The sequence below is a fragment of the Cibotium barometz genome, chromosome 65 (genome assembly GCF_041138505.1).
Source record: "Cibotium barometz isolate CiBa-2024 chromosome 65, ASM4113850v1, whole genome shotgun sequence".
Taxonomy (NCBI): Eukaryota; Viridiplantae; Streptophyta; class Polypodiopsida; order Cyatheales; family Cibotiaceae; genus Cibotium; species Cibotium barometz.
The window spans coordinates 6,939,097-7,011,185 of NC_141110.1; the positions used below are offsets into that span (position 1 = coordinate 6,939,097).

Genomic DNA, 72,089 nt, shown 5'->3' on the forward strand with positions numbered 1-72,089 from the left:
TGAAGGGAGATGCAAGAGCATGGTCGAGAGCTTATGAGGAGTCATTAAAGGATGCTGAGCCACACATTCCAATGACTGAGGATGGATTGAAGTCTGCTCTTTTGAACAGGTTCAAGAAGGTTGAGGATCCAGATAGAGTTTGGCATGAAGTGCAGGGGTTGACGCAGGGCGAATTGGAGCCAATTGATGATTATGTGAAGAAATTCTCTTTGCTGTGGGAGACCTTGTGCAGGGCTTTGGGAGATGATCAGGTACCTCCAAACATGATGAAGAAGGATCGTTTTATTGCAGGATTGAAGGGAGGCATTCGCTGGAAGGTGGAATTGAAGAAGCCCAGGTCTTATCGGAGGATGCGATGGAGATTGCCAAATCAAAGGATTGGAAATTGCAACGGATGACCCAGCTGGGGATGGTTCCAGTGGCAGTAAGGCCTAAAATGAGAAGGGTGGAAGCGGTACTGATGAGAACCGTGCTGGGAAAGAGTGCAATCGACAGAAGCTCAGGTGAATAATGCCATACCACAGGGGACAAAGGTGGTACCTATAGCTGTTACAGCTTCTGATGAAAGGCTTCAACAGGACATGAGGCAAATGGTGGATTGTATGAAGAATCTGAGTTTGAAGATGATGGAAAACACAGGTGGTGGACGTGGCCGAGGTAGAGGATATAAACAGGAAGGAGTTGAAGGTCAGACAGGCTATGGAAGTGGCCGTGGTTTTGGCAGGGGTCGACAGTTTATTCCTACATGTTGGAATTGTGGTGAACTTGGACATCTAAGTACAGACTCTGATAAGCCTCAGCGAATGGGGGGTGATATGTATCCCTTACCCTCTCAGATTCCCAACAGGGGCAAATGATTATGGAATTGAAATTAAAGGTGAAGCAGGGACCAATGGATTGACAAATGAAGAGAAAGGTAAAACTAAGGTGATAGATGTGGTCACCCTTGAGAAGACGAAGGAGACAGAAGCTGATGTAATGCCTCTGGGGAAACAGATGCCACAGGAAAGGGAAAGCAGGGATACTGCAGGGCCCAGCAAGAAGAAAGGTAAAGTGAAGGAAGGAGAGGATGTAAAGGTCAAGCAGAAGCGGAAGTCTTGTAGGAAGTTTCAGGTAACTGATTTTCCACTAGGGGTTGGGCAGGATAGCTACAGTTTGCAGGAGGACATGGCTGGAAGGAAAGCTAATATTACTTTTGGGCAATTGATAGAGTTAGCTCCCAACTTGAAGCGTCAGTGGAAAAGACTTGTGAATCCAAGAGAGAAGGAGCCTGCCAAAGGGATAGTGACTGTTTTATCTGTTCAGGAGTTGCCTGATATATGTCCTGTGGTGAATGTATGGTACAAGGGGAAGAATCTGGGAGAAGCATACATAGATGGTGGTGCACAAATTTGTGTAATCACACTAGCAGCTGTGGAGAGGCTTGGTCTTAATTTTACTGAAGCGTCTGGTTTTCGTATTCGGCTGGCCAATCACCAGAAGGTCAAATGTTTAGGTATGATCAAAGAGTTAGAACTGCAGGCTTTTGATGTAAAGGTGCTTGTGGACTGTCATGTTATGCCTGTAGGAATGGGTGCGTTCCCCATCATTTTGGGAAGACCATGGCTGAGAGCGGTGAAGGCTGTTCAAGATTGGAGGAAAGGAGTCATTACTCTGTATGACAGGAGAGGGGATAAAAAGCAGTTTAATATGGATAATCAGAAGCCTGTTCGTGATGAAGAGGAAAGTGAAGCTGATTCGAGTGTTGATGATACGACCAGTAGCACCACTACTAGTGAGGGAACAGAAGACACTTCATCCACCAGTGAGGAGGATGTAGAGATGGATGCCCTGGTTATTGATGAGAAAGTTCTTGGTGATGAGGTTGCTCAACAAGAAGAGGACATACATGAAGAATGCAAGGAGGTACAAGTGAATCATGAGCAAAGGTATGCATGTGATGTGAAAGAGTCTGTTTTAAAGTCTTTGGATGATGAACCTCTGTGGGATGAGTGGGATATAGAAAGTCTACAGGATGATGAACCTGAGTTGGAATTGGATGATCAGATGTGCATTAATGTTAAGAAAGCCATGACTAGAATTGAGGCTATGAAGGAGGAGCAACGCCAGAAGTCTATGATTGATGTTGATGCTATGGATGAGACTATGGATGCTGTAATAGATGAATTTCTTACTGGCCTGGATAAAGATGAGGATACAGGGATTGAAGTGGATGCCTTGGCAATGGTGCCTTTTGAAGGGAGGTTTGTTTTGCCTGTAGTGGTTGGCTTTGATGATGATCCTTCTTATGTTGATGGACAAGGAAATGCTATGGCACAGTAGGTTTTTTTTTATGAAGCTTTCATCAGCTATTACCCTCAGCAGGAATTGCTTCACTGGTTCTCCAATATTAGTGTTGATCTTATCAGGGATTTTGGAATTGAGATGAGGTAGGATGGTGTGTATGTGAGAAGCTTTGTTTCCAGAAGTTCTGATGTACCGTGGTGGGAAGTGGGATTGCAAATTAAGTCTGGGGAAGATGACAGAGTTTCTTTGATCACATGGAATAGAGATGTGTTGGTTACCTTGTATGATGCTCAAAGGATTGACGGAGGGAAACGTGGTCATGTGCTTTCTGCTGATCATAAATGATTCAGCAAGCTAGGGGTTGGGCAAAGTATGTCAGGCAAAAATCTGAAAGCTGTTTCTGGTCTGTGTACATATGGGATGCGTGGTGTGTGAATAAATTTTGCCCTGAATGCCCTGGCAAATGTACAGGCTGAGTGGTTTTGCAGTGAGCCAGTATATGCGTGTTGTTTTTTTTCGCAGCAAATGCTGGAGATCTGGAAGTTTTATAGCAGCAGTATGGTGTGCGGGTGGTTGCCAAATGCATGGCACCGACTGTGATGGTCATGTTTGGTAAGTTGATGCTGCTGATAACAAGGCTGTGGGTGCCGCCGAGTAGAAGAGGAGAGACGCTGTGTGGAACCGTGGGGCTTTCGGGCGTGTGCAGCTACAAGCAGGAGAGAGCTGCAAGGTTTTGTGTGGTTAAGCGCAGCCGGGAGCGCCCTGGTCATTCTGCAGGGAAGAGGGTCGCCTGCAGTTGTTGACGCAAGCAAAGAGGGAGCGGCCTCTGTGAGTGGCTATGGTGGTGGCGCCAACTGCAATGGGAAGACAGTGAGCTGGCGGAACGTTGGCAGTGAAGTCGTGAGGGACAGCAAGCCGGGAATACAAGGGAAGCACAGGTGGTGGCGACTGAGTGTGCCGGCTTATAGAAAGGGGAGCCCTCTGAAGTGAGCGCAGCTGACTAGCGCTGGAAGGTGTCAGATACCAGAGTGCAGAGAGCAGCTAACGGGTGGCTCTCGAGGTGATGGTTGTCTGCAAGTGTGGAAGCAAGACAAGGGCTAGCGTGGACTAGGTAGAGAGCAGGTGTGAGCTGAAGGAGTGAAGCGTGGGCTGGTGTGGGCCGCGTAGGTGAAGCTGGAAGTGGAAGCACAGGTAGGTGCTGGAGACAGGGCTGTGCAATGTAAATATGTTCGTTTGAGACATCGCTATACACTCAAGCTTGTATCAGCCAAGATGGTAGATGTAGTATGAAACCAATGCAATCGACCGGGTCAAGTGGATAAATACAATGTAATGTCACATGCACTCTATGCAATAAAACGCAGCATCTATAGCATTCAGCCTTCAGTCCCCTTTGTGTTTTCAACATTCATATCTTCATCGTTTTGCTACAGCCACTTGGTGAAGGTAAAACTCAGCATTCATATTCATTTACAGCATTCATACAAAGCCTAGAACAGTCCCAAACAGCCCCTACCTCAGCCACAGATTTGCAACCTTCCTACATCCATTGGGAAGAGTTCATAGGCTCGAGATTGGTCATCATTGGTGCTTCTACAGCCATGTACAGTTCAGCCCGACTCTTGGTCTTCCGAGATCTTGCGTTTGGCTTACCATCAGTCCACCATCAATCTCTTCAAAGATAATAAAGAAAATACAATTCCGATAACGGGATAGGGGGCCCTTCAGTGGGTAATTCGGGACCCCATACGGTGTATAGTTTCCATCTCTCTCTCTCTCAATCTCTTTAAGTTTGAAGTCTTAAAGTGGATTGCTAAACTCGCGAAACTCAAGATACAGAAGACGGTGTGAGCATTTGTGTGACAGGATCCTCAATTACGAATACTTTCACTAGATGTTACATTAGTATCAGATTCAGCTTGTCCACACACCTATGATAGAGAGTACCACACAAAGAATAACAGCATACTAGGTGCAATCTCCCCCCCCCTGTGACGTGTGTGGCTTCACTCCCACATGCGGTTTAATCATATTCATAAATAACCTATGATAGAGAGTACCACACAAAGAAGAACAGCAGACTGGGTGTAATCTCCACCCTGATGTGTGTGGCTCCACTCCCACACACGGTATTTTAATCATATTCATAAATTTAGCCCTTGGAGCCATTAATAGCATAGCTTTTCCAAAATAGGACTATTTTACAAATTTGAACCTTTGTCCAATGCTTTTAAAGCATTTCATCAAAAATAAATAAACCTTGCCCAACTAAAATTGCTAGTGGGTCTTTTTACATATAATGATTATGTGCACAATTACATCTATACATTAATCTCGTGCCCATTTGCATATTCCACTAAATTGAATCTTGCATAAATTAAATTAAACATGAGATCCAAGGGGTGAAGAAAGAAGAAAAATGGAAGCCCGTCCATCCTCGTGCATTTTCCCCTAGGGAGAGCCGTCAATGGCTCTGCCAGCTCCTGTGCTATAAAAGGAGTCAGGAATAAGAAGGTCCCGAGAAGGGGGGGAACCACTTCTCTCTTGTGCTGCCTGAACCTCTCTCGCGTGTCCACCACTATGGGGATAATGGGGCACCCGTGAGAAGGGATCTGAAAAAATTACCGGCAATGGCTCTCATATGGGGGGGTCTAACCAATAGATCCATCCTGATCATGTAACCTACGAATACCATCTCTTTGGCTATGGGGGCCTGTAATCTCAATGAAGTCCCCCAGACTCTATCTCTTGTGTGGGCCCAAAAGGAAGTTCTAGCCTCCTCTCCTTGATGGATCTGAGCTCTATATGGGCGGTAGCGAGCTGATTTTCAATCCACGAGCTATTCTGGGAGCTCTTAGAAAGACATAGGAGAGAAGAAAGGCCTATACAAATCCTCCTCTCCTAGTCGCGAAATCCCTCCAATCTTTTCTATGGTGCCTCTAGCAAAAAGTTGTTGATCTCGGTAAGACCCACATCAAAGGTGCACATGGTACAACCTCAAATAAAATCTATTCCCACCCATATTTGCTCTATCCTATTTGCAGATCTTAGGGTCTCGTATGAGGCTATCCGGAATCCTAGTGCTCACATGCCTATCCTACCTCCAGGGGTTCTTTAAGGACAAAATAACTAGAGCATGATGAGACAAAGTGGTTCCCGCCAAGATGCCAATCACGCAACCGCAAAGCCCACTCATCAACATAGAATCTATCAAGTTGAGAGAGATTGGGGCTGATGCTCTTCTTATCAAACCCTGTACATGGAAGGTCTAACAACAATATTTGGGGCATAAACACTAAGGAAGCCCAACTCCATCCAAAATAGGAGCTATAGATGGGTGAGCACGTTGAAGATGCACGGATCATAAAAATGGTATGAGAGCCCTACTACCTGCCCCCCCTGGAAGGTGGCACCCACACTGACTTCAAACCCCACTCCGTCCTTGGGGTTTCACTCAAGGGAAATGAGAAGATCATCGCAAAACTCTTTGGCATGGATGGACTAGAATGATGAAACACCACACAGATCCGAACAAGAGACACTGTCTCATCAAAAATATCATTTTCTTCAATCGGAATACATCAAAAGAAACTGTAATCCACTCGCAATCCTGGGGGGCCCACGTGGAGACTCTAGCAGGAGAGCCCTCACTAGGGAAGCAACGATGGTCATCTGTACTACCGGCTTTGAGAATCGATGAATCAAATGGTGAATGGAGCCCTCCAGCTACCTCCTCTCTGGTTCGGGTGCTACCAGAGGGTAGTGGGAGTACGTAGGGGAGATGGAGGGAGGGGGGAGTGTAGAATCAGAACAAAAGGATGGGGTAGGGGGGCTACTACGAGAAGAGTAGGAAACGAGGATGGAAGATGAGGAGGGGGAGACGAGGAGGTGAAGAGGGGTGGGGTTGGGGACACAGGGAAGAGGGAAGAGGGAAGAGGGAGATGAGGGCTCAGTGGGGCCATCCGACCTCATTTGAATTTGAGAACGTGCAAAGGAGTCACGAGGTAATGGGGCCGCTAGATCGAAGCTGCCACAAGTGGGACCCTCATAGTGACTCATGAGCCAATTGGCGATGGGTGGGTGCTGCAATAAATACTCAAAACAATTCTTTCATAGAATGAATCCTCATGTACTCTGCCAGCGTGGTGCACGTGGCAACAACGTTGAGCTTTCAAAGTTAAATGGAGGCCTTATAAAACGGGCCAACGATCTGCTAGTCTCCAAGTCTTGGTGCTCACATTCTTGAGTGCCTCCCTCTCTCCCTACCCCCTGATGAAGGTCTAAGCTAGGACCGGAGGGAGGGAAGCATTGGAGGAGGTCTCTTGGCAAGGGCAAGCTTTGGTGTGGTGTCCCATCTACCTATAAATGAATCATTAGCCAGGGAGGCCTGAGTACTCCATTCTGTGTGGGATGGGGTCTCCCTGAAGGCAAGGAAGGGATATGACATGAGGCACTACATTTGGGATGGGGTCTCCCTAAAGGCAAGGAAGGGATATGACATGAGGCACTACCTTTGGGACAAATGCGCCTGGATGGAATCTTAGCTGCCCATGCAAGGCGTTGTGAGGTGAAAAAAAGAAAAAAGAACCTGCCTCTATAGCCCTTCACCTCCCAAACTTGGAAAATAACAACACAACGGAGGCACCACCAGCCATTGGCTGGAACACTTTCCATAATTCACCACCCACCCATGCCAGACAGACAGCCCAAAACAGGGGCACCATAGACAAAGCAAACACCCAGCAATATATTCCCAGAAAACACTTCATACAAGCTTCTCTCGACACAGAAGCCTTACTCACACAACTTACAAACACTCAGGCCTGTCACTGCCGAGGATACACCACATCCCCAATCACCGTGAACCTCTCGCCTGCATGCTATGCCAACCACACTAGAAAGAACCCGGCCACTTCTCTCTTCAGAGGGCGTGCCACCAGCTAACCCTCAACTCTCTGCAGCCCATCACTTCTGTGTGTGTCGCCAGCAGCAGCTACCCAAACACCTCTCTCTCACTCTCTGTGCTGATCCTACGAGTAGATAGGCTGTAATTTATGAATGTTTTTTTTAAGACCTTGACTCTATTTTTTTGTAACAAAACAATGTAAATCATGCTTCCAGCAATATATATATAATCATATTGTGTGTAGAAGCATGTCTTGGTTTTGAACACCTTTCTTTAATCTCTCTCAAATATGAGTACCAATTCGGGGCTGACAGTCCCAGTCTATCCTATTTTACCAATATTTTTTTTAAAATAGAGTTTGTATGCTCATCAAAATAATCATTGATCTTGATGAGAGTCAATAATAGTGTTGTTATAATCCTCGGTATGTTTATATTTCAACACCTATACCGATGTTTATATTGACAAATATACCGACCTAATTTCTGATGCTTTTATCGATGTCCTCTTTCGTGGCGCTTATATTGATGGTCCTATAGTCCACGCTTTACCAATGATTGGGGGAAGGATAAGGTAAAACAATTCGAAGTCTAAAACATCGATGTGGGTGTCAATATGCAGTCAATCCCTTGTAGTGTCAGTTATCAACAGGTATACCATCTTCTTCCAATCTCCATATATAATCTAACCTCCCATATATACCATCTTCTTTAAATATCCAATCATCCATCTACATTCCCATCTACCTAGCTAGGCCACCCCTTTTCACTCGGCACCTCCATCCATGCCCCCTTTGATGTCTCCATCCATGGCCCCCTCAAGCGTACCATCTCCCCAAAGTCATGTGGGGTGCGATGTGATACTCTATCATGCACTCACCATAGTTCTCAACACTCGGGAGAATCTAGGGCTTCTCAAGAATGAAAAAGCTCTCAAAGCCATTGTTCTTAAGGATGCTTCAGTGCATGCCCTGGTGGTAGAGAAGCTAGCTAACCACCCATGGAGGATGAAAGTGATGATGTACATGTGATAGAGAGATCATAATACATGGTGTGGATGTTGATGGGAGTGTCCTCATCGATGCCCAAGGAAATCATTTAAAAAAACTATCTACAAAATTTAGTTAAGCAAACTTTTAAGAACTCATTTATCAAGTAGCCCAAGTAAAAGGTTAGGGACAAGCAAGTACATAATGGATGCTTGAATACAGAGTTTCCATATCCAATGAGTTAGCATTTTGATGAAAATTGGGCCCAAGTAAAAGGTTAGGGACAAGCAAGTACATAATGGATGCTTGAATACAGAGTTTCCATATCCAATGAGTTAGCATTTTGATGAAAATTGGGCCAAAGAGCAAAAGAAACTACATCTCTCGAATACCATATGCCGACGACGACAGGTAAAGCATGGTGGCTCCTATCCTAGCCATTGCTCAAATAAAGAGTGCAGAATTGTAAAGAGGTAGTTGAGAGAGAATCCACAATTCCATGCACATCAAAGGGCGCTACTAATTGGTTACAATGGGCCCCTCACACTATGGTTCAAGTGGTGGGAAAGCCACCTTTCGTGCAACAATTATAAGCATTATCACATTTTTTAAATTAAGCTTCTCATCTTATGTATATAATTTCTTAAGATGGATTTTTTTTCTAAAAAGCACAAGCTTATAACGCTCGCAAACAAGTTAAGAATATGATTATCATCCAAGACATAATGAGAAAGAAACATGGTAATGCCTTCTTGAAAAGGGAAAAATAGTTAAAACTCTTATTGAGGTGAATTTAATATTCTTTTATATTCTCTTTTATCTTTTCTAATAAAATTGTAGTTCTCAATTTTTTCTCTATTTGTATAGGATGATGATGATGAGAACGAGGGCGGAGGAGGTGATGATGATGATGATGATAATGATGAAGATGAGCTTGAAAATGAAGACTAATAGTGCAATGCAGGATAGTTTTCTTTTGTTTAGAACACATGATTGAGGATATGGTTCTTTTTTTCACATATATCATAAATGTTCTTTTGGTATTTGGGATATTTAATGTAATGTTTTTCTATCTTCTTAAATGGCATGAGATCTTTATCTTCTGAATGTGTTCTTGCTCTTAATGATGTGTACTTAAATTTAATTAAAACAATTAGGGTAGAATGGGCGAGATTAACTCTCACATTGAACCCTAATTTTTTATGATTTGTTTTCTTTTACGGTTGTAATATCTGAATGTCTTTTTAACCGGTAGGATTTTCGGTTAAGATTAGGTTTTTGCACTTGTTCGGAAAAATGTTTTTCGCTAGCAGTGCAACCCTCCTTGGGAATTAACTACAAAAGTCTGGGCATAATATAACGGTATGGCGCCCCCATGTGCTTGTTCTCAACATCACCTAGGAAGAGAAAGGTAGTTAACCAACGGAAGGGGAAGGGATAGGCAGGGGACTCTGAGAGAGGCGTTAGAGCTTCGGCAAAAAGAGAAAGCTGTGGTGGCCGGCGATTCTCTCTCGTTCTCCTCTCTCTCACTCACTCACTCTCTCTCTCTCTCTCTCTCTCTCTCTCACACACACACACGCGCGCGCGCGCGCGCGCGAAAGGCTGGAAAAATGGCGAATTTGTTATCTATCCTTGCAGTTATCATGATAAGTGGACCGTCTATACTGGGTTTAGAACCCAATACCGATCATCATAATATTGCTCAACCGCCCGTCCTCTACTCTTTCCCGTCTGACAGTTCGCAATACAAACGACAGTCTTTCTCCTCTGCATTTGCCAACCTCTGGTCTTCCGACCATCAAACCATCTCCGACGACGACCTTCGCGTTAATCTTACTCTCGATCAACGCTCAGGCGAGTAATAATATATTACGAATTACTATAACCCATTGATCTACAATTAGCTCTTGATTACTGCTGCAATCTTGTCTTGCAATAATAATAATGCCGATGATTGATTCCTCAGCTTGCCTACCTGCATGCAGGCAGTGGATTCAAATCAAACTCCCCTTACCTCTTTGGACTGTTTAGTGCCGCCATCAAACTCCCTGCTAACAATTCGGCGGGCCTGGCGGTTACGTTCTATGTGAGTAGCTGAGACAGCCCTTAATCTCCCCTCATTTAGTGCTACTAATGATGTTAGTATAATCACATGATTAGTTCGTTAATTATCGAGAAATAATTAGAACATGCAGCCACGTTTTTTCTGCAAACTTGACCTAATTCTAATTCTACCTTTTTTTAAAGACTTCGAACAACGGCGTCTATCAGGACAACCATGATGAGATAGACTTTGAGTTCTTGGGAGTGCTGCCTGGGGAGCCATACGTTGTGCAGACCAATGTGTATGGGAATGGGAGCACAAGCGTAGGAAGAGAACAACGGTTCCATCTCTGGTTTAATCCAACCACGGAATTCCATCATTACACCATTTTGTGGACTCCAAACCACACAGTGTACTAAATCCCATGAGCACTTTGAACTTTGTGATATTTGTTTTTGAAACTCCCTACATAGGAAGTGTGCATGATCCAATCAATTTTCATAAATAGCATGCTTTGGTTTCCCTTCCTTGATAATCAATCAAATCCCCTAAAATAGCACAACTGATTAAGTGCAAGCATATCCATGCATTGATTTGCTATTGAGCAAATGCTTCATTTGTAATTCACATGCTGATTTGTGTATGTGATAATGAAATCAATCCCTTTAAATCTTTGGTGTACTTGTTTATTGATAATTGGATTGCTTCTTATTTGTTAACAGATTTTCAATAGATGGGATACCTGTTAGAGAATTCAAGAACTCAAGCGAGTTGGGTCTACAATATCCATCTAAGCCCATGTCTGTGTATGGGACCATATGGGATGCATCGTCATGGGCAACGGATGGTGGAAAATACAAGATAAACTACACATTTGCACCCTTCACGGCCACATACACGGACTTTGTGCTACATGGATGCCAACAAGCTGTTGCCACCTCGGCGAATATAGGAGCTGGCCAACTTCAACAACCCAACTGCAACTTAAATGATAGCGACACTAGCCCTTTCTTCAACCCCTTCCTAACCTCCGATCAAGAGATGGGCTTACAATGGGTTAGGCAAAATTACATGGTGTATGACTATTGCGCGGATTCTCACCGATACCCTCTGCAACTCCCCGAGTGCAAACAAATGATTATAAATTGAGCATTCTAGGGCAATGCATTTTGTTTTTCCCTCTGCAACTCCCCGACTGCAAACTAGTGAAGGGCCAATGCATCTAGTCTTTCAAACATTCTACTACTACACCCATGTTATGAAACAAAAACCTCCCTGGCCTCAATGCCCCCTCCCCCCCCCCCTCTCTCTCTCTTCAAACTGTGTTGTGCAAGGTCGGGTCCAACCATAAAAGAAGCGCTACGTATTGTTGAGTTTCGGTTTTCTTATAAGTTGTTGAACGATTTATGTTTTTTAACCCACTCCTAACCTTAGAATGAGATTCTATTCCTTATTTTCGATATTTTCTTTCTTAGTTATTTGAATGCATTTTATTCTTTCATCTACTTCTTATTTCAAAGCTATGGATGGAAAAAAGCCACCAAAAAAAATTATATAAATGTAGAGGTATGAATTTTATGGACAATCGAAGAGGCAATGGGTGTGATCAATGATGGGGCTAATTTAGCTTAGACATATGTTTCCCATATAGCAACAACCTCATGGATGGAGAATGGGATCATAAACAACTACCTACCATCCACCAAGAATGAATTAGAATCGTTGTGAGTAGTAGATTGCCTAGACATGGATGCTTGGACATGGATTGTATAGAAACCAAGTGGAGTGGATGATGCTAGAGTGCACAATGAACTGTAGCTCAGGCACACAAAATATAAGATAAGACAAGATCAAGGCCCACTACAATATCTAGAACATTGCCATAGTGGCAATTTACACACAAAATATAATGAACCAACATGAACTAGATCAAACTAGATAAAATTATATCAAGTTCCACTACCATCGAGTCACTTTTATAATATTATGTTTGAGAGAAGTATTAGCCACTCTGGTTAAACATGGCCTCACCTTATCCTAGTTTGGTAAGGTGATGCACCATACTTTCATAACCGAGCTTACTTTTGTAAACAAGGCACAGGAACATATAAAGGGCATTTACATAATCTTAATGATAAATTGGGAAAGTCTAAGAAGTCCAATATGTATATACTAAGCTTGTTGGAAGCCACGGATAATTTTTAAGTCTTGGTAGAGAAAACGTGAAAGCTACCTTCATGTATACAAACAATTCAACATTAAGAACAAGTCTTTCTCCAATCAATATAATTTGTGTGAGTTGTCTTCTCCTTCTCTCCTACTCTCTTGCATGCTTGCTACTCGAGAGATGTATTTTTAGGAAGAGCTACATACAATGTGTCTTCAAAGGATATTAAAAAAAACTCTTTTCGATGAATTTTGACTTATAAAATGACCCCTTTATTTTATATACTCATCTTTTCTTTTTCAAAATGACATTTGCACCCCTATGTAAGTAGATTTCTGTAAATTTTTCTTTAAATCTTCGTTTAAAAAACCCCTTCTAACGATCGCCAGGGTAAATTTTAGCCCAAAGGCGAATTTAAAGTGATTTAAAAATGGTTTGGGCTATTTTTTATATGAAAGAATTTTAAAAATTAGCCCAAAAAACTTATATTCTTTTTGGGTCTTAATACATATCGTATCGCCCCCCTTTCTTAAGGTTTTTCCTTTTCACGATGAGGTTCGCCCGATTGTATTATCAGGCTTGGATATACGTATGATCTATTCTCCGATGCCAGGAAAGCCTTATTGCTGATCCCGATTCCCTTATTAGTGAGCCACACCATGGAGAAAGGCCAGAGAGAAAGAAGTAGGTCAGCTCGGACTGTCGCATGGGCTTCAATGCTTCTCTAAGCAAGGCAACAAGCACATCTTCTTAGCCATCGGGCAGGTACTCACTCTCTCTCTCTCTCTCTCTCTCTCTCTCTCTCTCTCTCTCTCTCATGCACAGCTAGAATCTACATTTAAAGCGAAAAGCAATGCAGGTGATAAGTGCTAACTAAGGAGCGATGGTAATGGGGGGCTTTTGACTTTTGAGAGGGCTATTGTAAGAGTAGCTCATGATGAGTAAGGCAAGGTGAGGCACCACAGAGTTCCTTGTCCTAAAGTTTCATTCCCGATCAGTGCCATGCCACCTTCACTTTTTTATGGAACATCTTATGGGGCCATGCTAATATTTCCATTTAAATCATTACCCTTTTAATAAGAGGGAATTCTAATGCCTCTATACACACGTACTTTATGCTATTTTTTAACACACATCTTGCAAGTGCCTAGGATTATCTGCATTAATAAGGCCATTATTCACACCCTTGACTTCATACTGTTTTAACATATTGTGCCTAGCAAGGGTTTTTTCCCCTGCCGGTCATACTCTAATGAAGAGTTCATATGTATGCCACATTCCAATGCCATGACAAGTCAATCCAATGTTGCATTCATGACTAGGCGCTTATCAACAAAGTCCATCCACATTAGATCGATCTAAGCAACTTATGGATATATATGTGATGATGCTATGCTAGAGGCAGCATGTAGTGTGGTATGGTAGGCGAAGGTGCAAAGTGTCATGTGCATCATAGATGCCATGGACATTCTCAGGGCTAGATCCAGAAAAGGCAACCAGATAAAGAGTATGAACCCAGTAGAAGAACCAGGATGATGGAGCACAGAGCACAGAGCACTGATGGCAGTGTAAACTGGAGCAGGACTTGGAGCAAGGATTTGAGAAGGACCAAAAGGATGATCACAGAAGCAGGCGGCTGAAACGCATCATAAGATGGTAAAAGCATCAGTCGGCTGCAGGCGCTAGAGTGTGTGGACTAGAGTCCAGTCGGGCAGCAGCATGCGCATCATGAGCCAGGAGTAGATCTGGTCGGATTTGCTAAAAAGTGCATTAAAGGAAATTCTGAACTAGCCGACCAGCAGTCGGCCAGCTCCTACATTGTCCAAGACCCATATAAAAGGGCTCAAGTGCTCATCATTTATCTCATTCAATCCCACTAGGGGTTTGGATCCTTAGAGGTCCCATAGGGGACAGATTTTAGGGTTAACCACCTTTTTATGAAGGCAGCCCATGGCTGCAGATATGTACCTTTTTGTACCATAGTATATACTGAAATTCCAGCACTTCTCACTCTCTCTCTCTACTATCTCTCTACCTGCGTTTTTGCATCAGATGGTGCGTTTTTGCATCAAAAGGTTTCCAAGAGTGTTTAGGGCTGAAAGAAGACTACCCAGAGCTTCCGCGTGTTACATTGGTATCAGAGCATCAGGCTCAGCCAGGCTAAATGCTGATTCAGTCCCATATGATGGTGTACAAGTCCAAGGTACAGGAAAGTACACGGATTCGAAGCCCTAGGCGGGAACACAGATCGGGAAGAACTCCCAGGAGGTTTGTTGGTGGTGTTCCACAGTGCCAGATGGGGATAGCGGTTCCGTGAGCCAGCTAGGTTCTTAGGTAACGGTCCAAGGGAGGTTGATCCTCCAAGGGTGATGTGAGAGTGCCAGACTCAGTTCCAGGAAAGAAGACCAAGACGGTGTTCAGAGTCAGGGCAGGAATGGATGGTGGACTAGAGGAACCGGATGCATAGATCTTCATCAGAGACAGAGTGGTTTGGAGAACAGACCGGATTTTCAGAGAAAAAGGTCTTGCCAGGGATGGATGATGACAAAGGGACTTCGGAACAGGATTGGGATGATGACAGTCATCCAAGAGCAGGTTGGATTCCCGTCATCAAGTTTAGCAGAGGGGGATGTCATGTGCATCATAGATGCCATGGACATTCTCAGGGCTAGATCCAGAAAAGGCAACCAAATAAAGAGTATGAACCCAGTAGAAGAACCAGGATGATGGAGCACAGAGCACAGAGCACTGATGGCAGTGTAAACTGGAGCAGGACTTGGAGCAAGGATTTGAGAAGGACCAAAAGGATGCTCACAGAAGCAGGCGGCTGAAACGCATCATAAGATGGTAAAAGCATCAGTCGGCTGCATGCGCTAGAGTGTGTGGACTAGAGTCCAGTCGGGCAGCACCATGCGCATCATGAGCCAGGAGTAGATCTGGTCGGATTTGCTAAAAAGAGCATTAAAGGAAATTCTGAACTGGCCGACCAGCAGTCGGCCAGCTCCTACATTGTCCAAGACCCATATAAAAGGGCTCAAGTGCTCATCATTTATCTCATTCAATCCCACTAGGGGTTTGGATCCTTAGAGGTCCCATAGGGGACAGATTTTAGGGTTAACCACCTTTTTATGAAGGCAACCCATGGCTGCAGATATGTACCTTTTTGTACCATAGTATATACTGAAATTCCAACACTTCTCACTCTCTCTCTCTCTACTCTCTCTCTACCTGCGTTTTTGCATCAGATAGTGCGTTTTTGCATCAGAAGGTTTCCAAGAGTGTTTAGGGCTGAAAGAAGACTACCCAGAGCTTCCGCGTGTTACACAAAGAGGGATGAATAGGTTGGTGGTTTTTCGACCATAGAGGGGGAATGCTGCAATGCTGCTGATGATGAACTCCTATACCTGGAAAGTGCCAAGGGTCGATGGCACTGTAGAGAGGTCTGAAACTGGCACAACTATGATGCTGTTTGACCCTCGCTTGCCTTTGTTGTTGTTGCCTCCTCTGATTCCCTAGTCATGCTTCATGCTGAAGCACTAAGGCTTTGAACTTGAGAGGGGCGACGTGATCTTGCAATGACTTTCATGAAGGTTGTTGTAAACACAACCTCTTCTTCTTCCTTGAACCTCTTCAGTCATGCTTCATGATGAAGCACTAAGGGTGAAAGTTCCTCAAACTTGAAAGGTGTAGCCCCATCTTGCATGAAGATTGCTAAAGTGAAACTCTCATAACTCCTGGGGGAGAATATGTAGGAGTCTTAGCACCATAGACTTTGAGTTCATGGTGGTGGGAAGATTTGTGAGGAGACTGAAGCTTAGATAGAGGAATTAGAGAATTTCTTTGAGATGAGAGAATGAAGTTTGGAGGCGATAAAAATCACACCCAAATTTCTAAACCAAATGGAGGAATAACAAGACATGATAAAGAAACGTATTGCCTAGAATGAGAAACTTATTGCTAGTCAAAGGTTACTTAAAGGACTACTTTTAGAACAATTGTTAATCTCGAGGTAGACATAAACAAAGAAGCAGGTGCCTGCATGGAAACGCCTAAGAGAATGTCATAATGCAAAGGAAGAAGATTAGTGCATATAGGGACTAAGCCAGAGTTACCTAATTTGACTCTTAGAAGAAGGAGATTCCAAGAGAGAGAAGACCCATCACGCAAACAAGTTTTAAAGAAATTCTAGGCTATTAGAATTATTTCATGGTGGTGGGAGGATTGGTGAGGAGACATAAGCTTAGATAGAGGAATTAGAGGATATAGCCTAGAATTTCTTTAAAACTTGTTTGCATGATGGTTCTTCTCTCTCTTGGAATCTCCTTCTTCTAAGAGTTGAGCAAATGGCACTCCAAGTTTAAGATTCTGGGACAAAGTCTTGGTCTCATAGAGACCCTTGAGAATCCCCCATGCCTCACTTGCAGCTTTATGATGATGAGTGCAAGTACAAAGTTGTTATTCATCTCCCATTTGCTGATGTCATTTGAATCAATGTCAGACTTTGTCTTGTCTGCCTTCTCTTTACCATTGACCACTTCTAGGAGGTTGTGGGCAATCAGCAGACTCCTTGCTTCTACCTTTCAGGTAGGATAGTTGGTGCAATCCAACTTGTGTTTTCCACAAACATGGGCAACACTAATGAAAAAATATTCTCGACGATCCCAAAAGGTAAGAGAAGATAAAATGCACATAGGGAAAGACACCCACCTGCCACACACAAGGCTAGCTACAGGTGTAACACAACCACATCAGCACCTTTCACTCTTTCACAGTGGCTGCAATCAAACTGTGTTCACTGGTTGGGCCTTAATACCATGTGAGAATACTGACATCTAAAGTTTGAAGCTGCCCTCAATCTCAATTTGAGGGAGATTTGATTTATGGTTAAGGAAGATAGAAGATCTCCATGATGATGAATGGAGAGAGGGTATTGTTGGTTCCAAATATATTTTTGAATATGTTTGGGCTGCATAGTAGAGGAGTACTTGGATTTTGAAGAAGGTGCTATGAGCTTCAACCAAGCCTACATGTAAGCCAAGGACCGCAAGCAAGCATGCTCACAAAACTATGTGTGAATGAGTGTTGTTGCTACCTGTCTAGCACCATCTGAGAAGACATGAGAGTAAACCATGTCACCAATTGACAAATGTCTACCACAAGAAGTAATGAATTGCGTCATGTCATCAGATTCAATGGTGATGGGTCTAGGATTGAGTTAGGGCAGCTTTTTAGAATGGCAGTCTGATAACACCATATATAGGGTTATAAGACATGGGATTAGAGTTTACAACACCTTGTTGTTTATGTATACACCAACTGTGATATGCAGTGGAAGTCTTTGTATTGGAAGATCCTGTCACACAAATGCTCACACCGTCTTCTCTATCTTGAGTTTCGTGAGTTTAGCAATCCATTTCAATACTTCAAACTTTAAAGAGATGAGAGAGAGAGATGAGAACTGTACACCAGATTGGGTCCGGAATTACCCACTGAAGGGCCCCCTATCCCGATAACGAGATAGTATTTGCTTTATTTCTTTAGAGAGAATGACTGTGGACTGTAGATAAGCCAAACACAAGATCTCGGAGGATCGGAGAGTGGCTGATCTGTACACTGCTGTAGAAACACCTCGATGACCTGATCTCGAGCCTATGCACTCTTCCCAAGGGCATGAGGAAGGGCTGCACACTTGGAGGCTGAGAGAAGAAGAAGGTGGACTGTTCTACACTATGTTAGAATGCTGAAAACACTTATGAATGCTGTGTTACCTTCACCAGATGACTGCTGCATGCATGGATGATGCACAGAAGGCTGGATACTGATGCAAACTGCAGATTCAGGGCTGAAAACTGCTGTAGACTGCTGATTCAGGGCTGGAAACTGCTGTGGACAGAAACGCAGGTCTGTGGAGAAGCTGTTGGCCTGAAACGCAGAGGTTTTGGGGCTGCTGGACAGAAACTGCAGGGTACTGATGCTGCTGGACAGAAACGCAGAGGTATTCTGCTGCTGGACAGAAAACGCAGGCTGGCTGCAGGCTGAATGCTGGCGTTGAACTGAGGCTTGACAGTATGCTGAATTAGAGACTGTAGAGGACTGAATCAGGGCTGCTTTGATGCTGAAAACAGGCTGATTGGAGGCTGATAGCAGGCGCCTAGGGCTGACTGAAGCAAGGGTTCTCAAGGCTGGAGAAGCAAGCTTATGAGCTCCAAGGGCTGGATTAGTCTAGGGCTGAAGGCAAGGATACTCCTAGGGCTGAGGAGAAGAGCTCCTAGCACAATGAAGACTGAATGAGAAAACAAGCTCTATGCAAGCCTATTTATACTAACTGGAGGTTGGTCATTTAATAAAGTTTATATTTATAAATGCCCAATAATGCAAATAATGCTAAATAAATACTAATAAATATGGAAAAAATACCAGATAAATCCCAGTAAATTCCCTAAGGCTTTGGGGATGTTCTAAATGATGCACAGGCATATGAATGCATATTATGTAGGATGCAGAGTGCTTTTTGATGCAAACCCTAAGGCTTCTACTGACTCTACATACATGAATGATTCTCTCCAAGTGGGTTAAGGGACTTAACTGACTGACTGACCCACTAAGGCTGAGGAATGACCTATGTAGCTCGTGCCTGACTTATCCTGGACTGAGGATGTACAATGGGGTCATGGCGTACGACAATTATCATCCTATTGGGTTCTAAAACTGTACAACTATTGCACTTTTGATGATGAGCCATCTTGTCACCATGCACTGAGTGTAGAGTGCATGTGACATTCCCTCCTGATTAGCTTGGCGGCAGGTTCATGGCTTCCAAGTAGTCCGCCAATAACTGGGGGTACTCCTGGAAGAACTCCTGGTCGAGCCATACGGCTTCGTGGGTGCCTCGATCTCAGAATTTTGTATAGAACTGACGAATCCGTTGACCGAAACCATGCTTCCATCGATGAAGAAGGATCTGCTCAGGCTCAATCACTTCTGCCTCGTCTACCACGTCTGGCTGCTATTCATTTGAAACATCAAACACTTCTGGACCAATATATGGTTTTAGCCAAGAAACATGGAAAACATCATGCATTGTCCAACTGGCAGGCAACTCTAACTTCATGGAGACATCACTTAACTTTTTGACTATTGGAAAAGGGCCAAAACTACGGAATGAAAGCTTGGGACAATGTTTGCCCACTTGTTTCAATCTTTGTTTCATGATGCACTGAGAGACCCAGTCCCCTTCCTTGAAGTGGATATCTCGTCTAAACTTACATGCCTGTCTGTGAATTGAATGATGGCCAGGCTCAAAATTGAGGGCCAACCTGGGTTGAGTACCAAACTCTACGGAATCGACATACTGATCTTCTAAGTCTTTTCTAGAGATGTTGAGAATGGTAGACTCCTGACTGGTCGGGATGCTGGTCTTTCTACTAAGAACATCTGCTACTGGGTTATGTTGACCAGGGATGTACTTGATCATTCCTCCAACCTGGTGGAAGAGCTGACCCTGTCTAGTGTGCTGAGCACTCCACTGGGCATTTGTCATCGTCGGGAGCCACTTAAGTGCTTGGTGGTCTGTGGTGACTGTGAAAATGTGTCCATAAGGAACATGTTTCAAATGTTTGAGAACTGACTGCTGTTCTAGCTTGCCCTTGAAAGTCCTGGAAAGACAAGAGGGAAACTTGCTAGGAGGTTCTGCTAACTATGGGATACTGGGTAGGAGATCATCCTTAAAAATGTCTGAATGAGAAAGGAGATCTGCTAACTGAGGGACTGAAGATGATGAGACAGCGGTTATTGATGAGATAGAAGCTGTCTGAGCATAAATTAATGCTCCTTCTGCTCCCTTGCATATAGCTCATCGGGCCTAGAGATGAGAAATCATAGGAACGCCAAGAATGCTCCTATCCCCCCGAATCATGACAGGCTCTGGAAAACCTTTAGAGATAATAAAGGTGTCCTGTCCCCAATTGGGAATAGGTTCATACTGACGAAACCACTGGTTTCCTAAGATCATGTCACATCCCAAAAGAGGGGAGAGAATGAAATCTTGCTGGAATGAGGCCTTTTGAACTTGAAAGAAAACTGTTGTGCCTTCTGAGAGATGTGGGTGCGGAGACTAGGTGTAAGCCCGTCTACCTCCAAATGATAGGGCACTAAGGTACAGCTCATGTCGGTAGCCAACTGGGGAGAGATGGCGTCCTCAGAACTGCCCATGTCAAAAAGGATTATGAACTGTCGGCCCTTGGTAGAGCCATAAGCTCGGATCAGGCTTTTCTGTGTGGTTGTTGCCTCACCCTCCTGCTTAGCATCAAGTACCACGGATGGCACGGAATGCATAGAAGGTAAGATCTGAACCGCATTGGTGGTAGCAGGCAGGTCTGGAGGAGCGGGGATACTGCGGCAACTGTGGCAGAAGGCTCTTTGGAGGCTTGCTCCGCTTGTCTTTCTGGACAATCCTTCTTACCATGCCCAATGGTATGACAGAAAAAACATCTGTTTTTTGATTGATACTGTCTTTGCTCCTCTGGAGGAAGATAGCCTCCAGTGATGCGTGCTTGAGCCTTTTCCTCAGGGGTCTTCTTAGGCTTGGATTCCTTACCTCCTGAACTAGAGCTAGGACTGTTGTCTGTCTTAGTGTCTTTAGAAGACGAATTACCCTTCCCTTGTTGGGGTTTGGTACTGGACTGAGATGCCTACTTGGGCTTGCCTCCGTTCATCTTCATTTCTTCATTTTGAGCGAGAGTCAGAGCCCGGTCATATGTACTTGGTTCAAAGTTACGAACTGTGAACCGAATGTTGGAGTCCAATCCACGAATGAATTGCTCCATCTTGGCCTGCTCAGATAGCCCTAACTGCTGTGCTAAAGTAATAACCTTACCGGAAAACTGAAGCACTGGAAAATGGGATCTGTTCTGTCTGAGTCCATAGAACTCGTCTTTCAGACCGGTCATGTACTGGGGCGGGAGAAATCTGGTCTTCAGGTCATGGACAAAGATGTCCCATCAAAGGAGGCTGTGACACCTGAGGCCTGGTCTGTATGAATACTAGACCAATGCTGCCACCAAGTGACTGCCTCACCGGTGAGATGGGGAGCCGCTAAGTGGACTTTGTCTTGTGGGTCTGTGATCCTAGCTAATGGAAAATGAGCATTAAACTGATAAACAAATGGATTAACTGATGAATGATCACACTTACCATCATACTTACTGAAGTTTGGTTGACTGCGAATGATGGTGGTTGATGCTGCTGCTGCAGGCTGCTGGCTAGTGACACCTATGACTGGGGAGACTGAGGAGAGTTGTTGATACCTCAAGTGTATGGCCTCCTTTTCCCGTTGGTGTTCGAGTAACATATGTTCTCGATCAAGCTCACGTTGGTGTTCCCGAGCGGCGAGGTTAGCCTGACGCCGGTCTTCGTCGATCCTGCGTTGGGCTTCCTCATAGTCCCGTCTTTCTTCTTTTTCTCTTCTCCTTCGGGCCTCATCCTCTCTCCTTTGTTGTTCCATCTGAAAGAAGAGGGAGATGTAGTCGGGTGCTGCTGGAGGTGTAGAAGGACGTGCTGCTACTACCTCCAAGAGTTGGAGACGCTCCATGAGTAGCTGGTTCTGAGCTCTAAGAAGAGCTATGGTGTCTGCTGTAGGCGGAAGAACGAGGTCTCCTTCGGGGGAGACGTCTTCCGGCTGATGAGTACTCTCTCCTGTAGACATGATACTGAAGTCGGTGGTCGTGCCGGAACGCAATCTAACCATCCAAGGATGCCCCCACGCTAGGATACGGTGTGTGTGGACAATCTGAATCTGATACCAATGTGATATGCAGCGAAAGTCTTTGTATTGGAAGATCTTGTCACACAAATGCTCACACCGTCTTCTGTATCCTGATTTTCGTGAGTTTAGCAATCCATTTCAATACTTCAAACTTTAAAGAGATGAGAGAGAGAGATGAGAACTGTACACCAGATTGGGTCCCGAATTACCCACTGAAGGGTCCCCTATCCCGATAACGAGACAGTATTTGCTTTATTTTTTTAGAGAGAATGACTGTGGACTGTAGATAAGCCAAACGCAAGATCTCGGGAGGATCGGAGAGTGGCTGATCCGTACACTGCTGTAGAAACACCTCGATGACCTGATCTCGAGCCTATGCACTCTTCCCAAGGGCATGAGGAAGGGCTGCACACCTGAGGCTGAGAGAAGAAGAAGGTGGACTGTTCTACACTATGTTAGAATGCTGAAAACACTTATGAATGCTGTGTTACCTTCACCAGATGACTGCTGCATGCATGGATGATGCACAGAAGGCTGGATACTGATGCAAACTACAGATTCAAGGCTGAAAACTGCTGTAGATTGCTGATTCAGGGCTGGAAACTGCTGTGGACAGAAACGCAGGTCTGTGGAGAAGCTGCTGGCCTGAAACGTAGAGGTTTTGAGGCTGCTGGATAGAAACTGCAGGGTATTGATGCTGCTGGACAGAAACGCAGAGGTATTCTGCTGCTGGACATAAAACGCAGGGTGGCTGCAGGCTGAATGCTGGCGTTGAACTGAGGCCTGACAGTATGCTGAATTAGAGACTGTAGAGGACTGAATCAGGGCTGCTTTGATGCTGAAAACAGGCTGATTGGAGGCGCAGGCGCCTAGGGCTAACTGAAGCAAGGGTTCTCAAGGCTGGAGAAGCAAGCTTATGAGCTCCAAGGGCTGGATTAGTCTAGGGCTGAAGGCAAGGATACCCCTAGGGTTGAGGAGAAGAGCTCTTAGCACAATGAAGACTGAATGAGAAAACAAGCTCTATGCAAGCCTATTTATACTAACTGGAGGTTGGTCATTTAATAAAGTTTATATTTATAAATGCCCAATAATGCAAATAATGCTAAATAAATACTAATAAATATGGAAAAAATACCAGATAAATCCCAATAAATTTCCTAAGGCTTCGGGGATGTTCTAAATGATGCACAGGCATATGAATGCATATTATGCAGGATGCAGAGTTCTTTCTGATGCAAACCCTAAGGCTTCTACTGACTCTACATGCATGAATGATTCTCTCCAAGTGGGTTAAGGGACTTAACTGACTGACTGACCCACTAAGGCTGAGGAATGACCTACGTAGCTCGTGCCTGACTTATCCTGGACTAAGGATGTACAATGGGGTCACGGTGTACGACAATTATCATCCTATTGGGTTCTAAAACTGTACAACTGTTGCACTTTTGATGATGAGCCATCTTGTCACCATGCATTGAGTGCAGAGTGCACGTGACACCAACATGGGAACCATGCTATATCATGTGGGTAGTGATGGGGTTTATCCAGTTGACATGAGTTTGCATGAGAGCCATGGAGGTAGGGTAGCTGAGAATCTACTGTGGTTGCAACTAACTATTGAGTAACGACTATGGATCCCAATCATTCATAGAAGTAAGATGAGAGAGGCAAGACATGAGCAACATCCATATCATTGTGGCCAAAGCATCTGATCTACCTGTCATGTGCATCCCGCACTTGGATGCCACGTAGACATTTCTGTACAGAAGGTGCAGGACTTGGGATGGTGAACTGGTCCCATGTGAGCCCAGTTCGGGACGAGTCAGCCAGGGATCCATCTCAGTCGTCCGAGGTCAGGTGTGCATTGTCTTGCACATGAGTCCAAGGTCAGGTGTGCACTGTCCTGCACATGAAATAGTGCCAGTCCGCGTTGTGAATCTCACAGCCCATAGGACTACCCCGGATCTTAGTGTGGGCATGGGAATGGTGTGGAACCACCCCCATGAGGGCCAGGAAGGCCCAGGCTGAACCCACTAGCCATGGAGGGGCTGTAGGACAGCCCTAGGGCAAGAATAAGGCAGATTCCAGGAGTTGACAGCCTTTACATGGCTGTAGGGTAAGTATGGGGCAGCCCATACAGGCTGCCCCAGCCCTTGGAATGTGGACAAAGGCTGTGCCAAGCACTCTGGAAGCAGGCGCTTCACCTCCCAGCCAGTTAGGAATAATGCGCAGCATTTTATGGATTTAATTCAGCATTTATTGCTCTATTTTCAGCAGTTGTGGGACATTTAAGGCTGGCCGCTTCGGTTTATGCTGGCCGACTGCTCATGAGTAGTATAAATAGCCTAGCCCACAATCCCATTCAATCATCTCATTATTCACCAAGAGCTCAAGCAAATCAAGGGCTAGACAAGCCAAGGGAGTTGCTAAGCAAAGGGGTGGAGTAATGAAGGTCAAGGGCAGGGATTTCCCAGCCAAGAAAGGTCAAGAATTCTGAGTATTGAAGTTACCGATTCTTCTCCGAAGCTTCCGCATGTTACAGTGGTATTAGAGCCTACTTCAAGTACAAAGATTCAGCAAAGAAACTAGAATTTTTTCTCGCTCGTGTGGTTGGTTTTTAGATGCCGGTGGACTACCCCTTTCAGAGTGACTCCTGTCCCTCGAAGGATGGTTGGTTTTTAGCCTCTGGAAGCTTCCGGACGTCTCCCACACAGATAGGAGATGGGTAGATTGTGTTCCGAAAAGGAAGTGCATTTTCCTGCTATGGCGAGCTTCGACGAGGAGAGAGACCAAGAACCATGGGACCAGAGTGCACCAGGCAGGTGCATTTTCCTGCTATGGCGAGCTTCGACGACGAGAGAGACCCAGAACCATGGGACCAGAGTGCACCAGGCAGCCCAGCTAGGGCACCAGGCTTGAGTGTCACAGACATGTTCCAGCAGATGATGCGAGCAATCGCAGAATAGACAGCCAAGTTGGATGAGTAGAAGGCGCAGATCTTGGCTCTGGAGGAGCATACCCGCTCTCCGGCATCGCGTTTTCCATCTCCTCCTCCCTCTCCTTCCGTATCCTAGATACTAGATCCTCGACTCAGGAACCCTCTCACAGGGTCACAGCCGCAGCCAAGCTCTTTGCTTGAGTTGCAGATGCGTGCATTGGAGATCCGACAATGAGAAGACGAAGCCATGCGACGCGTGGAACACGAGCCTTACCTCAAAACATTGGATGCCAGATTGACACTGGCGGCGCCCTCGAATCATTTTCTCGAGAAAATGAACTTCAGTAAGTATAATGGTAAACTCGATCCCACAACTCTCTTTTCATGGTTACATCAATTTGAAGCTTACTTTGCCGCAGTTAGGAAAACAGATACTGAAAGAGTGATCTTAGCCAGTTGGTACTTGGAAGGTGAGGCCATTCCTTGGTGGACTCAGTGGGCTCATGCCCACACCAGAGCAGGTATGGCAGCTTATGTGTGGCACGAGTTTGTCCGCGACCCTAAGCAGCGGTTTCTATCGCCCTACTACCTTGAGCGACTCAAAGACAAGTTCAGGGGAGCGCGTCAGAACGCGCAACCAGTCGTTCAGTTGGCCAATAGAATTTCGACTTTATGTCTACAATTAGGCTTATCTGATACGGACAAGAAAGGACAGTTTTTGTATGGCCTTGATACGCAAATCCAATGGGAGGTGCATATGTTTAGGCCAGCCACTTTTGAAGACGCACTCTCGCTTGCGCAGAGTGCAGAAATGAAACACAATGGTGGCAAGCCCAAGACTTCCCAGCCGGCTTCTCCCAGCGCTATCGTCTCAGGGGGCAAAAGCCAGAACCACACGGGGTCTTTCCCAGGTCAAAGCCCGGGAGCCTTTGGCTCGAATAGTGCGTCTAAGCTTACTCCAGCCCAGAAAGCGGAGGCAGGCAAGACAGGTGGCAAGTTGAGTGCTGAGGAGCTTTCTCGGTACAAGAAGGAGGGTAGATGTTTCTTTTGTCATACAAAAGGACATACTTCTCAGGATTGTCCGAAGAAGCCTCCAAATCCCGCCGCCGCCGCCTCCACAGCTTCCGTGGTGAGCTCAGCTCCCACACAGACCCCAGCGGCTACCCCTAGTTCTTCAAACCCCAGTGCTTCAGGTGGAGCAATTATTAGCCGGGAGCTCGAAGATAAGTAGAAGGGCGCCCATGACCAGGAGTATGAGCAATTCGTGAGCGCAACGAATTGCTCAAGTCCTTTGGCTACATAGGTGGCCAGAGAGTCGTCTTGTTTGACAGCGGCAGTACGGAGGATGTGGTCACGGAACAGGCCGCTAGGCGTGCCCGTTTCGAGCTGACTTCGGTGGACAAACAGGTTGAGGGTTTTAGCACAGGCATGACAACGAGCGTCAAGTATGAAGCTCTAGGTGCTAAGTTAGTGATTTAGGGCATAGAGTTTGTGCGTGACTTTATGGTTGCCCCTCTTGTAGGAGCATTCAGTGGTTTCACAAGTTTCTTCCTGATGTCAAGTGGGACAAGCACACGTTCTAGATCAATCGAAACGTGTCCCGGTGACCATTAAGTGTGAGCCCGGAATTCCGAACTTTCTGCTCATAAGCCACTTACAGACTAAGCAAGCAGTCCGGAAAGGCGCACAGTGTGCAATGATTTACATCCAGACACCCCAGACGGTGGCCAGTGCTTCCGAGAAGTACTCGGTTCTCCATGAAAAGTTCCACAAGATTTTTCTTCGGGACAGCCTCCCTCCCCAGCTCCCCCCATCCAGACTGGAGGACCACAAGATTGACCTCCAGGCTCGGAACCCCCGAGCAAGTTTCCGTATCGCCTTTCAGAGGCAATGGAATCAGAGTTGGACCGCCAACTCCAAGAATTGTTGCAATCTGGGTTCATCCGCCCCAACGTGTCGCCATTTGCAGCACCGATCTTATTTGTCAAGAAGAAAGATGGGTCTTCCCGTTTGTGTGTCGATTATCGTGCACTCAACAAGCTAACTATCAAGAGAAGATTCCCGATGCCTCGAATTGACTATATTCTCGAGAGGCTGAATGGAGCAAAGGTGTTCTCGAAACTTGATTTAAAGAGTGGGTACCACCAGGTGCGGATTGTGGAGGGGGATATCCCCAAGACAACCTTCCGTATAGAACGGGTCCACTATGAATTTGTGGTCATGCCATTTGGCTTGACGAACGCCACAGCTACATTTAACCGCATGATGATGCGTGTTTTCCGGGATTTGATTGGAAAGTGTGTTCATATTTTTGGACGACATACTCATATTTTCAGCTACGGTTGAGCAGCATGACGTTGATGTGGAGAAAGTCCTTACGTTGCCGGAAAGCAACGAGCTCTACGTCAATGAAAAGAAGTCGAAATTTTATTTGTTCCAGGTGCATTACTTGGGATATATAATTAGTGCTGAAGGCATTCGACTTGATCCGGCTAAAGTGGCCGAGATTGTCAACTGGGAAGTACCTCATATAGATAGCCTATGACATTAGATCATTTGTGGGTATATGCCAGGCATATTCCACCCACATCGACAAGTTTTCTGACCTCTCGGCAGATCTCACCGATCTACTAAAGGGAGTGAAAACAAGAAGGCAAAAGATTCGAATGACTCCACGAGCGTTGGAGGCATTCCAGAACCTCAAGGTGGCTTTATCAGAAGCACCTTGTTTAGCACTTGTCTCGTGGGACGACCCATTTCAGGTGATCACCGATGCGAGTAACATCGCAATTGGAGGTGTATTGCAATAGAATGGTCATCTAGTAGCTTACATGTCTCGTAAGTTATTGCTCGCCGAGAAGAACTACTCAGTCTATGATCGTGAACTCCTAGTGGTTATACAAGCCTTGAAACATTGGAAACATTTTCTGTATGGCCGTGACTTCGAGGTTTGCACTAACCATTAGGCATTACGCTAGATTCAGACGATGCCAAGTGCACAGTGGAGTGATCGACAACACCGCTGGAGTCGGATATTCCAGTAATTCGGTGGTATGATTGAGTACCTTCTAGGAAAGGCCAATCCAGTGGCCGATGCTTTGAGTAGGAAGGGACAAGTGTCTATGATTCAGACCACTAGACTTGATCTTGTTGGTACAAGACTAGAGGACATGAAGCACACGTACGCGGATTCCGAGGAATTCGGTACATAGTGGGAACAGGCATTGGATGCCACAGGACCATGCCACTTTTTGATACGTGATGGTTGGCTTTTCTACAAAGGCCGACTATGTGTCATGAAGTCGTTCAGGGCAGTTCTTCTCCATGATGCCCATGACGCCATTACAGGTGGTCATAGGGGCATGAATTCGACTGTGGAGAAATTAGAACGGCAATACTATTGGCCAAAGATGAGGCGTGATGTGTTTACATATGTACAACGCTGTGACATTTGTCAGAAGGTGAAAGCTCCTCATGGAAAGAAGATAGGGTTGTTACAGTCCTTGCCAATTCCTGAGGCTCCTTTCCAAGACATTTCCATGGACTTTGTCACGAATCTGTCTCTGTCAAATCCCCACGGATCTCCTCGTGATCGATCTTGGTTCGAAACTCGAATCCTGCAAACAAACGAACAAACAAACAAGCAAGGGGGTGTAGGCCTGACTCACCTCCCAACCATGACAGCCATGGGCGAGCCCACAGTCTTGGCTGTCCCCACCGAGCCACGAGCTGAGCTAACTAGGTTGACGTACCGACCAATCTCCTCCTCGTGACGTCCCATACCGCCACGAAGCTGCCCTCGTGGGCCTCGAGATTGCTGCCGGCCTCGACTGCGTAAAGCAGGTGCACGTCTGCACTAGATCCAGGCTCCAAGACCATAGAGCTCTCACAAACTCGCGAGATTCTCTATATCTGTCATGTGCATCACAGATGCCATGGACATTCTCAAGGCTAGATCCAGAAGAGGCAAACAGATAAAGACCATGAACCAGTAGAAGATAGGTAGAACCAGAATGTAGGAGCTTCAAGTGTAGCATCTGAAGTGGACTTGGAGCAAAGCATGGATCAGATGGCTGTCGGCTGCAGGACAGTGGATGCTGGCTGCCATAAGAGATGTCGGCTTACGTCAGCAGAGGGTGGGCAGCATGCGCATCAAGGACAAGGACCAGCAGGAGTCGGGCAGGGCTAAAAGGGCTTGTATGGACATGGAACTGGCCGACCAGCAGTCGGCCAGCATAAAGTGTCCAAAGACCCATATAAATAGGTCCACATGCTCAAGGTTTTATTCATTCAGCCCACTAGGGGTTTGAGTCAGTAGGAGTCCTAGTTTGGGACTGAATTTTGGTGTGTTATCACCTTTTCAAGAAGGCAGCCAAGGACTGCAGACATGTATACTTTTTGTACCATAGATTATACTGAATTTCCAGCACTTCTCACTCTCTCTCTCTACTCTCTCTCTACCTGCGTTTTTGGATCAGATGGTGCGTTTTTGCATCAGAAGGTTTCCAAGAGTGTTTAGGGCTGAAAGAAGACTCCCGAGAGCTTCCGCATGTTACAATATCCCAATAACTAACCTTGGCCACCCTTTTATAGGTTCTTGGCCGGTCATCGGGCGTCCACACTTGGGCGCCCGCCCGTCCATACTTGGGTCCCCGCCCGTTAGTATTTCCCTAACTCAGCTCGTCAATCAGTCTGCCTAGCTCCAAGCTTCCCCAAGCCTCGAAACTAATCTTGCGTGCGTGTAGCACACGGTAGATACACACTGTGCACATGACATACTCCCCTTCCTCTAAGAGCTCACTCCTAAGCTCACTAAAAAGCCAGGGTAATCTCTTTGAAGAGCAATCAATGTCTCCCATGTAGTGTTCTCCTCAACACGATCCTTCCACTTGATCTTGTATTTCGTGATAAGCGTATTACGCAATCTTCTTTCACGAAATCCAAGAATCTTTTCAGGTTCGTGCGGAACAAATGTCATGTCCTCAACATCTATGATTTCTTGAGGAGTAACTAACTAATCTGATCCACCCAGTACTTCCTTAAGTCTACTGACATGAAATACAGGATGAACTTTCACATGAGAAGACAAATCCAATTCATATGCAACTGAACCAATCCGTCGTGTAACACGAAATGGTCCACAGTATCCAGGGGATAATTTCGGAAATCGACCTGTCCGTAAAGTCTCGGAATCTTTCGGAACTCGCAAATACACCATCGTTCCTTCAGAGAACTCTCTGGGTGAACGATGTCTATTAGAATAAAACGTGCCTCGGTCTTGAGCACTTCTAATAGATTCCTTTGCAACTTGTAACATTTCCTGCAGAGAAAGCCCATAAAAAAAAACGTGTGCTTTCACCTTCCCCCCCCCCCTCCAGGATTAACTGCCGGCTCCTGGATTAGCCCGTCTCGGTGGAGCTGCCGCCGTCGCCAGCTGCCTGCTGACGTCGCCTGCCGGTGCCTGCGTGTGTCATACGTGCGGCTGTCACCTGCGCTACCTGTGCCATCTCGCCAGCGTGTGCCTCGCCAGCCTGCGTGGGCCTCAGCGTGTCGGCCTTGCCTGGGCGTTGCCCGCTTGGCCTGGGCGCTGCTTGGGTTGGCTACGCAGGCCTGGCCGCATGCCTGGCATGCCTAGCCGCCTGGCGTAGGCGCTCCTGCGCTGCCTGGGCTGGCTGCGCAAGCCGCCTGACTTGGCAGGCTTGGCCGCCTCCTGCAGTGTCGCCTACAACACGTCAACAAGGATCACCCCCGCCAGCGCACAACCTGCCAGCGAATAGGCGATCCAGCACGTCTCTCGCTCTCTCTCTCTATCGTTCATAAAAAAGCAAACGTGCTTTTTTTGTTTCTCTCCCTTCAGTTCATGCGACTGCACAAACTACTCTCCTCTTCTTCATGCAAAGCAATCAACCCTACTTAGACTACCACCTCCCATCAACATGGGTGTCTTTGATGAAGAAAAACACATACTATTCTGAAATCTGCATAATGCACAGAAAAATAGCAAGCTTTTTAACACATACCTTTCTTCGACCTCTTTTTCTCTACCTACCGACTTGCTCGTTCACGAGGTATGCTTTGATACCACTGTCAAATCCCCACGGATCTCCTCGTGATCGATCTTGGTTCGAAACTCGAATCCTGCAAACAAACGAACAAACAAACAAGCAAGGGGATGCAGGCCTGACTCACCTCCCAACCATGATAGCCGTGGGCGAGCCCACAGTCTTGGCTGTCCCCACCGAGCCACGAGCTGAGCTAACTAGGTTGACGTACCGACCAATCTCCTCCTCGCGACGTCCCATACCGCCACGAAGCTGCCCTCGCGGGCCTCGAGATTGCTGTCGGCCTCGGCTGCGTAAAGCAGGTGCACGTCTGCACTAGATCCAGGCTCCAAGACCATAGAGCTCTCACAAACTCGCGAGATTCTCCATATCCCAATAACTAACCTTGGCCACCCTTTTATAGGCTCTTGGCCGGTCATCGGGCATCCACACTTGGGCGCCCGCCCGTCCATACTTGGGTGCCCATGCGTTAGTATTTCCCTAACTCAGCTCGTCAATAAGCCTGCCTAGTTCCAAGCTTCCTCAAGCCTCGAAACTAGTCTTGCGTGCGTGTAGCACACGATAGATACACACTGTGTACATGACAGTCTCCCAGTCCGAGTAAGCGTAATATGCAGTGCTTAACTATTGTTGATAGGTTTAGCAAATTTGTTATGCTTATTCCTTGCAGGGCCAATGTGACCGTCGAGGATGTGGCCCAGTTGTTTATTCGGCATTGGTACCCGATTGGCGGGATTCCTAGGACCATAGTGTCAGACCGAGATGCCAAGTTTACCAGTCATTTTTGGAGGGCATTGTTTGATAATTTTGGTACTAAGTTGAATTTTTCCAGTGCATTCCATCCACACACGGACGGCCAGACAGAGATATACAACCAGTTGGCCTTTGATGTGTTGAAGTGTTATGTCCATGATGAGCAAGGTAAGTGGGAATCATATTTGCCTTTAGTTCAAGCTGTTTTGAATGATTCTTTTTCTTCAGCTATTGGCAGGACTCCATATGAGGCAGCGTTTGGAAGACCTTTCCAGTCGTTGTTAACCAGGACTTCGTCTTCAGTACCGGAGGTGAATAGGGTGATGGAGTCTTACCAGGAGATTTTAGAGTCAGTAAAAGACAGATTGGCTAGAGCGCAAGAGGCCTACACTCGACAGCAAATAAAGACCGAAGGGATATGAAGTTTTCGGAAGGGGATTGGGTGTATCTTCGGATTATGAAGCAAAGATTGAAACAGGTGGGCAAACGATGTCCAAAGTTGTCTTTCAGGAGCTTCGGATCTTTTTCCATCAGGAAAAAGATCAACGAGGTGTCTATGCAATTAAAGCCACCTCCGAGTTGGACTATGCACGATGTATTTCATGTCAGTTGGTTAAAGCCATATGCAAGTCGAACCCCTTCGGAGATCAAAGACAAAGCGGAACTAGACATTGTTGATGAAGCCGAAGTTATGGTTCCAGAACAGATCCTTCTGCACCGTTTCAAGCATGGCTGAGGCCGAAGACTACGACAGTTCCTCACAAAGTTTTAGGATCGAGGAACCCATGAAGCGGTATGGCTCGACAAAGAGTTTTTCGAAGACTATCCGACGTTATTGACGGATTTTTTGGAGGCTATGCAGCTTCCGTTAAGTTAAGCAGAAGGGGATGTCACGTGCATCCCGCACTTGGATGCCATGTAGACATTTCTGTACAGAAGGTGCAGGACCTGGGATGGTGAACTGGTCCCATGTGAGTCCGGTCCGGGACGAGTCAGCCAGGGATCCATCTCAGTCGTCCAAGGTCAGGTGTGCATTGTCCTGCACATGAGTCCAAGGTTAGTAGGTGGGCACTGTCCTGCACATGAAACAGTGCCAGTCCGCGCTGTGAGTCTCCCGCTAGAATGATGTCAGTGATTCTGTGTATCTGGTATGTTTACCGGATGCCAGATCACTGAGTAGTTAGTCTTTAGAACAAGGGGCCAGCCCATAGGGCTACCCGGGATCTTAGTGTGGGCATGGGAATGGTGTGGAACCACCCCCATTTTTGGACTGCTTATTGCACAAAACAGGCCGGACAGCAATGGAATATGTGAGCATGGATGTGTCTCAAGGATTCCTGGTATAGTAGGTGCTTAGGGCAAGCATTGGGGACACTTGCTCGCGGAGAACACAGGTTTTTGGATCAATTTCTCGCGTGGAAACAGGGCCTGAAGATCCATTTACATCTTGTGCAGGGCGGAGTACCTGTGAGGATTGTGATACTCTTATGCAGGGCGGATGTACCTGTGAAGAGGCTTGTGCAGGGCAGATGTACCTGTGTGTAGGGCGGATGTACCTATAGATTCTCTTGTTTGAAATGTATTCATTCATAATGTATTTGGAAGAATCGGGTGCAGGCTGGTGGTGAATCCCCAAGCACCCGTAATCTTGTACTTTGCAGACTCTTTTGGTAATATAACCTAAAGGGGGGGTCATCGGCCCCTTTATGTGGTGTATTGTCATTTTCAGCTTTGTGGTTGTAATGCTTAAGTGTTAAGTGCTCAGAATCTTGTTCACATTTATACGATTTCAATACACGCGTCTGCCTCCCGTTACATTGGTATCAGAGCTCAGTTTTTCCCCTCATTGGAAAACGGTCTGAGGCTTGGAATCATAACTAGTGACCTGATTTGAGTGTGGTGTACTGTTATTTTCAGCTTTGTGGTTGTAATGCTCAAGTGTTAAGTGCTCAGAATCTTGTTCACATTTATACGATTCCAATACACGCGTCTGCCTCCCGTTACATTGGTATCAGAGCTCAGTTTTTCCCCTCATTGGAAAACGGTCTGAGGCTTGGAATCATAACTAGTGACCTGATTTGAGTGTCATGGACAGCCACATTTCTGACAGTGTGGAGAACACACAGGACCGTGAATTTCATAGTACAAGGGACGCAAGAGATGCTGCAGGCAATGATGTCTATGGAGATGCAGGTACTCATGACACTATGCATTCTGATTTGGAATCTTTGAGGCGTCAAGTGCGACGCTATAGGGCTGAAACCGAAGAGCTCAGGTCATTGAAAAATGACCCGGATGTACAAAGGGTGTTGGCTGCGAAGGCAAAGGCTTCGGTCCATGAAGTCACTTTTGAAGCAATTGCAAAGGAAATGGATGTTGAGAAACCCCGAGAGCTTGCACTTGCATACCTAATGGTTAAGGGTGATGTATACACCGAGCAGATGGTAGATCGGCTTTCAAGAAGCCACCCCTCATGGCTGCCCGTGGTGGTGCACATGATGCACAACAAGCAGGAAGAGCACAGCAAGTGCCAAATGCTGAAAGGACAAGAGTCCCTGGTGCTAGGCTTGATGCAGGTCAAGAGAAGAGTAAGGATGAGGGATCCTGTACTCATTCCCGCTTTGCTCCAAGAAGACATATCCGTTCTCGTGTTGAGCTTTCCACTCATTCGAAGAGTGTGGCTCAAGAGAGAACGAAGAGGGATCGTGAATCTTTATCGTGGCATCATCACCATGGAGATGAACAGGATGAACATAGGGATGCACATAGAAGGAAGAAGCCTCGAGAGTTCAAGTCCGGTGACAAGGATGTAAAGTTTGAAAACTTTCAGGGACGGATGGACTCTACCAAAGCACTTGCTTTCATTAGACAGTTTGAGATAGCTTTTTGCAATGAAGACTTTTCGGAAAAGTCTATGCTCAGGCATGTGGGAATGCATCTCAAGGATACGGCAAGTGATTGGTGGCTTGCAAAAATACTTGATGGAAGTGCTGCCCCAACTTGGTCTTCTTTCAAAATTCAGTTTTATGATCAATTCTTACCACCAAACTTTGCAAAGGATGTACGCAAGGAGTGGGATTGGCTGTCCCAAGATGAGGGAGAGTCCGCCGTTGCTTCATACATAGCAAAGTTTTGGAAAGTCCTTCTCAAGGTTACTCCCTTCATGAAGATTGGAGAGGACGAGAAGAAGAGAAAGTTTGAATCGGGGCTCCATCACATCATCCAACAAAGCTTGGGAGTGTACCCAAATAAGACCATACAAGAGCTTATACACTTAGCCATGATTGCGGAGAACTTGCACATGAAAGCACCCACAAATAAGCCATTTGCAGGTCAAAACAAGAGCAAATTCAGGGCTGGTTATGACCAGAAAAAGGGTGTACAGCCACCTAAGAATGCTCCCAAAGATGGCCGAGATGCAAAGGATGACTCCGAAAAGAAGCCGGGGGGTAAACGCCACAATTTTGGGCTCTCAAAACAGCAATTGGAAGAGTACAGGAAGGCTGGAAAATGCTTTAAGTGTGGTAGTAAAGATCATATATATCCTAAATGCCCACAGAATCCTAAGAATGCTGAGCCTAATGTGGAAAAGCCTCTTGTGAATGTTGTACCCGATGTGCAGGGTAATACAGGGCATGAGCCCAAGAGTAGAGTCATATGCAAGGCTTGGGGCAAATTGAAGGATCAGCCCGCTTTGTTTCTTTTTGATGATGCTTCCACAGATAACTTTATATCCGTACAGATGGCTGCTGCCATAGGTCTCAATGTGGAAGATATAGGAATGCAAATGAATGCAGATGCCGCCTTTGAGGGAAAACAGGTTGATGTAACTCCGGTCATTGGTAAGCTCCGTGTACATATACAGGACTACCTCGACCATGAGAGCTTTTTAGTGGCTCCTCTTACAGGTTGTGATGTTTTGTTGGGGATGCCCTGGCATCACCGTTTAGAGCCTATTAAGGCTTACAAAGAGAAGAAAATCAGCTTTGTACATAGAGACCGTGAGCACTCTATAGATGCTAGTACTACTGGAAGTACCATACCTCTTGTAAGCCATGTACAAATTAATAAGGCAATAAAGAAATCAGCTTGTTCTTACTTGGTTTTTGTACGTGATACCATTGAACATTCTAGTGTTGATGTTAGTACATTAGATCAAGACAAGCTTAACTTTTTGAATGAGTTCAAAGATTGTTTTGCGAATGCTTTTCCAGCAAGGTTGCCACCCGAGAGGCCGGAAGATCATTGCATAGATCTAATTCCCGGTAGCTCTCCACCTAATAGGCCACCATACAGGGTGAGTGCTAGTCAACAAGAAGAGATTATGGCACAGGTGAATGAACTTTTGGAAAAGGGTTTGATTCGGCCTAGTTCCTCGCCATATTGCTCGCCGGTACTTCTTGTTCAAAAGAAGGATGGTACTTACAGGATGTGTGTTGATTACCGTGCCCTCAATAAGATAACCATCAAGAATCGGTTTCCGATTCCGCGCATTGATGACATCTTGGACAAGCTTGAAGGTTCGGCATGTTTCAGCCGAATAGACCTCAAGAGTGGGTATCATCAAGTGAGAGTGGCACCTCAAGATGTACACAAGACTGCATTTAGGACAGCCTTTGGTCTTTATGAGTTTTTGGTGGTGTCTTTTGGCCTTACAAATGCACCTGCTACCTTCAACAGGATGATGGATAGGGTCTTCAGAAAGCATAGAAAGTTCACGGGTATATTCTTTGATGACATTATTGTATTCTCAAAGAATGAAGCCCAACATCGTGAGCACCTGGCTATTGTGTTTAAAGAGCTTAAGGAAAATCAGCTCTACATAAATGCAAAAAAGAGTGAATTCTTCCTCCCAGAGATTCACTATCTTGGTCACATTGTATCAAAGGATGGTGTGCGCATGGATCCCGCAAAGATACAAGCTATGCAAGAATGGCCAGAGCTGAAATCAGTCCATGAAGTGAGGAGCTTCCTTGGTTTATGTGCTCACTACAGGAGGTTCGTCAAGCATTTTGCTTTCATTGCCGCTCCGTTACATGAGTTAACGAAGAAGAAAGCAATCTTTAAATGGACACAAGAAGAGAGAGATGCCTTTCAAAAGTTGAAGAGTGCAATCATCTCGGGACCGGTACTCATTATTCCGCATTTGCACAAACCTTTTGTGGTGGAATGTGATGCATGTGGGGACTGCATAGGGGCTGTTTTGGACCAAGAAGGACATGCCATTGCCTATGAGAGCAGACGCTTGCAACATGCAGAGCTTCACTTACAGGTTTATGAGAAGGAGTGTTGGCTGTAATTCATGCCCTTACTATTTGGAAACACTATCTTTTAGGGGCTGATTTTATGGTCAAAACTGATCATCAAAGTTGAGATACTTTTTGACTCAAAGTAAGCTCTCAGAGAAGCATATGAGATGGGCAAATTTCCTCTCAATGTTTCATTTTCAGATTTTACACACTCCAGGGAAAAAGAATGTGGTGGCAGATGCCTTATCTAGACGACCACAGGTTCATGATATTACAGTTGCATACCATGAGGACTTTTTTTTTTTTCCGAGAAAAGATCCTTTCATTAGTTATGTAAAAACGCCCGTAGGGCTACAAAAGATCTCTCCTGCTCCTAAGAGAGAGAGGAGCAGTGAATACATCATGGCAGCCCGGGAGACTCTCCCTAGGTGCTGTAAAGTACAAGCATCAGTATAAAGAACTGAGCGGCTAAATCATACAATAGGGGGGGGGAAGAGCCAAACAGGTGGCCTGTAGTGCCAACGGGGGGATCCCGTGTGTAGGGTGTAGAACGGGCCGCAGCGCCAAGTGGTGTGAAAGGCCTGGCGCCGTAAGATCGCCTCATCCGAGTCTCCCCGGATGCGGTCGTACTGTCCTCGCAGGGTGTGGATCAACTCCTGCCAAATCCCCCGAACAGTCTCTGCTGGTGGCTCTAATCTCCCCTCAAAGGCCGTAAAGCACCGGGCCCTCCAGGTGAACCAAATGGTGAGGCTGCTGAGGAGCTCCCATCGTAAATCCCTCTCCTGTGTCCAGCTGGCGGATGAGAAATCCGGTGCCGGAACCAGGCGAGGCTGGCCCCTAATAAATCTGATGGCCTGACTGCCCTGCTCCATCTCATAGCCCATAGCAGGCCCTGACGAAGTCGACCAAGCAGCGGCACCCCACGTAAACATACCCTCTGGAGAGAGGGGGGCCAGAATACGCAGCATCCGTAGCCAAATCTGCTGTGCCTGAGGGTAGTCCCAAAGGCAATGTCTCTGTGTCTCCATAGGGTGGCCGCATCGGACGCAGGCCGCCGGAAGACCGCTGTAAACAAGCCAAGTGCCAACTGCTGAGCCCCTGTGGCGACCAGCCACTGAAAAGCCGAGATCCTGCGGGCCTGTCGACTAGCCCAGAGCCGAGCCCAGAAATCCTCCAGGAACTCCTGTGAAAGTCCCTGCAATCGCCAATGCCCCGCTGCCGCTGGAGAAACCGTCCTCCTCGCCGTCAAAATATGCCGTCCCAACCGAACAGTATACTAGAAAAAGGTGATCTCTGTGGCCTTAAGGGATGCATAAGGATCATGCCACTCGTACTCCCCGGGGTCCCACTGTAGCCGGGCCAAGGGGCGCGCTGCATATGCCCATATGCGCCAATCCGGGAGCACATCAGCAGGGTCGGGGTCAATGTGCCACTTCCGAGCAGCGGCAACCACTACCCGAATCCTTTGAAAGGTGCACTCTGCAACCAAAGGTGACTCCACCTCCACTCTCTGGAGTCTTCTCTCATCCTGAATCTCATAATAAAGGCATGAGCCATCCTCAGTGCTGGCTCTGACAGCAATCAGGATCTCCAACTATGTAAAGGCTCCCATCCACCGTGGGGCCACTGGCTCGAGGGGTGTGAACCACTCCTCTGTAAGTGCCTCCTGAATATCATCCCTCATAATCAACCCCCCTCTGAAGTGACTCAGCCTCTCCACCTGGGTCTCCTCTGGTAGACTGCAGAAAGCCTGCCAGTCTCCAAAACTACGAGCTGGGCCTGCCGCTAAAGGTCCCCAGGCTAGACGAGGCCAAGAACCAAGCATATGACCCTGCTCCGTACGAACCACTGGGCTCCAGATGAGCGGCTGCCTGGCCCGCTCCTCAACACAAGAAGGAGGCCGCTGAGAAAGCCCTGGTCTCAGCAGCTCCCAAGCTCTCAGGATACTCAAAGTAAATCTGTCCTCCCATCCTCTACTGAGGCCTGTCCTCCTCATCTCTATGAAGATCCAGCGAATCTCTGGTGCCCAAGTACCCCCTGCAGGGGGCGCCCGAGCCTGCAGTCGCTGCAAGAGGAGCTCTTTCCAAGGCTCAGCGCTGCCTGGAAGCAACCCCCGAACAATAAGCTTCCCCAATAAGGCTCTACTCTGATCGACTGGATCTATAATGCCCAAACCGCCCTGAGCCAGCGGAAGTGTAATAACTGCCCATGCAACCTTTGCCCGAGCTGGCTGACCGTCCCGCCCAGACCACAGAAAGTTCCTGATCAGCCTCTGTACCTGGCTGATGCAAGAGCTCGAGAAAATCCAGCAAGACGTAATGTACCACATGGTCGCTAACAGCACCTGATTTGCCACCACCACCCTCCCAGCCAAGGATAGTCGAGCTGTACTCCAATATAGTAGCTTCTTTCGAATACTCAGAAGAAGCGGGGCAATCTGCTGCTCAGGTGACAAATCGAGGCCAATCTGGCATCCCAAATACCGCACTGCTATGCCTGGAGGAATCCATCTAAAATCGGGGTCCGGGCTCCATGCCGGAGTGGGAGCACTACTGATCCAAAAGGCCACTATCTTGCGCCAATTGATCAATGCTCCCGAAGCTGCACTAAAAACCTGGAGCGACTGCTCTGCCCGAATAAGATTGGCCTCATGGCCATGCAAAAATAAGCTCGTGTCGTCTGCAAACTCAGCATCAAGCAAATCCTCCCCCCGGACTGGGAGCTGAAGTCCTCTCAAACCAACCTCCTCTGCCGTCAAATACATACTCATAGCCTCCGCAAAGAAGAGAAAAAGGAAAGGGGCGAGAGGACACCCCTGACGGACTGATCTGGTCAGCTCAAAACTCGGCCCCCGACCTCCTGCAATCAGCACCTGGCTGCGAGCTGTGGAATACAGAGCTGACACCCCTCTGATCCATCCGGGCTCAAAGCCCAGGCAAAGCATAGTGCCCTCTAAGAATCCCCAATCAACTCTATCATATGCCTTCTCAAAATCGAGAAGCATCACGACCAAGTCCTCGCCAAGAAACCTAGCTCGGGCCGTTGCCTCCCAGAAAGTAAAGATGTTGTCAAGGATACTGCGCTCCTTGACAAATCCTGTCTGAGTAGCATGAATCAACTCCCCCAGGAAGGGCTGGATCCTCAAACTCAAGGCCTTTGCTAAGACCTTGTAGACAGTATTGAGGATCGTAATAGGCCTCCAATGCCGAATGTCATCTGATACTCCCTCCCCCTTGGGGATAAGATAGATCAAGCCCTCTGAAAAGCTCTGTGGCATCACCCCAGTGTCCAAAACATGCTGAAAGCCTCTGCGGAGGCCTGGCCCCAAAAGGTCCCAATAGCGCATAAAAAAGGCCGGCGTCAATCCGTCCTCCCCTGGGCAACTATGTCGCGGCAGGACCCTCAAGGCCTCGGCAAGCTCAATCTCTGACAGAGGCGCACCTAGAACTGTACGCATATGGTCTGTGACCCTCCTCTGCACATGGGCCCACACAGTCTGTCTGCAAACATCTCGATCCTCAGTGGCTGGCTCCGCTGAAAGTAGGTCACTATAAAAAGCATTGGCAATGGCTCTGATCTCCCCGAGCTCAGTAGCTATCGATCCATCTGGTCTATCGAGCTGGCGGACTCCTGCTCGCGCATGACGAGGTCCAGTGATCTCAAAAAACTCCCCAGTCACTCTATCACCAAGCTGCGTCCACTGAGAGGCCTGACGACGATAGTAAAACTCATGTCTCTGCTCCTCTACCTCTCTAACCTCCTGGCGTGCCTGGCTCAGCTGGGACGCCACCCACTCACATGCAGGCTGCTGCTCCTGAAGGCGCTGTAGCGAAGCAAGGCTGCGTCTAAGCCGTTGCTCCCGCTCGCGAATCTCTCCTAGTCGTGTCAAAGCTGCAGCGTGTAGAAAAGAGCTAAGATCAATGAGTCCCTGGGCACACTGGCCCGCTGCATCCTGGTCAGAGCACTGACTATCATGCCAGATCCTCTCAATGTCCTCAGCGAGACTGGGATCTGCAAGTACCCTCTCTGGGATCCTCAACTGCAAGCTGGGCTCCCGTGTCCCCTCCTCCAATGTCAATATAACTGGCGCATGATCTGAAAATGAGGTGCCAGCGAGAATGCCGACGGAGCACCCTCGCTCCCCTAACCAATTGCCCACATAAAAGCGATCAATCCATGATAGATTAGTCCCTCCCTGCCGGCGATTTGACCGAGAGAAACTAAGACTGTCCTGAGACCGGGAGAAAGCCCCATGGTGCCATGCATCAGTGATCCTCAGTGACATGCAAAACCGGTCCCAAGCTGCAAGCTCCATGCCGTGCACTGTAACGTGACTGCCTCCCACCCTATCTGCCGGGTCCTCAAGCATGTTGAAGTCTCCCCCAACACACCAATGTGCGGCCTCTGGCAATGCATCTGTAACCTGAGTCCAGAACTCTGCTCTGGCACTAGCATGATTGGGCGCATAGATGTTGAGCACACCCAATAGCTCATCATGCATCCTCAGAATGACATACTGTGCTCTACCAGGCACAATGATCCCTCGATCCACAATGGCCTGCCGCCATACATCTGCAATAACCATGCATACTCCTCCCTGTCCACCCAAAGGACCAAACCCTGCAGACCAAAAAGTGTCCCATCTACTAGGCATCACCGAACCATATCTCCGGATCCTGCTCTCACCCAAGTGGTGCTCCTGCATCATCAAAATGTCAATGTTGCCACCAACCAGGCATCTCTGAAGCTCCTGCCTCAAGCAACCTCGATAGCGTATAAAGTGTGCTCCGCCAAGGCCCTGTACATTCCATGAGATGATCCTCATGGATGCCCTGCTGAGGTGGATGCTGTCTCAGCCGTACGGCGGGCCTTCGCAAGCGGCTTGGATGGAGAGTAGTCCCCATCCGAACGGCTGCGAATCTACCCACCCGGTGTACTGCAAGAATCCCGGATCAGGCGCCAGTGGCTGTGGCCCATGGCGAGTGCCTCCTGCTCTGACAGAGAAACCTCGTGTATACTCACATATCCAGGGTCGCGTGCCAAGTCTGCCACTATGCGCACGACCAAATGCCGAATCCCTGAGGTATCCACACTCCCGGGATCCAAGAAGAAATGAGCCAACTCCCAAAGTCGGCCTATCACATCAGTCACCTCCAGATCGCTCATGTGGTGAGAAAACTCAACTGCTTGAGTCTTCAAAGTGCTGAGAGCGAGCTCTAGAGTCCACTCCCGATCACAAGGTCCACATAGAGGGAACGAGAAGGCCACCGCTGAGTCAAGTGCCTCCTCCCCGCGGGCGGGAGGTATCACTACATGAACTCGAATGGGTGCTGGCTCATGGGGGCCCTCTGCTCCAAAAAGCCGTGTAAAGGTATAATCAAAGGTCTCCGAGCACTGTCTAATGCCAAGGCGACTCAGCCGACTGCGGATAGATGAAATCCGTGAGGCCCTAATCGGCATAGGTCTCCTCTGTGATGCTCGAGCGAGGTCAGTGCTCAGCGCTCTCCGGACTGCAGGTGAGCGCCAGGGAACTGCCAGGGTCTCCCGGGAAGGTGAGGCGGGCGGAGGGGGAGGAGGGGGAGGCGAGGGAGGTGGAGAGGGAGCCGCTGCCGAAACCGGAGCGGGGGCGGGAGGAGGCGAAGGTGGAAGCGAGTCGGTGGGAGGGGACGGGGGTGGGGGGGGTGAAGAAGGGGGAGTTGGCATCTCCTGGTCCTCGGTCGCTGCAGGGGTCTCGTCCTGAACGAAGCAAAGCTGTTCCTCACGGGAACCCAGTGAGGCTGAGACTGTGGCTGCTGCTGTAGCGGTCTCTGTGCGTGCTGCTGTGGCTGTCTCCCTTGGCGGCGCCCCTGTCCAGGCTGCCACTCCGAGGTCTCTGTGGCCTGAGCAGGTGTCCCTGAGGCAGCCTGTCGAGCCGAATCTGTGGGCGGGCCATCAGTAGCCTGCGGCGGTGGTGAGGGTCGAGGTCTCCTGCGAGGGCAGGCCTTGGCCAGATGACCGACCTGCCTGCAAATGAAGCACTGGTTCGGGAGCCCCGAGAACTCCACTCTCTGATCTATCCACCCTCCCCCTATCCTAGGTAGCTGAATGACCTTAGGAAGGGAGGAGATGTCAGACACCAACACTCTGACCGAAGGTAGCCCAGCTGCTCTGGCCACCACTGAAGCTGCTGAGGGGCCCGTCTCTAGTACCGAGCCCACCAATGCTCCGAGCCTGGAGAGAAGCGGAAGATACTCCCGGCGGAGACCAGGGAAACAAACTGTAATATGGAAGAGGCGCTCTCCCTGCTCCGCCACTGCTGGGTCAAATCCATGCTGCCAAGGTCTGAAGAAAGCCCGAGCACCCCTGATGTCCAGAGGACTCATGGCAAGGACCTTGGCAACGCTCTGGGTGGCCTCGAACTCGATCTGATAATGGCCCCGGCCCAGGAGCTGTACATCTAGGATCTTGCCCACATCTGCAAGAAGGCGAGCCTGAAGAAGATCCCTGATCTCCCCTCTGCTGGGGCGAGTGGCAGATGGTGGAATGAGCCTGGAGGCGTTCCACCTCTGCAGTGAGGCTCGCTTCCTCTTCCGGCGAAAGAGAAAGCCTGATGGGGATGTCCTCGGCGGGGGCGGGCGAGGGGGCTACGGGTGAGTCCCTCTGAGGCGAGGCGGGAGGAGTCTCCATCAGAGTCTGAAGCTCAGGCGAAGGCGAGGCGAATGCAGAAAACCTGCAAGAAGCGGGCTGCACCCAAAGAGGCGGAAGACCGGATGAAAATGAAGAAAAACAAAACCCCCTGGGGGTGAACAACAGCACGAAAGAGGAGGGAGAGGGGGAAAACGAAGGAGAAGCCCTGGGGGGGAGGCGGCAAAAAAAAAAAAAAAAAAAGTGAAAGGGAGGGGGGGCGGGGCGCTGGCGCGAACAGGCGGAAAGGTGGGGGGCGAACAGGCGACAAAGGGGAGGGGGGGCGAACAGGCAAAGAGGGGGTTGGGGGCGAAAATACAAAGAGGCGGCTAGGCGGGGGGGGACGAAATGGGGAGGAGGGGGGAGGCGCAGCAGCGAGGCAGGCGGGGGGTGAAGAGGCGAAACGGCGAGGAGAGGAAAGGACGAAATGGCGAGGAGGGGGGAGGCGCAACAGCGAGAAGAGGGGAGGCAGGCGGGGGGTGAAGAGGCGAAACGGCGGAGAGGTGGGGGGCGAACAGGCGACAGAGAAAAAGGGGGGGCGTGCAGGCGCGCAGTGCAGGGTGGAGGCGGGAGGCTTCAGCGAGCTCGTTTCGAGGAGACGATCCAGAAATGAGTAGAACGCTATCCTATTAGAAGTCGCCTCGCATACCATGAGGACTTATTGGATATGCGTCATACTTATCATCTGGATGAGGATTTTGCACATGTATGGGCTGATTTGCAAGAGGGTATTGCTGTCCCATCTTATGTCATAAGAGATGGATATCTCATGATGCAAAATCGTATGTGTGTGGTAAAGAACCTTCGCCATAAGGCTATGGATGAGTGCCATGCTCCTCCATATGCAGGTCATAGAGGCATTTTGGCCACAGCACAAGCTTTGGAGAGGTATTTCTTTTGGCCAGATATTCGCAAGGATATTGAAGCATATGCACGTGAATGTATGGTATGTCAAAAGGTCCAGTTTGACCGACATAAAGCACCTGGATTGCTTCAGCCTTTGCCTATACCAAATGAACCATGGGAAAGCATTGCTATGGATTTCATTATGGATTTGCCAAGGACGCCACAGGGAAATGATGCTATTTGGACCATCATTGACAGGTTTAGCAAGCAGGCACATTTCATTCCCGTGCGCAAGACAATAAAGCCAGATCATATGGCTAGGATGTTTTTGGCACAGATATTGAAACACCATGGCATGCCTAAATCTATTGTGGGAGATAGAGATCCTAGAACCACAAGCTTATTTTGGCGCACATTGTTTGACAATATGGGTACAAAGCTGAACTTCTCATCAGCTTACCATCCACAGACAGATGGGCAAAGTGAAATAGCAAATTCAGCCGTCCTCGACTTGCTGAAATCTTATGTATCCGACCGCAAATCGGATTGGGAGAAGTATTTACCACTTGTGGAGTTTGCCTACAACAATACGGTACATACTTCTACGGGCAAGGCGCCCTTTGTGAGATTATCTATGGCAAGGTGGTACTACCACCCATCCTTCGTACAAAGGATGAGATTTTTGCAGCAGATGAGTATGTCAGAGACTTGGATACTGCATTTGCACAGGTACGGACAGCCATAGAGAGGTCTCAAACCAAGAATAAAAAGGCAGTTGATAAGCATAGAAGGGATGTACAATTCAAACAAGGTGATTGGGTCTTGCTGAAATTTGAAAAGGCATGCATTCGAAAGAGGCCAGGGAAAGAGGGAAAGTACCCTAAGCTTTCCAACAAGTACTATGGACCTTTTCAGATTTTGGAGAAGATCAATGATGTTGCATTTCGGCTTGTACTTCCAGATCATTGGAACATGCATAATGCTTTTCATGTGAGCCTATTGAGGCCTTATGTGGGACCGACACCGTTTGAGCCAGTTTTGGAAGACCCACCCGAGGTGGATGAGCTGGAAGAGATTCTTCAACCTGAACAGATTGTTTTTCACAAGGAATGAAAGCTTGCGGGAGGCAAACTTGTTCGTAGGTACCTTGTGAAGTTCAAGAATTATTCAGCTTTGGATGCGAAATGGATGGATGAGGCCTACTTCGAGGATTACCCAGATCTTTTGAAGGCCTATCTGGAGGCTTTTCAGTTGCAGTCAACTGATTAGAAGCCGGGGGGAATGTCACAAACCCCTATATTCTAGGGACATGCGGATGCGCGTCAGGCCTAGAAACATGCGGATGCATGTATGTATTATACCTGGGCATGTGTATGGATCATATGAGTGGATGCATATGAGTCCAAGGACATGGCAGGACATTTGTGGACTTTCGGGCGGTGCCCGTGTGGATTCCGGCCATGCACACATGGTGTGTTATGATGGCAGGCGGAATATTTTCAAGTACAAGAATGATGATAGGTGGTTCTCCAAGTTTACATGTGCACAATGCATAAATGATGCATGCCATAACTTTATTTTACTTTGTGTGACATTGTCTTGCTGCCTGGACAATGCTTGTTATTTTGGCTTGTGAAGTCCGAGGGACCGGGGACGCCCGGGCACCCTGTGGACACGTGTGTGCACTCCTGTTTGGGCCTAAAACTGTGGGCTTATGGGTTTTGCAAGTGGTAAGTGCGTCCACACTCAATTTACAGCTTACTTCATTTACTACTAAGGTTTATTGGTTTGCAGGTCCACACTCATTAATAAGTGGCCGGACAACTTATAATGCGTTCGCATTTGGTTGGACCAAAATTAATGAAGTCCAGACAGCTTATGGCCATTTCCCATTTGGTTGGACCTAAACTTATGGAAACAGGACAAATGGAGCACTATGGGCTGGACACCTACCTGGACACCTTATGGGGACACATGTTTGCCAGCATGTGTACCCACCAGGCCCCTGAGGTGGCACCTGAAAAAGGCGCCTCCCTCAAGAGGCCCTTTTGGGCTGTTTTACTCATTATTTCAACATATTGGAGAGCTGGTTGGAGCTTTGGGAGTTGCTACAGGGCTGGTTGCTTGCTTCCCGGACTCACACAACCTTGGACAACGATCCCCACACTCTTCTAAAGGGCTGGTTGGTAAATTTCAGACCTGTAATTTCTGGTTATTGCCAGTTTTGGGCTGGTTACAGGTGTCCAAAGTCAACTTGGACAGTACAGAACAGCTCTAGGGACCTCCACAGGGCTGTAGGACCCTTTACAGGTGGATTTCTCGAGACAAAAAGTTGCTGTTTTGGACTGGTTATTGCACAAAATAGGCCGGACAGCAATGGAATATGTGAGCATGGATGTGTCTCAAGGATTCCTGGTATAGCAGGTGCTTAGGGAAAGCATTGGGAATACTTGCTCGCGGAGAACACAGGTTTCTGGATCAGTTTCTCGCGTGGAAACAGGGCCTAAAGATCCATTTACATCTTGTGCAGGGCGGAGTACCTGTGAGGATTGTGATACTCTTGTGTAGGGCGGATGTATCTGTGAAGAGGCTTGTGCAGGGCGGATGTACTTGTGTGTAGGGCGGATGTACCTACAGATTCTCTTGTTTGAAATGTATTCATTCATAATGTATTTGGAAGAATCAGCAGGTGCAGGCTGGTGGTGAATCCCCAGGCACCCGTAATCTTGTACTTTGCAGACTCTTTTGGTAATATAACCTAAAGGGGGGGGGTCAGCCTATCATCGGCCCCTTTATGTGGTGTACTGTCATTTTCAGCTTTGTGGTTGTAATACTCAAGTGTTAAGTGCTCAGAATCTTGTTCACATTTATACGATTCCAATACACGCGTCCGCCTCCCGTTACACCCCTCCTGCAGCCAACAGCACTTCTTGCAGCCGATAGGACACCTTGTAGTCGACAGGTCTTCCTTGTCCCTTCTCCTAGTCCACACTAGCCAAATCTGCCCTTCATGCTCTAAATCCTAGTTCTAATCATCTTTTTATGGCTGCCCCCTTCTGAACTAGCTTCAGGCTATGTCCATGGGCAAAACTTGCACATGACATCCCCCTCTGCTAAACTTGATGACGGGATTCCAACTTGTTCTTGGATGATTGTCATCATCCCATTCTATTCCTGAAGTCCCTCTGTCAGCCATCCATTTTCGGCAGTCCTTTTCACTGAAAACCCGGCCCGGTCTCCAAAACCACTCTGACTCTGAATAATATCTATGCATCTGTTCCATCCAGTCCCCAATCGGTTCCTGCCTTGTTTCTGAACACCGTCTTGGTCTTCATTCTTGAGAAATGAGTCTGGCACACTCACTCCACCCCTTGGAGGATCAGCCTCCCTTGGGACGGTTGCCCGAAAACCTTTTTGGCCCACAGGACTGCCATCCCCTTTGGGCTTTGTGGAACACTACCATTAAGCCTCCTGGGAGCTCTTCCCAGTCTTGTGTTCCTTGCCTTGGGCTTCGTACCTGTGCTTTGTCGTGTACCTTGGACCTGTACACCTTCATATAGGACTGAATCAGCGTTTAGCCTTGTTGAGCCTGATGCTCTCATACCAATGTTACATCCGGAAGCTCTGAGATGCTTCTTTCAGGCCTAAACACCACTTAGAACATGCTGATGCAAAAACGCAGATAGAATAGAGAGAGAGAGATAGCTGGAAATTCAGTATATTCATATGGTACAAAAAGGTACCTCTAAATCTGCAGTCTACTTTCAGCCCTAAACACCACTTAGACCATGCTGATGCAAAAACGCAGACAGAATAGAGAGAAGAGAGGGAGAGAGAGCTGGAAATTCAGTATATTCATATGGTACAAAAAGGTACCTCTAAATCTGCAGCCATGGGCTGCCTTCCATGAAAAGGTGGAAACACCCAAAATAGTCCTACATAATGGACCCACTCCATAAGGGAGTGAATGAATACATCAATGTGCAAACATGCCTTTATATAGGCCTCTTGAACCAACAGAGTGCTGGCCGACTGCTGGTCGGCCAGCCGACTGGACATTTAATGCAATATCACTTCATGACCTATGCCCCTCCTGCAACCGATAGCACTTCTTGCAGCCGACAGGACACCTTGCAGCCGACAGGTCTTCCTTGTCCCTTCTCCTAGTCCACACTAGCCAAATCTGCACTTCATGCTCCAAATCCTAGTTCTAATCATCTTTTTCTGGCTGCCCCCTTCTGGACTAGCTTCAAGCTATGTCCATGGGCAAAACTTGCACATGACACAATGGGTCCAAGTAAGTCATCACTATAGCTTTTGCATCAACATTTACTGAGCAGGTTGAAAATGGTCTAGGTTGTTCAAGCAATGCAATGTTACACTCATTGGAACCAAATACAGTTAGTGCATCAACATCTTCACAAGATGCTCAAAGTGAAGGAATAGATGTATTACAGTCACAAGATGTTCAAAATGCAGGAGTAGATATATTACACTCATGTCATGTGCATGATCAATGCCATGGACAAACTTCAGACGCTGATCCAGAAAAGGCAGCCAGATAAAGACTATGAACCAGATAGGAGCGCAAGAGGACAAAGGTGGATTCAGAGCAAGGCCTGGAGGAGCTTCATAACCATGCGTTAGGAGCCAGGACATGGGGTCGGCTGAACTAGAGGAAAGCAGGAGCTGGCGCATGATGAGCAAGGGGAAAAACCCTGTCGGCTGCATGACTTGGTGTTGTCGGCTGTACTAGAGGGTGCAAGGCGGTTACAGGTGCTCCAGAGGACAAGGCGGCAGTGGCAACTAAGGATCGAAGAAGACCACCAGTCGGGCAACGCTGAAAAGGGGCATTTAAAGCATATAAGAGTGGCCGACCAGCAGTCGGCCAGTACACCAAAGTGTCCAAGACTACTATAAAAGGAAAAGTGCGCTCATTATTAGAATCATTCTCTCCCCTATGGAGTGGATCAAGTATTAGGCTAGATTTTGGTGATGTTCACCTTTTATAAGGCAGCCTGTGGCTGTAGAACTAGAGTACCCTTTTTGTACTATATGAAATATACTGAATTTTCCAGCACATCTCTCTCTCTCTACTCTCTCTCCATATCTGCGTTTTGCATCAGATGTTTTCCAGTAGTGTTTAGGGCTGAAAGAAGACTATCAGAGCTTGCGTGTCACAACTCAACTCGAAACAACAGCTACTCATCTTCATCTCCATCTCCATCTCCATCAAATCCAAGAGAAGAAAGAAAGACAATTAAAAAGGAAAGTAACAGGAAGAGAGGTCAGTGGGACATTGGGAGGACATTCCAAGCTGATGGGGTCTCAAAGTATCCTATCATACAACCTTTGGAGTCAGAAAACAAGGAGCCATCAAAGTTTGCTACTTGTATAGCTTGTAGCTAGAAGTTAGGTCGGCCAATCAAGTTGCAATTAGAGCTTGACACGATAGAGAAGCACCTTGGAAAAGTTTATGAGAAAGAGCTGGTTGATGGAAATACAAAAATTGTTGCTCGTTGGAAGAGCAATGATGAATGCATGCATGTCCAAAACATGGTTGAGTATGAAGTTAACTTGTTACAATTGGAAGAGAATAGAAAGGCCGGAGCAACTATTCAGCACTTGTATGAGAAAAAGTTCGTGAAGGATTGCCAATCCACACTCACACAATTTGCCATTGTATTGCACATACTCTCCATAGGGAAGCCCATGTCAGAATATGTGGGAGAGGCCTTTGAGCTTCATTGGATTTCGTGTTCCATATTTTCCAACAAACCATTGGAGGGAGACTTCAGGTTGGGAATTTGCCAACTACATGGCAGAAGTGGTTAAGGGACGCTTACAGGAGATATTAACAAATGCCATGTTTATTGCTGTCTCACTTGATGAGGTAACCACTCGTGATAATGGCTCATGGGTATGTGGAAGAACATTTGAGAAAGGTGTGCTATGTGGGCATCTTCAAGTTGGAATGCAGTGCAACTTCAAATTCTATAGTGAGGTTGCTACTTGAAGGCATCACAACAAATGGTGGGATGATCTTGGGAGATATGTCTCAAACGATTGTTTGTGTGGGTGTTGATGGTTGTTTTGTAATGCATGGGAATCGAGCTGTATTTTGTGTCCAATTGAAGAAGCTTTATGCTCCTTACATGGTCGACATACATTGTATGGCTCAGTGTACAAACTTGGCTTATAAGATTCTCCAAAGTTTTGATCTTTTACAGAAGGTAGATGATTTGTTGAGAAAAGCATATGCTTTTTTCTCAAGGAGTCCTAAACGATTCAATGAGTTTAAGGTATTTTCAAAAGGAGTTAGCCAAGGTAAGAAGCTCATGAAGCAAGTCGATACCAGGTGGATTTCACTCATTGGTCCAATTCAGCGCTTATATGAAGAATATAAATCAGTCATTGGGACTGTGCATGCACTTGCTCTAAACAAGGGAAAAGGAAGAGAAAAGGCCACAAGGTCCTTACGAATGCTAAACCATTTTTATATCTTGGTGGATTACTTCCCATGTTACGGGAGATGAATCATTTGATAAACATAGCACAAGCGCGGGACTATTACATCATGGAGTATACCATAGCACGGAAGTTGGCATGCCTTCAATTAATTACCCTTTATGGAGAAAGCTCAAGCTTCTCAAGTAAAGAGTTTGAGGAGTGGAATACTGATCTAGATGTTGGGAATGACAATAGCTATTTGTGCTACAATCAAGAAGGATGTTTGTGCATAAACTCAAAAGGAAAGTTTATAGAGCTTCATCTCACGAGAAAGGTGAAGGGAGTTGAAAAGCGTCGAAAGGTCAAACAATCAGCCTTTCCATGACTCATAAGCTATCAAGAAAGAGCTCATTTCTGTGTGCCACTCTAGTTGGTGAGATCCAGCAACGGTTTCCCAAAGATGAACTCCTTGAATCTTTTGCTATTGTTCACCCCATGTATTAGAACAATGGAAAAGACAAAAAAGAATTGATGATTGACTTTACTAACAAGGTTCAAGTTATTTCAAATCAGTTTGGTCAAAGTGTGGAGTTGAATGAAAATAGAGTGAATGTACTTGTTCTCTATTTCAAATCAGGTTCAAGTTATTTCAAATCAGTTTGGTCAGAGTGTGGAGTTGAATGAAAATAGAGTGAATGTACTTCTCTATCCCAAAGAGCTCATAAATCAGTCAGGCATCTTCGGGCAGACTATGTGGGAGCAATATAGCAAGCTAGAAGAACCATCAAAGCCCGGATCCAAGAAGATATTGTGGAGGAAATTAGAGACAAGTTTGTATCTTAAAGAGAGAATGCCAGAGTACTTCAATCTTGTTGATCTATGTCAAACAATGATACTTGGTTTAGTGGAAGATGAGCGTGTGTTTAGCAGTCTGGTCTTCATAAAGAATAGCTTGTGAAATAGACTTGAAAAGAATTTGGATACATGTTTGAGATTGTATACTAGCAAACCTGATCTTAGCACATTTCCATTTGTGGAGGCCTATGCTTTATGGGACTCACATTGCCATAGAAGGACCGTAAACAGGAAAGCTTTATAGGATGAACCTGATGACTTGCAAAGCTTCCAAATTTGTGACACTTATCTTGGCAAGTTTCGTTTGCTTACTTTTTGTCTTTTCTCATTTCTTATGGTGCACTCTCTTACTTCATTCTACTGGTCTTGCAGGGTGATTCCTCTTTTTGCAATATTTTGGAAAGCTTAATGCGATTTGGAAAGCTTAACGTTCATCATTTACTTATTCTAACAAAGCTAAAATGTATCGTTTAGCTCCTTGCCATTACACGGGTTGCTTATTTTAAACAATAAGCCTTATATTTTTTGATTTCATATGACGTGAGTATGGATACACCTTGGTGAAGAGAGATTAACACTATCGAACTATGTGAGAGAGGTTTTGACATAGTATCACATGTGAGAGAAATGTTGATCTTATCTTTTTTAAATACAAGCAATTACTTTATTTTGTAAGAGCCAAGATCTGCACTTACTAAATTCTGGACAAAGTTTTTGGGTTTTCTCTCAAGGTAATGGTTGGTAAGTCAAATGTCAAGGTGGAACAAATCATGATGTCTTGTGCTACTCTGTATTGTGTGTTGTTTAGGTTTCTCCACAATTAATGCTATGTAGAACTTGCACAGTTATAACTATTTGCTATGTTCAAAATGCATTTTGTGGTATCATGATGATCTATCGCTGCTCCGCAACGATTTTAGCAACGAAATATCTCTGCCCAGCAACGAAATTTTGCTACGTAGCAACCAAAAAATGCTGCTATGCTGTAAAAATATACCTTTTTTTTGCTTCTTTTGTCGTCGTGTAGTTTTATCTTTTGAATGCAATAAACTTGTACTTTGAGTTTTTTTTTTTTGCAGGTTTATGCCTTGCCTATCACTTCTATCTCTCCTACTCTATTCTCGTTAAAAGCTTAAGCAAGGTATGTCTACTGTTTTCATTTATCTCCTATGCAAACAAGCTTTCTATGAAAGCTATCTTTTGAGTATTTTCTCTCTTTCCTTTCTTTTAAGTTTTTCTTTTCTTCTTTTTTCCTTCTTCTTTTTCTCTAATCAAGAGATCTGCATTAAAGCTTCATATGGTAAGAGATCTTGATTTTTTTTTAGTACTTTTTTCTTCTTGACTTGGTTTAATTTTGTAGGTTTTCAACACATACAAGCTTCACGAGAGATCTCTTTCTTGTATGTTTCTTCTTTCATGCTTTTACATGTTTATAGAGTTTGTAAGTTCTAGGGCTTTTAAGATTAGGGTTTGTTATTAATACATTTTTTTCTTATTTTGGTTAAATTTTGTAGGTTTTCAACACATACAAGCCTCACAAGGTAAGAGATCTCTTTTTTGTATGTTTCTTCTCTTATGCGTTTACATGTTATAGGGTTTGTAAGTTTAGGGTTTATTTATATCTCCATGCTCCATGCATGCCGGTAGCTTCCCAGGCATGTCGGTAGCTACTTATGCATGCTAGAAGCTTTCAATGCATGTTGGTAGTAACCTCTGTATGCCGATAGCAACCTCTCCATGTTGGTAGCTTTCAATGCATGCTGGTAGCTTCCAATGCATGCGGATAGCTATCTATTTCTAGGCGTGTCAGTAGCTTTCTAGGCATGACGTTAGCTTTATACATTATGTCATATGTATTGTTGAGTTTCATGTGTGGATGGGTTCATAACTTCATATGGTTGTAGGCTTTATGATGATCAAAGTTGAATTGATTGTGGATGATGTGCTTAGATCATATTTCCATACTCTTCTTTGATCGTTTTGTTGTTTACACACATGGATGTGGGATGGATCTATTTAAAGTGTTAAGATGAGACATATTGATGTAAGTTTTCCTCTCTTGGATCCTTCCACATTTTTGTGGCTTACCAATTTGTGCAAGCATAGGAGCCATAGCTATAGTCAAGAAATATATTTTGAGATGTAAAAAATCATTAGTAGAAGGAGATTATCTCATCTCATGAGAATTGGGATTGTATGCAAAATGGATTGCACTTTATAGCATGATATTTTAAGGAAATGGAGTAAATCCAAGGGTTGTAGTCTTTTTTTTAAACAAAATCAATGTTCACTTGTGGCAAGATAATAAATAGCATTTGTTACGAGAGTAGAGAAATAGGTGCCAAGATCATCAAAAATTGGTTGCTTGTTGGTAGAAGTACTATGATTGTATTGCATTTTTATTACATAGGTTGCCAAGTTTAGTGCATTTGCCAAGGCATTGGGCACATTAGATGCTTCATGAGCATTTGTTTTTAAATACAAATGTTGTGAATGATGATGATTTTATAGCCAAATCACTGGGCACATGCATTCAACAAGATGACACCATGGGCATTGTGTATGTAAAATTAAAGGGGAGAGGGAGAGAGACAGAGAGAGGGGCTTTGTTGAAGTTATGAAAATAAGAAATTCTCACAATTATACTTGGGATCATCATGGACATTGCTTGTAAAATTAAAGAGGGGAGAGAGAGAGAGAGAGAGAGAGAGAGAGAGAGAGAGAGAGAGAGACCTTGTTATGAAAATAATAAAGTTGAACCTAGGATTATTGAATTATATATCTATTTTATGAAAATAATAAAGTTATACCTAGTATTATTGAATTATATATCTGTTTGTAAGAAATTATTGTAGAGTCATAAAGCAGTGAGAGAAAGTTTCATACTATACACTTTGTAAATAGAATCCAAAAGATTCGCCAATCGTTTATACCCTAGAATCCTAGTCGAAAAACATTGCCCAAATGATATAGATGGATTTAAGTTTTTTAAAAAAATAGTCCAATTTCTACAATTGGGATCTAATGCTTCGTCCTTAAAGTTTACCCTGACATTGATCGCATGTATTAGACTTCCATATTTTTAAGTTAACCCCCATTGATTCATGGCTAGGCTTAATGGAAGCTTTACATATTTAAGATTGATTTGGGCTTCCTGAATACGTGAGCTTCTGCATTCCATCTTTGCTTGAGTGAGCCAAGTGTAAAAATCTCCCATTGCCTTCTTTAAGGCAAGGTTAGCTCATAATCCATAAGCCATTAACTTTGAAGCTCTCTAGCGTGACAATTTAGGAGTGGAATTTTAGAAGTAGAGCTAGAACAATGGGAAGTTGATTTTGTGTTGATGTAGAAGTAGAGCACCCCCAATGGGAAGTTACATTTGTAGCTCTTTTTGTAAAGTCCCTTGCATTTAACTTAGTAAGGTAAGAAAATTGGTAAAAATAATCTACCAGATTATAGTGCATCCATAATCACAATCCTTCAAATCACACTATAATCTCATCCACAATCACAATTCTTGAAAACCACCCAACCTTTGGTCTTATCAATTAACCAGCACTCAATAAAGTACCTATCAATTGAGAAGGATGTTTCCATTGAGACTACCTCGAGCGAGGAGTCATGGAGATGACCCAAATGATCCTGGACTTAAAGCCCAAAATTGGACAGAGAGCCTAGTGAATGCCCCGTTATGGGAAATTCCATGACCTAGGTAGTTCCGAATTCACAAATCAACTTAGTAACATCACTAATGAACTTTATGAAAAGAGCGTTCTTACACCCTATCTAAGGAAGAAGCTCTAGCATTGAAACAAGATTAGGAAAGTTAAAGTTCACTCATCCACTTGGAGTACGTCAAACATAGTTTGACTTCCAAAATCCGAGTAGGACTCAAGTTAGGGATCTTGAATTGGGATTTTCTGTAATAAGTGGCCTACGCTACAAAGCTCATCCACATACCCAACCCACTGAGGAGGAGAGTTATGTTTATAGATTCTAATATCCATAAGTAATTTTTTACACACGTACATAATAGGTGTGACAACAACCATTTCTCCACCGACATGCCCTTTATACATTCCTTCATAGCATGCACTAGTTTTAGTTCCACTCCATTATAAAGGAGGAACAATTCATATGGAGAAAATTTAAGAGCCATCTCGTTTAACCCATTTGTTCTTAAAAACCTGAGAGAATAGGGTGTCTCGAGCAGATTTTCTTCTACCAAAGAATGAAACCAATCAACATGTAGTCACATATGTCCTAGCTGGCATAGTGCCAAGTTTACATCTTAATGCATTCATTATAACAGCCTTAGCACTACAACGTTTGGAGGAGGCATAGTGGCAAAATACTTACTTCTCATTTAAAGGCACAATTACATATTGCACCTTTTCAAAGTTTCATCTTCTCAATCATTCTACAAGCCTTTTTAAATTGGTGTTTATTTCTTACATAAATAGAGACTATAGGCTCTAACAAAACTAGAGGATAGTAGGACTGTGGTAGGGTGGTCAGAAGAAGCCTACAAAAAATAAATCACTGGATAAATTAGTTTTTTATCTTCAAAAAGGACTACAATAATAAAATTTTCAAAAAATATAGCTTGCATAGTTGAGAGATATGAGAATCACTACATTATTTATTTCTCGATTTCTCTCTGTCGTCAACATATATGTATCTGATGGTACCATATCAAGGTACTTTGCACCATCAACAAAATCGTTCAGCTGAACAAAAAGTTGTCAAGGTACATTTTGTTAAATCTTGAAGGTTCTTCTTCTCAAGATCCATGAGCTCATCTTCCATTATTCTTTCTTTGTCAATTCTCCTTTCTTCCTCCAAAGATATTTTTTCTTTGCTCTTCACAGCCTTTGGATGATCTGCAGTCCTAGTATCCCTGTCATGGATAGCATCTTCAATCTTAATACATGCATCCTTGGGTTTTCTAGCTAGTGGCACATTCAAGATATTTAATGCCCTAGAGTCACTCAATGCTATAGAATGTAATAGCTTTTCAAAACACTATCTTATAAGCCTGCGAGTGTGCATGTCCTTGTCCATAAGAGTGACCCTATGAGCATGGGCAAAAAAATGTAACTGTCATAAAAAAATCTATACTTTTTTTTATTCTATTTTATGATTTTATGATTTTTTGCTTTCTTTAAAATGAAAATGGATGTTATGCCTTGCTCGAAAGGCTTTCCCTCTTCTCTTCATTATTAAATTCAGTCTTTCTTTATCCTAGATGTGTAATCAAATTGATGGAATTAAACTTTTCATATTGTTTACTCTTAATAAAGTGAAAATTGATTAGATTAGAATGATTTAAATCATCTTAGATAATTTCTAGTAAATTTTAGAGTGAAAATTTTAAAAAATGGTCAGTCATACAAAGGAGGTTATGGCAAAATTTTCTTAAATTTGGTGAAGTAAGTTTTATCTTTTTACTATTCAAAAAGAGTAATTCCACTGCTTGTGTATTCTAAAAGTGTTATTTTTATTCTATGCATAGAAAAATGCATATTAGAAATATTTTTATTATAAAAGTGTTATTTTCATTAGAATAATTTCTATGCATAGAAAGATGCATATTGGAAATATTTTGATTATAAAAATGTTACTTTCATCAAAATTATTTTTTATGCATAAATAGATGTATAAAATAAATTTTTTATTATAAAAGTGTTACTTTCATTAAAATCGAATTTATACATAAAAGAAATTTTTTAATTATAAAAGCGTTACTTTCATCAAATTTTGATTTTATGCATAGAAAGATACATAAAGAATTTTATTTTTATTTCAAAAGAGTTATTCTCATTAATTTTGATTTTATGCATAGAAAGATGCATAAAGAAATTTATTTTTATTTCAAAAGAGTTATTCTCATTAATTTTGATTTTATGCATAGAAAGATGCATAAAGAAATTTATTTTTATTTCAAAAGAGTTACTCTCATAATTTTAATTTTATGCATAGAAAGATGCATAAAGAAATTTATTTTTATTTCAAAAGAGTTATTCGTCGATTTTATGCATAGAAAGATGCATAAAGAAATTTATTTTTATTTCAAAAGAGTTACTCTCATAATTTTAATTTTATGCATAGAAAGATGCATAAAGAAATTTATTTTTATTTCAAAAGAGTTATTCTCATCAATTTTGATTTTATGCATAGAAAGATGCATAAAAAATTTTATTTTTATTTCAAAAGAGTTATTCTCATTAAAATTGATTTTATGCATAAAAGATTTATTTTTATTTTGAAAGTGTTATTCTCCTTAAAATTAAATTTATGCATAAACGGATTTTTATAAAAGTGTTATTTTTCACTGAAGTTATTCTTATGTATAAATAGATGCGTAAAGAATCTTTATATTAAAAATAAGAATTCTCTTACATTCTATAAATAGATGTGATATGAATCAGATAGATGAGAATAAATAGAGAATGGATGTGATGAGAATAGAAATGATGAGAATGAGAGGTAAATAGATGTGAAGTGAATCAGATAAATGTGAACAAATAGATGAGATGTGATGTCATGTGAATCAGGATGTAAATGAATGATATAGGATGTGAATGAATATGTTAGCATGTGAATCGGGATGTGAATGAATGATATAGGATGTGAATGAATGTGATAGCATGTGAATCGGGATGTGAATGGATGATAAGGGATATGAATGGATGTAATGTCATGTGAATTAGGATGTGAATGAATGTGATATCATGTGAATCGGGATGTGAATAAATGATAAGGGATGTGATGTCATGTGAATCAGGATGTAAATGAATGATATAAGATGTGAATGAATGTGTTAGCATGTGAATCGGGATGTGAATGAATGATATAGGATGTGAATGAATGTGATAGCATGTGAATGAACAATAAGGGACGTGAACGAATATGTTAACATGTGAATCGGGATGTGAATAAATGAGATGTGATGTGAAATGGATGTGATAAGATGCGATGTAAACTGGATAGATGTTAATATATGTGAAGTGATGAGATGTATGGGTAGATGCAAGTGGATGAGATCTGATGAGGATAAACGAGAAAATAAGTGATGAGATAGAAAAAGATGTGATTAGATGAGAATGCGAATACTTATGAAATGAATGTGGATTGATGTGGATGGATGTATGGATGATGTGGATTGACGTGTGGATTGATGTGGATGGATGTATGGAAGATGATAGATGTGTGGATAATGTGGATTGATGTGGATGGATGTATGGATGATGTGGATTGATGTGGATGGATATATGGATGATGTAGATTGATGTGTGGGTAATATGGATTGATGTGAATGGATGTATGGATGGTGTGGATTGATGTGTTTATAATGTGGATTGATGTGGATGGATGTATGGATGATGTGGATTGACGTGTGGATTGATGTAGATGGATGTATGGAAGATGTGGGGATGGATGTGTGGATAATGTGGATTGATGTGGATGGATGTATGGAAGATGTGGGGATGGATGTGTGGATAATGTGGATTGATGTGGATGGATGTATGGATGATGTGGATTGATGTGGATAGATGTATGGATGATGTGGATTGATGTGTGGATGATGCGATTGGATGTGATTTGATATGGGAATGATGTGATGTGATAGAGATTGATCAAGAAAAAAAAATTGTAGGAAGATTAGAAAAGATGGGGACTAATGTGAAAGGATGTGGAGTAAAGAGAAAAGATGAAAATATTGTTGGAACTATATTTGTATGTGCAATCTGTTTTTAAATGACTGTTTTATGTCAAGAATGCTGGGAAATTTTGACCGTCTTATGAATGAGGTCGTGGAGACCTATCTGTTAAAGCTACAACTGCTAATGACGGAGAGTCAACGGAGGACGTCTCGCGTAGCAAGGTCGGCCGAGGTCTTGACCAGCCGTTTGATTTAAATGGTGAGCTTCCGGTACAGTGGATGAGGGACCAAGGAAGCGGCCTATGAGTGAAGCGCCAGGTGACCTGCGACGACGAAGGATCCTAGAGGGTGCTGACCATACGGTGCTCAGGCTTTGGGTCACCGAAGATACCGACACGTACATCGGGAAAGATATTAGAACAAGGAGTAAGAGTTGTTTTCTTAATTCGGGCATGGATTAAATGGTGAGTTTCCGGTACAGTGGATGAGGGACCAAGGAAGCGGCCTATGAGTGAAGCGCTAGGTGACCTGCGAAGGATCTTAGAGGGTGCTGACCATACGGTGCTCAGGCTCTGGGTCACTGAAGATACCCAACGTACGTCGGGGAAGATATTAGAACAAGGAGTAAGAGTTGTTTTCTGAATTCGGACATGGATCTGGTTGATTGACCTTGCTGGTCCTCAACGGATGAGTCCATGGCTCTTTTATATGGATATGTTGGTTGATCTTGCTGATCTTCAATGGCGGAGACTCCATTTTTACTTGCCAGTTACTATGAGCTAGGAACTATCGAAAAGGCCCATGAGTGGACAGGGGGTGAGTTCTGGTTGCCAATGATGCCATAGGTACAACGATGAAGAAATGTTTGGAAATAAGGATTCAACTTGATAATTAGAGGATTATGATCAGTGACACTATGGTTTCATTAAATGGTTGTTTTAAAGACTGTTGAATATGTGAAAAAAGCAATTTCATATTGGGTGTGTAAGTGGTGTGACTAGTTTTAAGTTTGCATGAATATTGCGTGTATAAGTGGTGTGACTAGTTTTAAGTTTGCATGAATATCCGGCTAGGGGGTCTGGGAACTCTTTTCCCTAGTACCTGGAACAACCTAACCAAATTCTTAATTGGATCTCCTCACTACACTGGTTGGGCAGTTGGCTAACCCATGGGACTGGATGGGGTTAGGCTGGACTGATGGATCCCTGAATTGAGACTCAATTCTGTTCTGGTTCGATAGATGAAGTAAATCCCGGACAAAAATTGTTCTATGGAAAAGAATCAACGGCTCTGCCTCTCAATGAGGAAAAAAGTGTTGGTCTCTATGATCCAAGTACAATCTTTTCTCTGATCTGACTATGGGACTTACGGGTTCAGTTAGGTCAATTCAGTTAGTTAAGGCTTTTGACTACGTCAGAGAAAAGTTATCCTGGAGGAATCGCCCGTGCTTTCCGAGCAAGGGGAGTTTTTTCGGGTTCGGTTTTGGAAGAACCGATGGATTAGTCTCTTGTCCCGATATCCGTGGTGGGCGAGGCCCCGAGTGTGGGACCCTACCCCGCGCAAGAAGTGCTACTTCCGCTGCTAGCACCCTTGAATTCGTTGCGCGGTGGGGATAGGGAGCTCACAAGAAGAAGCGTCAAGGAGAAATTTCATTGATGCACCTAGAGCTATAGAAATGTTCCTTAAAAAGATTGAAGAACAAGAAAACACTCTCCCCACAAAAGAAGAGTTTTTGGCTATTCAAGAAAGCATGGAAATCTCTAATATAGACTCCATGCTCAGAAGGAGAGATGCCTCCACAAGGCTCAATGGACTTGTGGGAGGATATACTTGTTGAAGATGAGAACAAGAAGGTTTTTATAAGAATAAATTAAAAATCTAAGATTTTTAATTTTCTAAAGTAAATTATCTTTTCTCTATTTGTAGCTTGAGATAGTAGATGAATATGGATTCCTCTGCTGAGGTGGAGGTAAACGTACTTTTGTTGATAGAGATTCATCCCTTGGCCACTATATTTCAAAGATATCTCCAAATATTTTGATCATTTACCATTCAAAATATTTAGATGATCCATGCATTACATTAATGGCCTTAAACGTTTTGTCAACATACTTAGGATATTCAAAGATACAACATAATGAAGAAATGATCATGTTGATGGAGAAGAAAGAAGCTATACATATATTTGGATATGGACTAGGGTTGTGGGCATCAAAGGCAGGGTATTTTTTGTGTTATGCAGCTTATGCTAAGGCAATCCCTAATTTGAATACCCGTTCTCATAGAGGCTATCAACACCAAAAGTTATTGAGGTATAGAGGCAAACTATGGCATCTTATCATGTAGCTTGGTTTCAAAAGCTACTTGGTGATATGGGTGAGACCATGGATAGGGAAATTGTCATTTATTTTGACAACATGAGCAACATACAGTTGGCTAGTAACCCATTATATCATGTTATAAACAAAGCACATTGAGGTGCACTATTACTTTGTGAGGGAGAAGGTTCTAGTTGGTGACGTGGATTTGGTATATGTCAGCATAGAGGATCATGTGGGTCACATATTTACGAAGGAATTGGGCACAAATAAGCTCCATAGGTGTAGGAGCTTACTTGGAGTGTAGTATGTGGAGTTGATCTTGAGGAGAAATATTGAGATATTGAGGTCAACTAGTGCTATGGTGAACATTGATGACCCTCCTAGGTTAACATTGATGACCCTCCTAGGTGATAGCTTTTGTACTTATGCCACTCTTACAGTTGGCGAGATCATGGTTGATATGCCACGAGTGGATGACAGGCTTTGTGTGTGACAACAACCACTTTAGGGTACTAGAATTATGGCATAGTTATAGCGCCAGCTCATATAGTCGGGTTCAAACTATGGACCAACCATTTTGTATGTTATTGTAGGAGAGTACTTTCCCTTACTCTTATCTTTTAGTTATATCGATATAGAGAAGAGAAGAAGATAGAAGAAAATTCAGCCATCCATCTCTCTTTCTTATGTCTTGCACTCTCTTGTGTGTGTGTTTACTTACAAGAAGCTACAGCTCTCTCTCTCCCACAAATTCTCTTTCTTATGTCTTGCACTCTCTTGTGTGTGTGTTTACTTACAAGAAGCTGCAGCTCTCTCTCTCCCACAAATTCTCTTTAATTAATGCTCAGAATAAAGATGAGAATCTTGGGGTGGATGGGATAGGAAATTTACAATTGAGTGGCGCATGAGTGTCAACTTGAAAGCATCAAAGTGCATGTATGGGGTGTGTGGTGGTCCTAGATCAGCAAACCCATGCCTCTATTGCATGGTAGGCATGAATAGTGTGGAATGATACAACCCTTTAATAGATTGTACAAAGCCTCCATCCGAAGACAAGCCCAAGGAAGTAAGTGGTGATGAAGACCAAACCAAGGCGAAAGGGAAATCAAAGACCGGAAGTAAGGGAAGGTCAATAAAATAGCTAAATTAAAGGGTGAACCATGTATTGTGCCTGAGGATCTTCATTGGGATCCCATCCTTCCTATAAAACTAGAGAGAGTTCACATTTTTACTCTACTTACAGAAATTAGAATACTGGATAAGCTATTAAAGCTTCATCTTGCCTATGCTCATTCCATTTTGCCATGAGAGCTATTGGATGCATGTTTAGAGCAATGTGAGATTTTACTCTCTAACATGGGCTTTCATGGTGGTGGATATGTATAAATTAAAAAGGATGACAAGAAATTAGGTACCATTGGCGATGTTCTGGTTGATGAGTGAATGGGAGAAGCCAAATCTAGAAGATTCTTATCAAACTATGAGAAAAAACAAGTTACAATAGTATGGGAATTTTGGAAAGCTCTATGCGAGCACACAACTAATCAAGCTAGTGATCTAAGGATGACAAAGCTTTGTATAAGAGTCTAGATAGAGCTTGATAAATTTATAAAACTCTTACGTAAGCAAATGACTGAAGGCAATTACGTAAGTCTAGATAGAGCTTGATAGTTTTATAAAACTCTTATGTAAGAAAATGAGTGAAGTCTATTATGCAATTCATTTTGAAATAGCAATCAAGACACTTGTGAAAACAATTGTAGTTTCCTGGGGGAACAAGGACATAACCTTCTACTTAGTAAGAGTTTTTTATTCATGTAATTCGTACATTGACTAATTAATATGACATAAATTGATAATTTATATGTTTTGTTTTCTACGTGAAGCATATTTTGTGTTAAGCAAACCATAACGTGTTGTGGGAAGTTACCGATCCTCTTGAGCTCTCTTGAGCTATGCTCAAGAGCTCCACCGTATCGTCCCCACTTCCATGCATTCTCCCGTACTCGTCATTGTCACAGCGAGGCAGTTGCTAATCTAATGGGTGGTGCAATCTCTCTCACGAAGATCGTGTGGGATCTCCATGGAAGACAATTGCAATGGTAGCCTAATCACTAGAGCAAGAGAGAGAGAGAAGAAGCAACTTGAGGGAAGTATGAGAGAACAAGGAATTAATACTAATCACTCCCAAACCCTAATCCTAAGCACACCACACATGCTAGATTAGAGTTGAAAGAGAGAGGGAGAGACAACACTCCACTTCTATTGCACAAATGGGAGAATGAGTTAAAAACAAGAGAAATTGGCTTTTATAGTTGGGGCCTCTAATTTGACAAGCATAGAGTTTACTTTTAGAATTAAGAATTTCTCCATGAGAAGCATCATTTGAATATAGAATTGGTCATAAGAATGACCATTAATTGGGGGAGAGAGAGATATGTTTAAAAAAATATTTTAATTTAAGCATAAATATAAACTTTCTATTATTAATCACTAAAATTCATTAGAGAGTTTCATTTACATTGAAGAACCATTCAATTGAATACTTCTCAAGCTTGAGAGGGGTTGAGAAGTTTAAAACATTTAGAAGAAGAAAAAATAAATGGAGAGACGGAAAACTCTCTCACTTGTAGCAAGAGTAGCATGATCCACGTGTAGCTCAATCCAATAGGATTTGCATCCCTTTCGGAGCTAGGGATTTAACCCGTACCGGTGCACAAAAGCTTATCCACAAATGGAGAGAATGCTAAGAACACTACTACCATTGACATAGACTTAACACACACACAAGCTCAATCTTGCTATTGCTCACTCACTCATCATCCCACTCATTCATGCATCCAACACAAGAAGAAAGCTAAGCTATTGCATACACAAGCTCAAAGCATTCTTCATTCCCAAGCACTTACTTCCCTAGCATGCACACAAACCTTGAAACTATCAACAAAGAAACATGCAAACTAGAGAATAGACATGAGAAGAGAGACAAACAAACATCATCTCATTGCATTGAATTAACAAAAAAAGAACTTATAATAATGTAGATGGGGAGAGAGAAGAGCTTGCACCTCTATGGAAAAAGAGGGAGAGCTAGTCTCAAGAGAGCTCAAACATGAGTTTAGCCCAATGTGTCCCTAAGCTCTCAAATGAGCCACTTTTTATACAAAAACTCTAAAACTCCCAAAACTTCCCATGTGGGATTATTGTCAAGCCCACTCCCACACTCATCTACAACTTGGAACTCTTTACAAGAGCCCTAAATAAGAATGTCACTTGTTTTCCTGCTTGCATCTTTTTGTTGCATCCTTGCATTAATCTTCACTCGTCACGCAACACTCCCCCCTTCCTATTTTGCGCACGTCCTCGAGCGCGGTAGAAGCAAAAGCTGCAAAAACAATGGATACAAGTAAAGCCTTTTATTGAAGAAAAGAAAAGAAAAGAAAAGAAAAAAACCACCAATGACAATCTCACACGTGAGCATACAAGTGAAAGGCTGATTAGAGTTTTAAAGAGTGCTAAAAGAGGTGAGTAAAGACTAGTCAAAGTGAGACTAAGTGGTAGATAGTGCTATGCAAAGGCAAGTGTGCTTGCACACCACAGGTTATGACCGTAGTCTCAATGTCCTACAAGTATTTAAGTTATTCCTAAGTGGCAAACCTACTCCTAAATATGAGCAATGGTTATTGGACCTCTTCTTTTTTTCTCTTTTTTTATTTTTTTTATTTTTTTTTTGGTGTGTGTATAAAAGATGAATAAAGAGGAAGGTTCCATCCCAATGAGACCCAAGCAATGGCCAAGAGACCTCCGCCAAGAGAATCTAAAGGCCGCTAAGTATCTCAAGGGCGACAGACCCTTTTCTTTCTTTTTGACATAAGGAGTATCCCATGAAGATGAGGGCATCGGTCTCAAGGGCCCATCATATACCCCCTACCAGCATCTATCAAGGCGATAGAGTCCTTGAAGGTCTTTTTCTGAATCTTTTAGATGTCAGTGTATACCCCATGGAAACCAAGGCATCGGCCCCAAGGTGCTAAGACAACCCCAGGTCCTACCAAGCATTCCACATGGCTGTAGACACGTCATGTCTCGATTCACTTGTCATTAGGACCTCAATGGAAGGCTTCTTGGGCCCTTTTATTTGGCAGTTTAAGGAGTCAAACCTTTTCTCTTAAGAAGAAACGTTTTCTAATTAGAAGCTTCAAAATGGCTACTTTATTCGAATTTGAATTTTGGGGAGAAAATGGAATTTAAAATCTAGCGGACAAAACCATATCATGTAACATATCTATGGAAAGCTCTTGATGCGTAGATCACGGATCTATAATCTCTGCTCAAATCAGAGCTTGTATGTAGAAGTTATGGAGGTCCGAAAATTGTAAAATTGCCTCCCCCCTTTTTGGGAAAAAAAGTGCACCCTTTGACCACTCTTACACCTCTCTTACAAACCCAACATTTCAGTCCATATGGAAACCCCCCATTTGGCTATTTCTTAATCACCTTGATTAGGCTTGGGCAAATTAAAGGGCCCAAGAAGACCCCATTCACTTCCTAATGATATATATTTTTTAGGGTATGATTTTCGTAATTTTTTTTATTAATCCTAGCACCTAGCCCATACCTAAGAGGTAGCTACCACTAGGGATAACTAATATACTTCGAGAGCATAAGAACTTGGCATACTCTGTTGGTATATATCCTACACTGTCTTCAAATAGAAATACCTTCTACTAAGTCCTCTAAGAATCTAGAAATCACTCACCACATTTTAACAACTAATCTAAAACTTAAACCAGCCAACTGTGTGTGAACATGCAAACAATGTATCCAAAAGTTAAAATCACATAAAGAACAAAAGATTATGATTTGAATACACCTATTGTAGTGGTCCTTGATGTTGTGCGTTTGCATTGATGCATTGCTGACGTTGTGCAGATTGCTTCTCTTTGCTCTTTGTAGACATTGCATGTCTCCCCCCTTCCTAATTTGTGTGCACGGTAGGTGGACTATTGGGGCGTGTTTGTATGCTCTTGTTTAGCTTAGATCTCTGCAAAATGTTTATTAACAAACAAGAAAAGAAAAGAAAGGAATAAAATTTGTTATTGGTGCCAATCACCGAATATAGCCGAGGGAAAAAACCCAGTGGGAGAAAAGTGCCCTGGCTTGTTGATCTTATTGTGGAGTCGATGAGCTTACCCTTGCACTGGTGGTGGATCCGTGTCCACTTCTGCTGGAAAGATGGTATCAATCACTTCAGGATGCAAGGACAACCCTGTACAAAAATCGGCCTCTGGAGAAGGTGGTAGAGGAAGGAGTGCTTCCTCACTAAAATATGGCATTGGTTCTATGGGAAGGTTAAGCAGACAATTTCGATTTTGGAACTGCTCAATGTAGGTACTCATAGTGATCCAAAATTGACATGTTGATGCTTGGGGAAGGAGGGCTTGCAAAATAGGTGGGCTTGCAAAATAGGTGGTTGCAAGTCATTTATGCATGTATCCCTCCATTGTTGTGCTTGAACGTCCTCAGGTAATCTACGTTGATTTGGTCCTCTCTCTGGTATTCTCACATTAAGAAGGTTATGGTGTTGGGGTGTAATTCCCACAATTTGTTTCATTAAGCCCGTGCCATATCGTCTAAAGTAAGAGCGGCATATACAACAAATGTGTGAAGCTTCTCCTAATACGAGTCGTGCACACTCTTGACAATGTGGAAATGGGTGATGCTGTTGATAGAATAACGTGACAAAGTGATGCCCACAGCAATTTTCACCTAAGGGAGCATAAAAGTACCTAGAATGAGTTTGAAGAGGAGGAGTACTATAACCCCCGTGATGTTCAGGTTGAGTACTATCAGGGTCAATGCATGGTGGACATGTATCTCGCCAAGTATCCATCAGGAGGTATCTGGTCGTAGAGCAATGAAATTTAGAAACACATATCCATCATTACAATCCTAATCAAAAACATTGTAGATAAGATCATCTCAAAAAGAACACAATTCTCTAAAGGCATAAGGAACCACATTAGACATGTGAGACTATTCAAACACTGATCTACCAAAGAGCTTCAATTGTAGTGTTAATGCCTTATCTTTGGTTTTGGGTATGTCCTTCTTAAGAGGTGGGAATTTTAGCAATTGTCGAGGAATTTGAGCAAGATAAGAGGATTTAGGCATTGAAGTGCTAGAATCTATGCTCAAAGGAGACTCATGTAAAGTTGGACTTGTCTTAGGTACACAAGTTGATGGTGGAATTGTGTAACAAGGAGAAACTGGGACAACTGGTGATTCAATACATGTTTTGGGAAGATCAACACAAGGAGATTTGTAGGTTCTATCACAACCACCTATCCTATCTTGAAGAGGTTGTGTTGATTTCCTTTGCACCCACTGATATGGAAAACCAAGGGTGGCTTTTGGAATCTTATTGTTACACTCTTTTACCCCTAGCAAACCATGACATTTGGGAAGCCAAAGTGCTGTTGCACCCTCATAATAGCCTTGTGCTTTAAGAACATGCTTTGGGACCCAACGAGTAACAATTTGAGGTTAGGCTTGGAAAAGATGTGCTTTTTAAGAGGCTTAGCAACTAGGCTAGATGGTACCAGTTTGTACGCATCTTTGGGTAGCCAAATTGATAATTCCTTCTTGCCTGGCCTTCTTTGAGCAGTGACTAAAGTAGTTAGAACATGCCAGCCATGGCCCTCACTTGAGGACTCATCGATTATCCACATCATTTGTGTTGGAGCTTCAAGAGCAGATTTTGAAAGTGGGTTGTGTAAGGTAGAAACACCACCCTTTTGACATGATAAATCTCGTGGAGTAGCAGATCCCAAGATGCAATCAGAATCAATTTGCAATTTGTATTGTCTATTCTTCCAATCTAATGAACAATTGTTGGTAGCACTTAACCATGATCGACCGAGAACAGTCTCTACCACTACCTTGGACTTGCCACATAAAAGGGAACTGACATCTGGTGATCCTGAATGGACATCATAATGACACATTTTCCCTCTATAGGGTTATCTTCACTTGAGAAGCTTTGTGAGTCAATAGGAATGTGCACAAGTGTTGGTTGTCCCAAGGCTATCCATATGTCAAACGAGAGAACATTATAATCTACACCAGAGTCAATTAAGGCAGAGACAAAGTAGGTAGTCTCATGAAGATGAAGACACACTTGAATATTGAAAGGATTGACATATGGTTCATTAGTAGCCAACTGTAAGGCCAACATAGAAGCCTTGCGACGCTCCTTGGCTTTTGCAACTCTAGCTTTAGCCTCTTCTTGAGCCTGACGTTTAAGTAGGTCAAGTGCTTCTTTCCGTGTGTGTGCAGCATGCATTTGTTGAAGCATGGCTTCAGTTAATGGTTCATTGTATTTCTTGAGACGACTTCCATTAATGAAGTTAGGCATTTGCTCACCTAGTGTCTCTAAACGCACTGCACCACTTGGAGTAAGCTCATTAATCACAAACGGTCCTAGGCCACGTTTCTTGAGCTTTCTCTTATGCTTCTTCTTAAGTGTGTACAAGAGCACAAGGTCCCCTTTTTTTAATCGGCCAGTTGTTACATTTCTATCATACCATTGCTTTTGTCTCCTCTTCTCGGCATACATCCCCATTACCGCCAATAAGCGGGTCTCATCAAGCTTTTCCAATTCATCAATGCGTTGTGAAAGCTCATGACCAGTCCAGTCCAATTGTTTAGCAACCCATAGAGTAGGTACAAGAAATTCAATGGGAAGAATTACATCTAGCCCAAAAGCAAGCTCAAATGGGGTCACAGATGTTTTATAGGCTGTCCTATATGCCCAAGGAACTGAGTGCAACTTTTGCTCCCAATCTTGTTAGTGCTCTCAGCTTGTCCATTGGTCTGGGGATGATAGGGTGCAGAACGCCTGTGAATTACCATAAATTCTTGAAGCAAAAACTCTATGACCTCATTCACAAAGTGCACACCTTGATCACTAACGAATTCAATAGGTAAGCCATAGCGTGTAAACACGTACTCATACAAGAACTTGGCTGTGGTTCTGGCATCATTTTTGACTGTAGCCTTTGCCTCTATCCATTTGGTCAAATAGTCAGTTGCGACTATAATATATTCGGCATGCGTGTGATGAGCTGGAGGTTTAATGGGACCGACAAAATCAATACCCCATTTTGCAAAAGCACGTGTGCTTAGCATAGGCCGCAACCGCATATTGTCCTTTGTGATGGGAGGTTTGGTTCTTTGACAATCGTCACAACGTTTTACATATTCTTTGGCATCCATTTGTAAGGTTGGCCACCAAAGCCCAGACCACCTAATCAACTTAGCTGTGGTATTGCCCGAAAAGTGTCCACCCCCAACACCTGCATGTGCATGAGTCAAGATTTTCAAGTAGTCAGCTTCACACACATGCGTAAGTTGCCATCCTTGCCCCTCTTGTAGAGTTGGCCCTCTATCAGCATATAGTTTGCCGCTTCAACTTCAATAGCATGCTTTCGATATTTAGGAATTTTTTGATCAGTATGACCATGCTGAAGATAGTCCACAATATACTTACTCCAACTTGGTGTAGTTGAAATTTAGAATAATGTGACATTATGAATTGGCTATTGAATTTGACATGAAACACAGTTACGAACAAATTTTTCAGCATCCGCATGCATGGTAGGCCACCATTGCCCATCCTGAGATATACGTCGCACACAAGTAGTAGCTGATGCATGGATTCCACCGATACCCGCATGTGCCCATTCCAAGATCTCCTCATATTGGTCAGGGTTAGGTATAAGCTCCAACACTCCATCATTACCCTGACGATATAATCTCCCTGAGATTAACTTGAATGGTACCATAAGTCCACATTAGGATCCGCTAGTTGTATCTGCCCACTTGTCAAAATTTCTAAGATGGATTCAGACCATTTAGGAGCAGTCTCTACAAGGAAAAGTGTTGAATCTAACATATCATCATCCACACCCACAGGAGCTTCGCCAGAGGTGATTCGAGACAAATGATCTGCCCTAAGATGAGTTGTTCCTTTTTGGACTGCCACTTCAAAATTAAACTCAAGAAGGATGATAAACCACCTCACAATCCTTCCAGTTGCACAAGGCTTATTGACCAAATATAGCAGTGCTTGATGGTCCACAAAAAATATGAATTTGTTTGCCAAAAGGTAATGGCGAAACTTTTTCACTGCATATATCATGGACAAACCTTCTCTTTCTATTGTGGTATAATTCTTCTCAGCATTGTTCAACTGTCGACTAGCATATGAGATTGGGAAATCTTTATTATGTTCTCCCGATTGAGCCAAAATACATCCAATTGCAAAGTTTGAAGCATCAATATGGACATGAAAGATTTGGTTCCAATCTGGTGCCCGTAAGATGGGTGCAGTCACTAATACTTGCTTCAACTTTTCAAAGGATTCCTCACACTCATCAGTCCAATTAAACTTTACAAGAAGAGCATATAATGGTCTGGCTAGGACAGCGTACATGTAGATGAATCGACGATAATAGCCACAATGTCCCATGAATGTTTGTACCCCTTTAGGGTTGATAGGCCGAGGTAATGAGACAATGACATCAATTTTATCCATATCTGTTGAAATCCCATTGCGAGAAACAATATGGCCCAAGATTTTCCCTTGTCTTACCATGAATTTACACTTGTCAGGGTTCAAGCATATACGATAAACTTGACACTTTTGAAACACAAGTCTGAGGTGTTCTATATGATCATCACGCTCTTGTGAGTGAACACATAAATCATCCATGAAGATCTCAAGAAATTTCCTAAGGTACTCCTTGAATACATGACTCATTAACCGCTGAACGGTTGCTGGTGCATTTGTTAGACCAAATGGCATAACACGATAGGCAAAGATTCCATCTTCAGTAGCAAAGGCTGTCTTGTGTTGATCCTTTGGATCAATTGACACTTTATTGTAACCGGAGAATCCATCCAAGAAACTATATGCCTTTTTCCCTGCAACTCGTTCCAGAACATGATCCGTGATTGGAAGTGGGTAATGATCACGTACAATAGCTGCATTTACCTTCTTGAGGTTTACACATACTCGAAGTTTTCCATTTTTCTTGGGCACCACTACAATAGGGGAGACCCATTCAGT

General features: G+C 44.4%; 1 protein-coding gene and 1 long non-coding RNA gene across 3 annotated transcripts; both read left to right on the top strand.

Moving 5' to 3' along the window:
• The first annotated feature begins 9,779 nt into the window (after positions 1 to 9,779).
• LOC147602876 (putative xyloglucan endotransglucosylase/hydrolase protein 28) lies at positions 9,780 to 11,479 on the top strand. Its single transcript, XM_086797312.1, has 4 exons — positions 9,780 to 10,038; positions 10,170 to 10,266; positions 10,428 to 10,636; positions 10,947 to 11,479. The coding sequence occupies exons 1-4, from the start codon at positions 9,791 to 9,793 to the stop codon at positions 11,371 to 11,373; spliced, it is 981 nt and encodes a 326-aa protein (XP_086653438.1). The 5' UTR covers positions 9,780 to 9,790; the 3' UTR covers positions 11,374 to 11,479.
• Positions 11,480 to 12,922: 1,443 nt separating this feature from the next.
• LOC147602877 (uncharacterized) lies at positions 12,923 to 54,267 on the top strand. 2 transcript variants are annotated; one of them, XR_015265683.1, is made up of 5 exons: positions 12,923 to 13,156; positions 53,050 to 53,111; positions 53,331 to 53,370; positions 53,485 to 53,511; positions 53,875 to 54,267. It is a non-coding gene; the product is annotated as an uncharacterized LOC147602877 (long non-coding RNA). The 2 variants fall into 2 exon arrangements; XR_015265682.1 differs by having other exon boundaries at positions 53,485 to 54,267.
• Positions 54,268 to 72,089: the final 17,822 nt, after the last annotated feature.

Bases quoted from the DNA above. Each gene is read 5' to 3' on its own strand.
- LOC147602876 (XM_086797312.1), top strand. From the start codon at position 9,791: ATGGCGAATTTGTTATCTATCCTTGCAGTTATCATGATAAGTGGACCG. The intron at 10,039-10,169 runs GTAATAATATAT...GCATGCAGGCAG, and splicing joins CTCGATCAACGCTCAGGCGA to TGGATTCAAATCAAACTCCC. The intron at 10,267-10,427 runs GTGAGTAGCTGA...CTTTTTTTAAAG, and splicing joins GCCTGGCGGTTACGTTCTAT to ACTTCGAACAACGGCGTCTA.